At 38.4% G+C, this 72,089-nt stretch overlaps 1 protein-coding gene across 2 annotated transcripts; it reads right to left on the reverse strand.

Moving 5' to 3' along the window:
* Window positions 1-23,771: 23,771 nt before the first annotated feature.
* Window positions 23,772-54,610, reverse strand: SAXO6 (stabilizer of axonemal microtubules 6). 2 transcript variants are annotated; one of them, XM_090273578.1, is made up of 15 exons: window positions 54,458-54,610; window positions 53,345-53,459; window positions 49,682-50,052; window positions 48,524-48,658; window positions 44,571-44,735; window positions 43,335-43,438; window positions 43,154-43,253; window positions 38,109-38,138; window positions 37,602-37,777; window positions 36,070-36,363; window positions 35,204-35,316; window positions 35,002-35,111; window positions 26,955-27,201; window positions 25,158-25,217; window positions 23,772-23,945 (listed from the first exon to the last, which is right to left on the reverse strand). In XM_090273578.1, exons 1-15 carry the CDS (start codon window positions 54,473-54,475, stop codon window positions 23,833-23,835), a joined length of 2,151 nt encoding a protein of 716 aa, XP_090129704.1. In that variant the 5' UTR covers window positions 54,476-54,610; the 3' UTR covers window positions 23,772-23,832. The 2 variants fall into 2 exon arrangements, with proteins under 2 accessions (XP_090129704.1, XP_090129703.1); XM_090273577.1 differs by lacking the exon at window positions 36,070-36,363.
* Between the last annotated feature and the right edge of the window lie 17,479 nt (window positions 54,611-72,089).

Genomic DNA, 72,089 nt, shown 5'->3' on the forward strand with positions numbered 1-72,089 from the left:
CCAATCTATACCTAAGCATTAAGAGTTAAAAAATCCTAAATGCAAATAAGCATTTGGTAGGATTCTTTAACATCTTAGCTTAAAAGAATGACCAATGCAAAATTTGGCCTAAATGACAGGCTTATCAAGGAAAGATTTTAAATAAGTGTCTCTTGGCAACTTTCTGTGCCTCTTACATATAGTTGGACTAGGCCTCACCCCTGACCCTCTGACTTTCTCATAATATTAACATTTTGGTGACCTCTTTGGAAATATTTGTGGTTGGTTGCATTCACTGTAACTGAGGAAGAGTCGAGGGTGTTTTTACATTTTTGCATAAGATCCAAGTGGTTTTCAGGAACCTGACAGCATATTACTACCAGGTGGCCATTAACTAACTCTCCCAGGCTGCCCAGAGACCCCTCTGAGAACATGTTTGCCTATGGGATTCCCCCGTACCACACTGGTGGTTTAATATTCTCGACAATGACATAAAATGAAGAGGATTAGGGGAAAGAACTGGAAGCTAGCATTACTTTACCTCAAGAGCCACAAATGCTTCCTTCTTTCTTCTTTTTTTTTTTTTTTTTTTGCGCCCACAGATAGAACCAAAACTTTACCTTAATCTTTTGAAATAATATACTTTCCCAGATGTCTACATTTTACACCACAATAAATTTTTCATCATAATAGATTAAAAGTTCTGTCATTCTAATACAAGTTTTGTCCTGAAATCCTAATCTACACACAAAAGACCTTTTCATGATTCTAACAAAAAGTCATTTCTCCCCACAAGTCCATCTCTCACAAGAGCATTTATTGAGTGACTTCTGTGTGCCCAGCCCTGTGTTAGCCCTCATTTTGTAGGAGAAAAGAAACTTAAGGGAAAATTCTTCATCATATAATCAAATTAGTGAGACAAACATAAAGAAGAAAAGATTAGGGAGCTAAAGTAACAGTGTTGACATTGAGTATGACTGAGATTAAGATCAGGGTGGAACACATGTACAAATGCAAATTTCTTATTTTAAAAAAAAAAAAATCCTCTTTGTTTACCCCAGACTAGACAGATATGTATGCCTTTCTAGAAGAAGTGACATCTAAGACTTGACAGGTTAATGAGGAGGCCTGTATTGGGAGTTGGGAGGAGAGTGGGGTGGGGAGGGGTGGAGTTATTGGGATGGCAGGGAAGAGTGAGGCAGGGTAAGTTATTGGGTAGAGGAAATAACATGTGGAAAGAGCTGGAGTTGAGAAGGAAAATAGCACATTCAACTAACTGAAGTAAGTTCTGTATGACCTCATTGCAATAGGAAGAGTAACAAGAAATCTTCCCTAATGTGAATCTGGCTCACTCCCTTACCTCCTTCAAGTGACTTCACTCTCTCAATCTCCCTCTATCTTTTGGTTCTCAGCAACTGAGCAGAAGACACAGAGATTTCCCCTATATCTCCTGCCATCTCACGCATACATCATTTCCCTATTATCAGCGCTCCCCACCTATGGAATGGTACATTTGTTACAACTGATGAACCTACACTGACATATCATTATCACCCAAAATCATCCAGACTCCTTCATGGGTTTGTTACAAGACTCCCTCTCAATAAGGCCCTTCTCCAAATCATCCGGGCAACTGCCAACACCACCCAATATATATATTCACTAATTTCTTTTTGTATGCATTGCACATGGCTATGTAACAAAGTGCCCCAAAACTTATCAGCTTAAAACAACATTTGTTATATCATATGATGTCTAAAGGTATGGTCATTCATGACATTGTAGCCAAGATGGCAGGGGCTGCAGCCAGTGCCAGCAGAGGCCGTGACTAGGGCCAGAGGCTTTTTTTCTGAGAAGGGTCACTCACGGGGCTGTGTTGGAGGCCTGGATTCCTCAACCCATGGGGTTTTTCATAGGACTGGCATGACGTGGTCACTAAGTTTCCCAGAGTGTGTGTGATCTAAGAGAGAGGAGGAAGTCAACGTGCCTTTCATGACCTACTCTCCAAAGTCACACACCATCACTTCTGACTTAGTCTATTGATTTGCAATGAGCCACTAAGTCCAGCCCACACTCGAGGAAAAGGAAATTTGACTTGACCTCTTGGAGGGAAGAGTATCAAATAATGTGTGAACATATTTAAAATTATTACATCTTCTGTGCTTTATTTTCCATCAGGACCTTCATTGCCACCTACATAATACATTTTACTTACTTTTTTATTGCCTGTCCTAGTCCACTGGAATATAATATCCAAGGGTATTTTCCCATTTTATTTACTGTTGAATTCTTCAAACAGTGCCTAAAATACCAGTGAGTGCTCAGTAAATATTTGATGAATACATGAAGCAAAATTGGAGTGATCAGCAGAGGTCAAACTATGGAAGACCTCCTAGACCACGTCAAGGAGTTCAGATGTTAGGAAGAGGTCAGAGAGTTGGAAATAGTATCTGACACTTATGGATGTTGCAGGGGGACTCTTGCATTTGATGTGGCATTGGTTCCCCCTGAGGTCCTTTGTGACTCAAAGTGCGGCCCACATGGTTATGGTACAAGCCCTCATCACCTTCACTGCTGAAGATGCACCCACCTCAGAGTTCCACCGACTCTGAAGTAGTCTCACAACTTTGAAATTACTTGCTCTTAGTAATTGACAAGTTTTAGTTTGGGGGGGGGGGCATTATTATTCACTGGCTTATAAAGTCTCAGACTTCTACAAAATCATATTATTAGAGAATAATATATCCCCAAATATTTAAACAAAAGATACTTGCTTAGATAGGCTATGTTCTGAGAATGATATGCTGCTCCTTTTTTTTTTTTTTTTTTTTTTAAATCAGTAGCAATTGCATGGCAAAGAGACCAAGCTAGAAAACATTTTTTCCAGTGTTAAGCGAAAGTGGAGTTAGGGTAGCAACAGCAGTGATTAGCCAAATTGTTAATTGATTGTTTTAGACAGCACTTCCACTCAGAGGATTAAAAAAAGTCAAAACGGTCTCCAGAATAAAGCTATAAATAAACTTTTTTCCTAAAATGTTCTGCACATTTTTGCAGGGAAAAACAAGAAATCTGTACTATTAAAGTGAAGGTCTCCTTTGATCCTGCCATCCAGGAAAACTTCGTTAACATCCTCTGCACATTTTTCTATAGAGATGCTACCTAGGTTGTTCTTATGTTACAAAAATTAAGTCATGCTATACACTCTTTTGTATTTTTCTTTTTGTGTTTTACTTTTTAAGATTATTTTTTTACATCAATACATTCTTTTCAATTTTTTCATTTTTTTCCCTTTATTTTTATTGTTGCCACTAATACGTATATCCCCATTCCCCACCCCTTTTACCTGCCCTCACCTGTGCTTTTTATATAAGGTCCTACTTAAACCTACTTAAAACCACTTCAAAAAACATTACACCACAGGGAAGAAATATTTTCTTTCCTTGGTGACTATCATCAAATAACACTAGTATTCAAGTCTCCCAACTTGAATAGAATAAATAAAAATTACAATATATGCAAATCAAAGTGATACAACAATTCTATCAGTAAACAAATTATTTTTCCATGGGGAAAAAATAGTGGCATAGAAACAGTTTGCATTTCGCAAACATAGTACAAGAGGTAATTTGCTGCCACTTTAAAGCTATTTGGAATTTTCTTCAGTGTTGGAGATGGTGATTGTTGCTGAAACTCAGAAGATGAGAGGAAGTATAGCTGAGCTTAGACGTGTACCTGAAGGCACAGGACAGGGCTACAAAAATTATTCTAGTATGTGATTTCTCAAATACAGAGTCTGAAAATAATGGGGATTATATATACATATGTATATGGAAGAGTCATTCTCAAAAGAAATTAGTCTCCAGTAAAAGGAGAAAACAAAAACAGTTTCACATTCCACATAGCACTCAAGTAAAATGAAGACTGAGTAAGAATCCTCCAGACGTTGTGAACATAAGGTAATAGCTGACATTCGTTAGAGCACTTCTGTGGGGGTGGTTGAAGCAAGAGCATGGTTGCGAGGGACTGGAGAATAATTGAGGTGGGGATAAATAAATAAAGGAGGGGAGACAACTCGTTTGGGGAAACTTGGTTTTGCTCTTCAGAGGAGACATACGGCATTGAAACATAAGCTCTATGAGGGTAGGAGTCTTCTCGCGCTCATTGCTCCTTCCTCAGTGCCAAGGACAATGCATGGAATACAGCAGGTGCTCAATCCAAACTGTCTGCATAGTGCTAGTCTGTTAGAGCTGAGAGGACCTTTGAAATCATGTGCCCAACCCCCTAACTTTACAAAGAAAAAAAAAAAAACAACAAAAAACTGAAGCCAAAGAAACTGAACAATTTGTCTATAGTCCCACAGCTAGCTAGTGGCAGGATTATGGCCAGAAGTGCAAGACCTCACTCTTACTTCAGTGTATATTTTTCCTAACCATGGAGCCAAAAATAGGAGAATGGAAATGGGAGCGAACAAGAGTATTTGGCCTCATCACCACAACGGGGATTTCGGTATATGGAAAGGCTGGGTAGGCTTCCTGAGTGAAGAAGGAAAATTGCAAAACAATGTGTATAGCATGACTCCACTTTTGTAAATGAAGGGCAGCCAGCATACCCTTTGTTAAAAAATCGAGGATCACTAGACCATTAAAGTGGTTTTCTCTGCAGGGTGGAATTACAAGAAACCTTCATTTTTAACAGTACATATTTCTGCAGTGTTTGGGTTTTATCTAAGGGTAGCTATTGTTTTGTTAATGAAAAGTACAAGAAATACTTTGAGCACCTATAAAGTCCACCACTGTTAGAACTGTATGGTGCCGTCTAAGTAGATGAGCCTCTCTTTAGTCAATGTGTAGAACAAGGACGTCTGCCACAGCCCAGAACAGCCGTTGACATTTTCTTCAAATGCCAGAGGGACCTAGAAGGTGAATGGGGGAAGGTAGAAATACTACTGCAAGAAGGAGAAAGAAGGTTATGGGAAGAAATAAGGAGGCATTCCCACTACAGGGAGGTGGGGGGCCAGGGATGCTCAAACAAACCACAGATAATCTAATTATTAATAACATGGGCATCTACTAAGAAAGAAAATGACTCAGAGGTTTGTAATATCAAGAACAGAAGGTTTCCTGCCCCCTCCCTCCCCCACCTCTTTGCCCAGCTCACATTCACACAGACACGCAAAAACAGCTCTGCCATGCTCTTGCTGCCTGCACAGTTTGTAAATTACTAAGCCCCTTGGAGCTAACTTCATGTGGCTGCTTGCAGATCCAAAGAAGTGATGCATACAAAGAGTAAACACAGCAGCAGACTCATGATAAGCTATTATCATGGTGGCTGAATGAAAGGGCGATCTTCATATTGCCTGCACCTTGGGGAAAGTCACAGACTTATTTTATGCTGCCCATACATTTTCTGTTAATTAATTGCCATTTTATAGCATCATTTGGAATTGGGAAATGTTGGGTGTATGTACACGTGTCCTGCCTGAAGACGATGCTGGAGTCTCCCACATCATGGTTCTGCTTTTCGAGAACATGGCAGACAAAGATGGTTTAGGGGACTTCTTAGCCAAGGGTCAGGAGGTGCTCTCTTTTCTTTTCCAAGCTCTAAAATAATCAAATATTTTTGAAAATCAGTGAGCAAAAAGTTTAGAACTCCAAGAGACAGGCATCAAGTGTAAGACTTTCAACTTAGATACCATTTGGTAGTAATAGATATTCTCTGTATTGCTTTCTCAGTGATCCTCCAATGAGGTCCTTTTCTGGAATTGTTTCAAACACCCCAGTAAAACAGGAGACGACCTCTCCTCTCACCCCCAACACCATGCAATTCTTATTCCACTTCCCCCCTTCCCCTGCAAGCTAGAAGCTGTAAAAGAGCACCCACCACCCAACTCAGGTATGTAACAGCTGCTGCGTTCTGTGCGCAGAAATACGAGCGGAGGCACCCTGGTACTAATGTACTGATGTGTAAAAAGGTGAGACTTTTACACTCAATATAATTGACAGGAACAACTTTCTCTTTTAAGGCACTAAGAGGAAGACTACCTTTCTTCCTTAAAAGAAATGTCACATATTATTAAAATATACTATAACATCTCCATTATTGAAGCAGTGTGATACTGCAAGATGAATAGACAAATAGAGCAATAGAAAAAATAGAAAGTTGGAATTAGAACCAAATGCCTACTGGGATTTCATATATAATACAGGTAGCATCTCAAATCAGTGGAGTAAAGATGAAATTTTAAATAAAACAGTGCCAGGGCAATTGGATGGTCACATGCAAAAAGACAAAGTTATTAACTAACATAATACAGAATAAATTTAAAAAATCAAAGATTTAAATATAGAGGGGAACAGAAGAAACTTTAAAAGTATAAGAAAATGCAGGTGAATCCTTTTTAACATCAGAATAAGATAGGCCATTCTACAACTCAAAATCCAGAGGTTCTGAGAGAGAATAATATTGCCCTCAGCTACATACCAAACAAAAACCCTCTGAATAGCAAAATAATAGTAATAATAATGATACACCAAGAGCAAGTCAAAAGATAAGTGACAAACTGGGAAAGATATTTATATCTCATATCTCAGGCAACGTAATCTGTCCATTATATATCTTTCAGAAAGGAATATCACCTTTCCCTATGTACCTCTTCTTCTGTTGTCATTTTCATCTTTTATAATAAACCAGTAATCATAAGTGAAGTGTTTCCCTGGGTTCTGACAACCACAATAGCAAATTATTGAATCTGAGGGAGGTGTCACAGGAGCTCTCTATTTGTAGCCAAATCGAACAGAGGTAACCTGAGACACACACACACTTGCAATTGGCGTCTGGAATGAGGGCAGCCTTGCAGGACTGGGCCCTTCGGAATATAAATGCCCCTAAACACAAGAAAATTTCTCAACCTCAGTCACAAAAAGACAATTAACTATAAGTCAGAAGTGTGTTATGAAATCATTTCACGCCTATTAGATTGGCAAAACTGCAAGGGCGTGACAGCACACTACTGGCAGGGCAGTGGAGAAAGAGGCTCTCTACAATGCGGTTTCAGACTTCTGTGAAGGAACCTTGACAATAATGATCAAAACGGCATTTGCCCTTCAACCTGGCAATCCCACTTCTGGGAATTTATCCTACAGTTATAGTTGCATAAAGAAAACGTTATGTGTGTAGCTTCATTCATTGCAATGTTGTCATTACAAGATTTCACATAAACATAAAGTCCATTAAGATTATCTCAATATCCTAAAAGCCCACTTAATACAGACTAGTTAGATAAGCTATAGTAGAACCAGACAAATGGAAAACTATGCAGATGTAAACAGTAAAAAGTGTATGCTTTCTACATATTGATATGGAAAGATCACCAGGTGTGATAGTGTTATAAGAAATCTATGTTTGTTCCCTGGTACCTGGCACAGAGCTCTGAAAACCCTTATAAATTCTTATTATTTGGTTTTTCCCTGGTTCCTAACACAGGAGCTTCTGAGATCTCAGGAGGGTAAGAATGTCTTTTGGTATGCTAATCTGGTAACTCTTGATGGGCCACAAGATAGCCTCTGGTTGTGGGCTGCTTCCCAGAGAGACCAAGTGAAGGCAGGATTGGAGGGTTTAAACTTTCAGCCTCATCCCCCAGACCTCCGGGCAGGAAAGAAGGGCTGAAGATAGTTAATCACCAAAGGCCAATGATTTAAGCAACTGTGCCCATGTCATAAAGCTTCCATATAAGCAAAGGGGTTCGAAAAACTTTTAAGCTAGTGATGCATCCCCCTACTGAGCATATAGCATTATCCCAAACTCCACAGACAGACCTCTCCCTATGTACCTCTTCTTCTGTATGTCATTTGTATCCTTTATAATAAACCAGTAATCATAAGTGAAGTGTTTCCCTGAGTTCTGTGAACCATAATAGCAAATTATTGAATCTGAGGGAGGTGTCACAGGAGCTCTCTATTTGTAGCCAAATCGAACAGAGGTAAGCTGAGACACACATACACTTGCAATTGGCGTCTGGAATGAGGGCAGCCTTACAGGACTGGGCCCTTAATCCGTGGAGTCTGTACTAACTCTGGGTGATTAGTGTCAGATTGTTTAATATGAAGAAAAACCCCACACATTTGGCATCAGAAGTGTTCTGTGGTTAGAAACAGATCACAAGTAGTATTCTGGGAAATTTGTTAAGGAAAAAATGGGAAGAGTGAAGCTTTTGTGTAAAAAGGGAAAATAAAAAATATATGTGTATTTGTCTATATTTGCATTTAAAAAGTACAAGATGAGTACACAAGAAACTAATAAAAATGCTTAACCAGTTTGAAAGGAGAATCAGAGTGGATGGGGACAAGGATGGAGATAAAACAAATATATATATATATGTAACAGAGAAGGAAAACTCTGACTCCAAAAAACCTCCGCTGCCTTGCGGCATACCTCTTCAGGGGAAAGGCTAAGGGAGTAAACCCCGACAGAAAATCCGGAGCCGGAGTCCCTAAGGCGGTTTGACGTTGTAGTCAACACCGGCAACTCCTGCGGCGCACCTGAAGCCAAGCTGTATCGACTCCGTCTTTCCCTTGGACCCTTCAGCTGCGAAGAGAGGGAGGGTCTGCTGCATGGGCAACAGCAGACCCTCCATATTACCCTGCCCAGGCTCTGTAGCTTCAGCGTCATCGCAAGATGTCGATTCAACACGGGAGGAGACAGATACCATGTCACTCCCGAGTCGGACTGCACAGCCATTCTTGGCGGTGCAGATAGACTCTGAAGAAGCTACACCATCGTCTCTCGAGACGGACGGCTACCGACGACGACGACGACGATATATATGTAATTATATATATAATTATTTTATATTGTTCTAGTTTTGAACCAAAAGAATATATAATTTTGTCGCACAATAAATTAAAAATTTAAAAGAAAAATAACATTGGCACAGACTAAGAGATAAAGACTGAAAAATACCCCAAGCTTCTCTCTCTTCCCTTATTGTTGACATATGAAAGTCACATCCTCGGGTAAACCTCTGACCAAGCCCCTCAGAACCTCTTTTTCCCACTGAAGAAAGGCTTATCATATGATGAATAGACTGGACTCTTGCTTACAAGATGGACTTGTTCAAGGGTCTTCAAGCACAGGCGGTGATCCAAGGAAGGCTCCATATGTGAAGGGAAGGCAGGACATGGGAGTGTTGGGTTTGTACTGGGGATAAACAATTACAATCCCTCACCCAAGAAAGGGAGCCTAGGCTCTGTCATGCAGGAATGCTGGCCAGAGCAGCACTCTACACTCATGGATTCAGTCCGTTGTTGACTGGTTACGTTTTCTAAGAGAGACAGTATACTATGGTGTTTAAGACTGAGGTCCCCAATGCCACTTAGGCTCAGATTCCAGCCTCAAGTATGGGATGTGAATTTGGCTTAGTTACTCAATTTCTGTAAACCTGTTTCCTCAACTGCAAAATACAGGTGATAATTGGGAAAATGAATCCACACGGGGCACTCAGCCCAGCGCCTGGTCCTCAGTCAGGACTTAGTAAATAGTAACCATCAATATTAGTCTGTGCTAAACAGAGCCTGTTGTCCTGTATCTCATCACGTAGACTAACATGCCAAAGTGTTATAGTTTTGAAGGAAGGATACAAAAATGTCACTATTTCTCTCTCATTTTTTTTTCATTCAACTCATATTTAAACAAAAGAGAGTGAAGCCCTCACTTGCACAGCTCCTGATGGAGCCGCGTGTGTGAAGATGTGGGTGTGAGTGCAACAGTGTTTTTGAATGAGCCTGTTCTTTATATTTTGGGCCTAGAAGGCCACCCCTCTGAGCAGGAGCAAGTCACTTACAGCAATTTAACCATGTGTGGGAGAAAATCTTAACTAAGGTTGGACATCTTTGACTGAACTCAGTTCATCCTTTAAAACCATTCAATTATTTGGCTTCAGAAAATTTTTTTAGTACAGGTGCAAATAGCAGCTTAGTTTTCCCCCCAGATGTATTTATATATTATTGAGATATAATATATGTAAGTTTAGGTGTGCAATGTGATGTTTTGTACATGTATGTATTGTGAAATGATTATACGATAAGATTAGTTAACACCTCCATCACCTCACCTTTTTTGAGGTGAGAACATTTAAGACCTACTCTTTTAACAACTTTGAAGTCTATAATACAGCATTGATAACTACAGTCACCATGCTCTACATGAAATCCTCAGATCTATTCATCTTACAGCTGAAAGTCTGTACCCTTTGGTCAGCATGTCCCTATTTCCCTCACCCTCCAGCCCCTGGCAAACACCATTCTCCTCTCCATTTCTATGAGTTTTTAGATTCCACATATGTGAGTTCATACAGTATTTGTCATTCTCTGTCTGACTGATTTCACTTATCATAATGCCCTCAAGATTTATTCATGTCATCATAAAAGGCAGGATTTGCTCTTTTTTATGGCAGAATAATATTGCGTTGTATGTATACACTACATTTTCTCTATTCATTCATCCATAAATGGACACTTACATTGTTTCCATATCTTAGCTATTGTGATTAATGCTGCCATGAACATAGAGAAGCATAGAGCTCTTCAAGGCAGTGATTTCATCTCCTTCACATATAGATGCAGAAGTGAAATTGCTGGATCATCTAGCAGTTCTAACTTAACTTTGTTGAAAAAACCTCCATGCTGTTTCCCACAGTGGCTGTACCAATTTTCCACTCCCACCAACAATGCACGAGAGTTCCCTTTTTTTCCACCAATCTTGTTGTCTCTTATCTTTTTTTTTTTTTTTTTTTTGGTTTTTCAATTATAGTTGTCCCCTTTTCCCCTAATTTCTCTCCCCCACCCAACCCACCCCCTCTCCCGCAATCATATCCCTCCCCGTTGTCCATGTCCATGAGTCTTTTATACAGGCTCTTTAATTAAACCCTTCCTTTACTTATCCCCCTTCTCTCCCTCTCCCCTCCCCCCTATTGACTGCTATTCTGCTCTTTGTTCTATTTAGTTCCTTTGTTTGTGTTGTTCTTTAGTTTCCTGTATTAGGTGATATCATATGGTATTTTTCTTTCTTTGCCTGGCTTATTTCACTAAGCATAATTCTCTCTAGTTCCATCCATGTTGTTGCAAATGGCAGGAGTTCCTTCTTTCTTTCTGCTACATAGTATTCCATTGTGTAAATGTACCACAGTTTTTTGATCCACTCATCGACAGATGGGCACTTAGGTTGTTTCCAGCACTTAGCTATTGTAAACAGTGCTGCAATGAACATAGGAGTGCATAAGTTCTTTTGAATTGGTGTTTCAAGATTCTTCGGGTATAATCCTAGTAATGGAGTCGCTGGTTCAAAAGGCAGTTCCATTTTTAATCTTTTGAGGTAATTCCATACTGTTCTCCATAGTGGCTGCACCAGTCTGCATTCCCACCAACAGTGCAGTAGGGTTCCCGTTTCTCCACATCCTCGCCAGCACTTGTTGCTTGTTGATTTGTTGATGATGGCCATTCTGACTGGTGTAAAATGGTATCTCATTGTGGTTTTTATTTGCATCTCCCTGATGGCTAATGATGTTGAGCATATTTTCTTATCTTTTTAATAATAGTCATTCTAACAGGTATGAGCCGTTTGTCTTTAGTTAGTGTACTGTTCTTCAGTCTGGTTCTTCAATTCTCTCATTCCATTGTTCAAGGTAACAGTAATATCTGGATCCCAGAGGAGACTCAGTAAAGATCATACTTGGTGACTAAGAACTGAACCACTCCCCGGAGAAATCATTGCCCTGGCACACGAGTGCAGGGGCGTTTATCGTTATCTTCTGAGGCATCACAAGCTCTAAGAAGCTGGTGCTTATCTGGGAATCCCGTTTAGGGAAATCCAGCACACGTAACTCCAGTAGTATTTCTATGGCCCTTTCCCCATGTTGCAAAGGTGCCAAATTTACTAAGACCTTTATTGGAATCAATGTCCTTGATTGGGCTAGTTTCACAAGAAGTTTAGCAATGCTGAGTTTTCAAAACTCATTTGCGATCACTATGTATGCCAGGATGTTTATCAAGTTTTTAGTGAGACTGATTGTAATATCAGAGGAGATGGGGGGAGGGAGGGCTTCTTTGATTTGGAGAAGCAGGTTAGAGGGCAATGGAATGAACTAGAATACCTTCAGGTTTCACACTCTCAGGCCCAGAACTGAATCAGCCTCATTTCAAATTCTTCCTCTGCCCTCTACTATAGTTTTGAGAACCTCAGAAAATTTCTAAACCTCTCCTACCTTGGGATCCTCCTCTGAAGAATAAGGAAAAGAGTAGCTTTTATCTTATAGGTAATAAGTTTATTCATGTAGAGCATTTAAGACAAAGCTCAGAGCTGCCATAAATAATCTGACAAGTCTTTCAAATGGACGTAACAATAGTTCTTACTTCATATGGTTATTGTGGCACTAAGTGAATTAATATGTGGAAAACCCTTCGACTAGAACTGAGGTCGTAAGGAGAGCTCAGTAAGTATAAGTCCTTACAACAATGAAGACTCTTTGTCCTATTATGATACATAATTATTACTTAGTCCTACTTTGCAGAAGAAGAGAAGTTAATCTAAAATTAAAGTTTTAACCTAATCAGTAATTTGAACTACATAAATTAATGATTTGGGACCTGAAAAACCAGCAATTTCTTATGCTTCAACCTAATTTTTTAACTTAAACCTTGCTGTCTCAGAGAAGCAAGTGGAACTTCTGCCACAACCCAATCTCCTGTGTGATGCTATATGGCTGTATCTGAAGGACAAGCCCCTCGGACTGGGGGTAGCTATCTGGGCCGCCCCTTTGGCATTTATGAGGCTGCCACCAGGTGAGTAGTGAGCGGTGTCTTAGTCTCAGGCTCCATGGAACAAACAGCTGGGTTTTCCCCGGGCACAACAAAAAGATAACTATACTAAATACCTGGTGTACCAAATACTTAGTGTGATTATCTTTACCAACTTCTGAATACTTTATAACAACAAAGGAGTATACAATTTAGAGTAAGATACTGTGATATTTGTTTTAAATAAAAATAAATACATAGGGATTAAATCCCTGGCCAGGAGACAACCAATGGATCTCTCTCTCTCTCTCTCTCTCTCTCTCTCAACCCCCTCCCTAAAATCAATAAATATATATCTTAAAGTGAGGAATACATACATACTTTTCTTAGACTGAAGTGTTTGAACTATTTTTTCTGTTTATAATAAACATGGTTTTCTATATTCTTCTTGAATAGAAACCTTTTAGTTTCTGACTTATATTTCAAAAGTCCAAAATATATTTATGTAGCTCCTCATGATTTTAGATTCAGAATCTCTTGCAGTTAGTTTAACTACCATGTGACTGTCAATTCGTCACTGACTTGAAAGAAGGCTGTAGGTGCCCCTTGTCCATTCCTCCATGGCAATAGAGAGGAACATACATGGTTTTGTAATTAAGAGATCTGTACTTGGATTCCAACTTAACTCAGCCTCAATATTTTTTACAGGTGGAAGAGAGACGACACTCATACGATCTTTCAGAAAATTAAATTAAATAATGTAGACAAGGGACAAGTCACACAGAACGCACTGATTACTGTTACCTCCCTTCTAATAATAGCCAGAGTTTACTGAGTGTTTGTTGTATCCAGGGCACCATGTATGGACCTATTCATAGGAGCTATTCAGTAATGTGCCTAAGAGATGGCATCAACACAGCAGGACAAGATCTGACCCAGTAAGTCTAACTCCACAGCCTATATACTGAACCACCAACGTTACAAGTTGATTAATACTGTGTTGCTTTTACTTACCAAATACATTAAAGGCTTAGAGAAGTTGTTCTCAACTAGTTGATGGAGAGACACCCCAGATGGTATTATGGCTTTCTTAAGAGTTTAAGTGGTGAGTATAAGGCTCAGCTACAAGCTCAGGGGTGCAAAAATACAATTTCATTCATTTTTCTCTATAGTAGGGCTTTCCTTCAAGTCCCACTCAGGTGGGTGGTAGAATGGAGTCCAGCTAATTAGAAATCATTTAAGTATCCCTCTCACTTCTCTATCATTCTTGCTCAGCAGTGGGGGCAAGGAGGAGACTAAGTCCTCTGTGGTCACCACCCTTATCTGCTGAGATACACATCTTCCTGACTGATTGTTGTTCATCAAAGCCTACATACAGGCTTGTCTCCATTTCAGTTACTTCTGAGCCCCTCTCAAAAGTACAGGACAAATTTAACTGCTCTCTCATGCCATCTGTGGCCTTGGGAAATTCTGGGAGACTGTCTTACAACCTACTAAGATTGGCCACAGGTCCTACAGTCATTTCTTCTTTTTTGACCAAACATGGGCTAAATATGTGGCGAATTTCTGAAGGTTTGCCACCTCTCCAGATCTACTGAGGAAGTAAGACAGAGTTCTCCTCATAGATCCCAAACCAGTGGTGTGCTGATAAAAGTTTATTAACCAGTTCTTCAAGGGCAGATATCTTGATTTGTAAAAGTTTCCCATTTCTGCAGCATAAATATTCCCACCATGGCTGTTTTCAAGCTTCCAGTGTGAGAACACTGAAGGGAGAGTTGGGAAGTAATGCCACACTTGGCTCCCACGAGCAGGTGCAGCCAGCTCCAGTCCACCATTGCTCCAAACTAACTGAATTATGCTCCTCACTCTCACTGTCAGCCCAGAGCTCCATCTAGGAGAGCCTCAGTCAACAACTCACCAACATCTACCCTTCTCCTTCTGTTTCCACCCCTCGTCTGGATACTTTCAGACTTTTGAGGGCTAGAAACATTGGCTTTGCCTGATCACATAGTCAACCAGTTTTTATCTTTTGAAAACAAAATTTAAAAGCTTGACTCTCTAACTCACTGGTTATTCAACGGCAAATAATAATGGCTTATTGTCTAGTTCTGAATTAGGAGAGAAAATACCAGATTGGGGGATGGAGGTAGGAAGGACTTACTATATCAAAATAATAGCTCACAACATTACAAAAAATTCACTCCCTCCCTCACCTCCCAAAACACCCCAGCACTGCTGCCAAAATTCTGCATGTGCCGAAGGCACAGCATGTGCTTCAGTGGATGCTCAGTCTACAAGCTCAGGTGTGCAAGAAACACAATTTCATTTCTTTTTCTCTATAATGGAAATAAACCTTTTTAGCATGGCAATTTGGCCAATTTTTTAAAATGTAAAATGCACATAGTCTTTGACCCAACAATTTATATATATATATATATATATATATATATATATATATATATATATATATATATATATTATTGTTTGAATAATGCCCTCCCTCCCTACAATTCACATATTTAAGTTCTAATCCCAGTACCTCCAAATGCGACTGCATTGGGAGAGAGGGCCTTTACAGAGGAAAAGAAGTTAAAATGAGGTCCCCTAAGCAGGCTCTGATCCAATATGACTGGTCCTTATAAGCGGAGGAGATTGGGAACAGAGAAAAACCATGTGAAGAAACAGAGAGAAAAAGTCATCTGCAAGCCAAGAAGAGAGATCTTAGAAGAAACCAACCCTGCCAACAAATTGATCACAGACTTCTAGCCTCCAGAAATATGAGAGAAAAAGTTTTTGTTGTTTAAGCAACCAGTCTGTGGTACTTTGTTATGAAGGCCCTAACAACTAGTACAATATTTTAAACAAACAGAAACTACTTGCACATTTTTACAAGGTATGTAGCTGTGAGGCAGTACTCAGACTTTCAGAACTGAACATCAAGTAATCAGAACAACAGAAGACAAAAGAACAAAAGAGCATGGAGCACACACTAGGAACACCTCTCCACCTGCCCCCCAGCCTTTTTAGTGCTCCCCGCTGGCTTCCAACTGCACCGTCTGCTTTGCTTGACCTGAGGGCTTCCCATTCCTTCCAGGGCAGAGGTTGCCAGGCACTGATGCAGTTTAATGCTCATTCCGTCCCTCTGCATCCCAGCATCCTTCAGCCGGTGACTGACGGGCGTTCCCACAACCCTCAATGCTGAGCATGAGCCTCCAGCGTTTTCCCAGCTGTACTAAGCTCCTGTTAGTCAGCATGGTAGCTGGTTTAATAATGCACCTGTTTACAGGATACTTCTCTGATTAATCTCCAGAGCAGACACATTTGCTGTACTTGTCTTCAATATGAAAAGTATCTTCTCACTTTCTTTTTTCTAACTTCTCATTGAAGTCCCATTCAGGTGGGCGGTAGAATGGAGTCAGTGGTGAGAACGCTTAAGGTCCAGACAAAAAGATAACAATGTGCTATAACACACCTGTGAGGGTTGTCCCTCCTGGCCCATAAGCCACTGCCTTAAATTCCTGTCTCACTTGCCTAAAATACTAAGTTAAAAGAATTTTTATTCCTCCTGGCATCCTGCATCTTATGTAAAATAGAGCAGTTTCACAAAATGAGATAAAAATAGCAATAATAGTTCTAATTATTGAGTTCTATGTACCAGTATTAAGTGCTTCACATGTTTAAAATTATTTAATTTTCACAATAACCACTTGAGACAACTTATTATTATTATCCTTATTTAACATACTCACTAACTGAAGCTCAGAGTAATTAGGTAACCTGCCCCAGATCACACAGCTAACAAATGGCAGAATAGAAATTCAAACACTCTCATCTGACCCAAGAGTGTAAATTCTGTTTAAAATGAACACTTATGTGTGTTTCTTTTTCTAAGCTTCTTTGTGGTCTTATTAAGATTGTTTAAAAAATCTATTATAGGAAGACGTGGAAATTGACTTAGAGGAAAATATGGTAATATACTGTCTAACACACTTGACCTTGTATCATTGTCAAGTCTGGATTTGAGGCAACTTTGCAGAGGCCATGGAAAAGATAAGTTTTAGAGTTAACCAGTGCCTTAGGCCCCTGAAAAACCAGAAGGCAAAGACAGGGCAAGCATTTTTTAAAGCAAATTGATCTGGCAGAGGGAAAAGCTTACAAGATTTGTTCCATTTTTATTTTAATTAATATGAATAAAGCAACTGTGGTAAATGATAAATGGCAGTGTGTTGCTGTTATTAACACAGATGTAAACACATACACATGCACACACAAACCCCACAGAGCATATTTTATTGTGACTTGGATTTTTCATTATTAGCAATGAGGAGTTTAACAAAGGGAACCTGACACAGGAAAAGGGGAGGAAGACTCACTTGCTAGATGTGCTGACCTTCAGAGAGAAGAAATAGAAAATAATTGTCATAGAAAATCTGAAAATTTGGGAAGGATAAGTGGAAAATGACTTTTTTCATTTTATGGAATTAACAAAAAGCAATTGCTATCTGTCTAGTAACTTCTTTTGCATCTTGAAACTGATAAGATTAAGTGGATTATTTTCCTGAAGGGACACTAAAATTCATGTGTTGTGCATAGCGTAAGGTATCTGTGCAATTTTTGCATGCAGTTTTAATGAATGACATAATCACAACTTATAAAATGAGGGTCATCAGATGTTTTTCTAAGAGCTTCTCTAATCAAAGGTATTTAGCTTCTAAGTTTTATTTTTATATATCATTAGTCTCTACTCTTCTGTATTTTTATATCTCTTCAAATTTGAAAAGCAAATCTGAATGAAACTTTTATTTATTTATTTATTTTGGTCCCCACATTTTGATTCTGAAAGACTGAAGAAGCTGTCATGTTCTTAGGACATAGATCTGTGATGTTTTTAAAGTCCTGGCAGCTACCATTCACAGTAATTTACTTGTGATTAATTTAGGGTGATTGTTTATGCCAGGTTATGTTCTCTAATTAGTAAAGCACTGCAGATGTTTCATCTTGAAAAATTACAAGTTAAAGTTTATAACATTATTGCTTCTTTAGGATCCAAAAGTGTAAGTATGGTCAAACAAACCGATTTTCAATTTTCTTTGGTTTCTCCAGAACCTTAACTGTTTTAACATGAATAATTTTTAACCAGAACATCAAATGCAAAGGTACTCAATTTGGGCAAAAGTTTCCTGAGTGACATGCCCAAACAGTGACGATAATTGGATTTATGAGAATAAAACATCTATATTTTTCCATAATGTGTGGCATTTTACATTTTACATTTAGTTTACATTTTCTTCTTGAAATTATAAAACTTTGAGTCGTAATTTATCTTTTCAAGAAAAAATAACTTGAAGCAGGATAAGAAATCTTTGATATTGGCTGCACATTCATTCAGGGACCAACCTCACTATCTTTCATCGGTAATTATTGTGGGTCCTTTATTTCCGCATTGCCTGACTCATGTCTGATAACATCTCCAATTCATGGTTACACTAATACAGTTTGCATATATCAGGTAATCGATTCAACCTTCTCTAGAGTCGCTGAGTCACAACACTGGAGTCACAAAGTTTTTTGCTTTACCACATACCCGAAGCAGACAAATCATTTCAGCACCCCTGCCCGAACTGCCTTTGTGTGAGCTGAATGTAGGTCATCACAGATAGGGCTATGATGCAAGATGCCACAATTGCAGGATACACTTCCTTCTGCTTTCCAAATTTAACCTTCGCCTCTCCAAAACGCATCTTTTTCTCCCATTGTTTTAAGAGAAAATTTGCCTTCCACTCAATAGAACATTTTGACCTAAATAACACTGATTATAGGAAACACCTTTGCAGACCTGAAAAGCCTTTGAACTGTAAATTGCCTAGATAAGGAACACAGGCTCTAAGAGGTTTAACCAGTTTGCTCAAGCTTAATACAAAGCCAGTAGTTTCCAAACTACCTGAATATCAGAATCACCTGGAATTGCACATACAGATTTCCAGGCCCAATCTCTAGCTAGTTTCATGGGTGGAGCATGGGTCCCTCTACAGTCTATTTTCTGCTATTGGTGGCTTGTTTTTATTTTCTAGGTGGACTTCAGCAAAGAAAGGAAACTAAACCAATGTACTTTATTTTAATAAGCCAAGGAATATGTGAATGGTAGTGTAAATTTATAGTAGCTTATCTTGAGCTGCCTCTTTTTTCTGGAGTAGACTTTATCAGGAAATGATTTGGACAGAAAAGCCAAGATTGGCATAGTGGCTACGGTGGTGGGCTTATAAACTGCCCTGGCAAGTAACTGGGGAGGAAGTCCTGATTTATAGCATTTGCTCATTTCCATGGTATAACTACTCCCGCCATGGTAAATTTCAAACTACTGATGGTTGAATAATCTGCTCACAAAGTTTCTAAATATTTAACAATGGGCCCAGAACCAGGTTCAGCATACTACAGGGTTTATTGGGGGGAAACTGAACAACTTCCCAACATTACCTAAATTGTCCATTAGGTGGTTGGAATTGGTTGGGAACTCCCCCAACATCACTCTGTTGGCCCCATGCTCTGACTCCCACAGGTGCCTGCATGCCCTCCAGTTCTCATCTCTCACTCAGCTTCCAGCAACATCCTCTGATACAGTCTGGGGCATAATGATAGCCTAGATGGGAGTAGGAGATGGAGCCTTTAGTGGAAGAGAAGTGGATGTCATCTCTAGGATGACTACTCTTTCCCTCTCACCTGCCTTATCACAGGGGTGGTACTACGGGAGATCTGCCCTTTGCTTGAGAGAGGCTGCTATCCTTGACAGGCCTGTACGACCAGAGTGAGCACGAAACATGAAACACAGTTTAAGGAAGCTTGACTCTTAACTTGAGAGGGAAAAAGAAAGAAAGAGCTGAGCCTTGGTGTCCACTCACCATAGAAGAAAGATACATATATTCAAAACCAAGTGCAGGATCAGTGTTAATGTAAAGCTGAGCAGCAAAAGGCTGGAAATACCACTGGCCTGCTTTTAAATCATGAGTTACAGTAGAAAAACACAATGGCTTCTCAGAGCTCCCACACGACCAGGCCCAGCAGGGCACAACCAGAGCTAGTCCAAGACAGAAACTGGTCTTTCCCGAAGTAGTCTTTGTGCATCAGACTCATCCAGGGAAACTGAGTGATGACAGCACTTTGACACGGCATGGGCCCTGAGCGTGCTGACATGCCCAATGCCACCACATGTAAAAAGTATCGAAAACATATTCCAGTCCTGGCTGATGTGGCTCAGTGGATTGAGCACCGGCCTGCAAACCAAAGGGTTGCCGATTCGATTCCCAGTCAGGGCACATGCCTGGGGTGTGGGCCAGGTCTCCTGTTGTGGGCACACAAGAGGCAACCACACATTGATATTTTTCTCCTTCTCTTCCCTCCCTTCCTCTTCTCTCTAAAAATAAATAAATATTTTTTAAAAAACATATTCCAAAAACAAATACATGTAAGTGATCCTAGAATCACTTACATTTTAGATTGTTTCTTTGTTAAACTTCCAGAAGTCAGGATAAATATTTTCTGAGTGTTTCTACCACAACAAAGGTACAAAATCCATCCTTGAGCTCCCTCGGTAGCCAAGCACAACACTGGTCTATACAACCACCTTGTGTTGAATGTTAGCTCAATTTCATTCTGGTTGAATCCACTTGTACAATATGTATATGCCCATATACTCTTTCCTTCCTGAGTAGAAAGGTAGGTGTTTCATTTATCTTCTAAGAAAACAAAGTTAAAAATTTAATTCCCAAATGAATCAACCAGAGACCTGAATCACAGTAGAACTCTCACAATTTCAGCACTCACGTAGGTAGCATGGGTCGATTTCAAGTAAGACCTACATTTAATTTACCAGCTATAAGATCGTGGTACAGTCACTTAATCTGAGTGTAAAATGAAGATATTTATGCTTAATTCTCAGGGTAACATTTCCTATTGTGTTTTTTATCCTTAATTCTCAAAATCATCCTTCAAGGGGTTTTAAGTGTTTAGAGTCCCAAAGAGATTGAGATGAAAGCAGAAATGAACATGCAGTCTCCATATATGTAATTTGTGCATTTTTACCTGAGTTCTCAACTAAGAACACATGGGAATCTCAGCATGTGGGGTGAAGATGCAGGGAAGGATAAACTGGGGCAGTAGGTGTGTGCATTTTGGAAAAACTTCCATTGTGATTCTAATGTTCTCTCCCTGGTCCAGCTTGTGAAATACCAATTTCAACAAAAATTATTACCACCAGTTCATAACGTGAATTTGGGTGTATACTGTATGGAGGGAGGGAATGAACTGCAAAAGGAAATGAGGAACCTTTTAGGATAATGGAAATGTAATGTTTCTTGGTTGTGGTGTTGGTTTCACAGATGTATCCATTCTTTCCACACATTGAGCTGTACTTTTTTCAATGATTACAGTTTATTGTGCATGAAAGTGTACTTTAATAAAACTGATTAAAACATTAAATTAACAGTCCCAGCTCCTAAATACCAACCAATCTTGTGGAACATTTCTCAAGTAAACTACTTACCCACCAATTCAAGTGCATGTCCTTCGAATTTCTCTGTAGTGCAGTGTTAGAACATTACTGATCCCCCAACACTGTTCTCTCCCCTGGGCCACTGAGCAGGGCTTTTGAGAGGCAGTCAGTAATATGCTGCAAGAATAAACTGTCACACAGACACTAGGGTAATGATCTCGTCCTCATGAGAACCACACCCTAATCCATCTGTCACCCGATACATCAGAACTCAGACTTTACAGTCTTAGGTAAGACAGACTGTGAGTTATGTGCAGTTCCCTGCAAGATACCTATAATGCTTCTTTTACTGTGATCAGTGGTCAGCCATTGAAAACTGTCCTAATCAACCAACCCAACCAACTTTCAGTTCCTTATTTTACAATATGCATCAGTATACATTTGTACAGAAGCCGAGATGATTTGTGTTCTAAAATCCAATTGTATACTAATTTCTAACTTTTATTTCCATCTTTAGTGCTTTGGTTACTTTTTTTTTAATAACTATTTTAAAAGGTCAGTGGAATGTAAGCAAATATTTGTATGCTCTCAGGTCTTTATAACCCCATGATAATGCTAAGATCTTTAACAGACTTACTGTGAATCAATGATTATGTACAACCAATTTTAACCAAATAAAACAGTATAGAACAGATTGTTTTCTAAGCAATAAGCACAAATAGTCTGTTATCTTCAGTACCTTTTATATACTATTGTAAAGATTTTATGCATTTTTGTCATGAAGTCTATAATTTTTAAAAAATTATCATGATTTGCAAGATATAGAGTAAGAAAACAGAACATGTTCTACGAGTGAAGAAGTATAGTCAGAAAGTTTGTTAAATTTTTAAAAAATGATTCTGTTTTGAAAATTCTATATTTTTCCTACATTTATACAATGACATTGTGGACTTTTGGATTGCTGGAAAAGAAGTATAACATTTGACTAACCCTGCTTTGAGTAGAATGTTTCTAAAAGATAATTATTTGTTCTATGTAATAACATTCTGGAGAAGCCAAACACTTGAAATAAGCAGAACTGAAATACTTGATTTTTATTTTGAAATGTCTACAAAGTTTTAGTTTTCCATTATACAAATACTTTTTCAAAATTCAGACATTATTCAAATGTAAGCCAGTCCTCATACAAATAGAATACACACAAAGATAAAAATATACATATTCTCTCAGCAAACTTTGTTACATAAATAAGAAAAATATATACAGCTGGTCTTTTAAATCTAAAATAAAGTATCTTAACATTGTAACCACATACAGAAGGTACTAAAAAGACACTATAGAAAAACTTAAAAGAACAAAAATTTCATTTTATGATATCTACAATTACAAAGATAATAGAACCCATCTTAGGGAAGTATATACAAGGTCTGTCCAGAAAAAGTCCAGCCATTGTTAATATAACCAGAACAGTTTGAGTGACATCGATGTAACCTGGCAGCCAAAGACAGTGGACGGGAATGTCTGAACAATGACGACCCACTGTAGTAGTCAGCAGGAGAGGTAGACACCGATTTGTGAGCATGTGTACTGTGTGGCTGTCGCATTCAGAATGGCTTAGCGAGAAGAGCAATGATTCTGTGTAAAATTTTGCGTTAAGCTTGAACATTCCTCCATGGAAGCTATTCAGATGATTCAGAAGGCTTTTGGGGACAATGCAATGAGTGCAGCACAAATAAAAGTGTGGCACAAGTGCTCCAAAGATGGTCAAGAAACTGTTGAAAGTGATCCAGGAAATCTGCAACAAGCAGAACACCTGAGAATGTTGGATGTGTACAGGCTGCAATCAACAAAGATCATCAACTGACAGTGCAAGAACTAGAAGCTGACTGGGGGATTCCAAAAGTACTGGCTTTTCCCAGAACTAAAATCACTTTTGAAAGGGAAGAGATTTCAGATCATTGATGAGATTCAGGAAAATATGACAGGACAGCTGATGCTGGTTCCAACAAAGGATTTTGCAGAGTGTTTTCAAGAGTAGAAGAGATGCTGGGAGAACTGTGTGAGGTCCCAAGGTGCCTACTTTGAGGGGGGCTGAAGCGTCATTGTCCTATGTACAGTGTTTCTTGCTTGTCCCTTCTTCAATAAATGTCTCTATTTTTCATAGCACATGGCTGCATAGTTTCTGGATAGACCTTGTACTTCATACTGAGATCTTAATTGTTACTTCACTTTGTTCACTTTTTAGAATATCCTTTAGATAGGTAAAATTCAAAATTCTACCAGCTATCCATGACAACTAATACAAACGTTAGAACACGTGAAGAACTACGTAATCTATGTCTTTATAATTTGGAATAGATGTAAAAAGAACTCTTTAATACTTAAATTTGTATTACCATGTGTTAAAATTTTCCAAGAAAATTGAATTGGCTATTGAAAAATCAACTAATTCTGCTTAAGTAGGAAATGTTAGAAAAAAAAATCAAAACACTTGAAAAGTCCTAACAGAGTAAAGCTTATGAAGAAAAATTGTGCCAGCAGCTCCCTAGATAAAAGCAGCTCAGCTAGGTGTCTGTTTAATTATGTTTTGCCCCAGAAACTCTCCTTCCTTTTCTGAGCTCGTGCCAGAGTTTGAAAAGCCTGGAGACTAGAAGCTGCAGAGCGAGCAGAGATCTCAGATAATCTGTCATCATCTGCAATGAAAGAATTATTGTCAGTGCAATATTGTTGTATAAAAATACTGTTTTATAACCTTAACAGAAAAGCATCACATTTTATAATGTCAATACTGATTATGACAGAAAAAAGTATCTATTGAAATATAAGATATTAACATTTTCATGATAGTCCACAGTAATGTTCCAAGTGTGCCATATCCAGAAATCAAACATTTAAATGTTAACTGGGCATTCCGCTTCCTTCCTGAAATCCCACAGTGTCGTTGCCTCAACACACGGCTTATCATTTCAGTATTACATGGAAACAATTCATCTTTATACTGTCCTGTCCTGCTTTAAAAAGCACAGCTGTTTTGAGCAAAAAGCTTTTTAAAACTTCTTAAAAATAAGATTCCAAAGCTTAACATGGTACTTACATCACATTTCTAAAATAATGTTACTTAATGTAGAACTAATATTTAATACACTGCACTTTCATTATTAGTGAAATTTCTCACTCTGAATAATCAAATCTATTATAAGATTATTTGTAAACATTATTCTTCCATTAAAAAGAAAACAGAAATGTATTCGAATTGTCCAGATATTTGCATTTGAAAACATAAGAACTTGGCTCCTAGCTCACTTAATTCTGAAAATAGTCCCAAACTTGCTAAGAGGCAAGAAAACCCTTAATGTGCATGAACTTAAAATACCTAAATTATTAATTCAAATTTACTTTCAAATCCAAAATTCAGAAATTCAATTGTTTCATACTTTTAAGGATGAATTAAAATTATAATTTCACTTGTTCACATTAAGAATTCAAAATTCCTCCTGCCACTATTAGAAGCAAATAAATTTGACATCACAAAAACTACACAGGAGGAAAAAGTTCATTTTCCATAATTATATTTTTCTTTGAGAATTGAAATTTGATGAGAATATATACGCATTTGGACCAAATGATGGCTATAATGCTAGGCCAGATTCCTGAGGCCCCACTTAGGGGAGAAAACAGAAAGGGCACAGACCTCAGTGTGATGTGAGGCTCCATCTCTTATCATCTAATTGCCTGGAGATAATTTCACACCCTTCACAAGATTTCAAGGATCCAATGAAGTAACATCTGTGGAAGTACTTTGTAAAGTCTACAGTGCTAATCAATTGCAAGATCATTATACTATTATAAACCGTTATATAATAAAACCTCATATTTTTATCTTCTGTTACGGACTCTGGAAATACCTTCATCATTAAAGGCTTGATTCTGGGGTAACTGGAAATTCTTCTTCCTTGCTTTTCCCACTTAAAAAGAAAAAGACAGGAGAAATTATCTTTCAAAGCTACCCAACAGTATATCTTATTTATAGTAAACTCTGAGTGAAAGTAGGTTGTCAAAAATTTTATTAATTTTATATCTTTAATAGAAATTACTATCGAAGGGTCATTCATTAATTTGTAACGTGCTTATTATTAACAAATATGTAAACAAACAAAGGATAACCTCCTAGAATTCTTTTCAATGATTATATTGCTCTTTCCTAACTTTAAAAGAATGTAGTAGGCTTCTGTTTAAAGATATAGATGGAATGCACACATTTACAAAAATGACATAAACCCATAGGAAAGAAAATGGGAGACATGAATACAGCAACAAAATTTTGGAAAGTGGAAAGCAGATGAAAGGGCAGTGAGTGTTATTATCACACTCAAGCAAGGTGAGTCCTAAGGCAGCAGAGGAGGGAAACCAAGAAGCAACCACGTTGTTCCTCTAATGGTTCAGCATTTGGGAGTCCTGAGTAGCACTGAAGGTGGGAGTGAGCCTAAGGTTGGGCAAGGAAACCGGTTGGCTACTGAAAACACTGGGGGGAATGCTATGTAAAGTCTACGATTGCCTAATCACAATGCTGTACACCTGAAACCAATACAAAATCACATTAAAGGTAACTATAATTTAAAAATAAAAAAAAACAGACTGCCCAGATCCTTCTTCAAATTCGCACAGGTTGGTAACTGCCCATCCTCCAAAAGAGAAATGGAGATTTTGTCTCTAAAGGTTTTTCAAAGCCACTGACTAAAGGATACCAGGTTCAACTGAGGGCAAGGGGGATCGTACTCAAAACAGGGAAATTATATACATTATCTCCTGAAAGAGATAAAACATACAACCCATAAAACAAAAACAGGATGCATAAAAAAGGAATATGTAGTGTTAAAAAATTCTTAGAAATTAAAAATATCGCCAAATTATTATTTTTAAACCCAGAAGATGAGGGAGAAGATAAAAATTAATAACCCTTTCAAATTAAAATAAAAAGACAGAGAAGGCAAATAGAAGAGGTAAGGTAAGAAAGTAGGATTATGATCAACTTCTCCAATACCTGAATAATAGGAGTGCCAGGAAAAAAGGAAACAGAAAATGAAAGGGAAGAAATTACTGACTAAATAATTCGAGACAATTTCCCAGAAGTGAGGAACTGAATTTTCAAGACTGAAAAGGTCTACTGAGTACTAGCAAAATGAATGAAAAGAAACCCTTTGTAAAATTTCAGAGCATTAGGTGTAAAGAAAAGATCCCAAATAGCTGCCAGGAAAAAAAGCCACATACAAAAGATCAAAAATAAAAAGGCATCAAATTTCTCAACAGTAATAGTGAAAGCCAGAAAAGAGCAGAGTGAGGCCAAATAAAACTAAAGGAAAATTTATGTCCTTGGATTCTATATTCAGGCAATATCTGGCAATGTCTGAAGACATTTTTGGTTGTGCACCTGAGGAAGGGGTACTGCTGGCGGCTAGTACACTGCCTCTATGTGTATGGGAAGGAACTTAAGAGACACTTCACACTTATATAAAAGTGAACTTAGGTCCAGTACAATTAACTATTCCAAAGTTGAGAATTTTCCTACTTAAAAAAATTAATTAATTAAAAAACTAGATAGCATAATTTATTAACACCAAATAGATACTAAGAGCCTTTGTACCTATGAGTGTTAAGACTTTCATTTTAAAAGACAAAAAATTAAAACCAAAATACATAATTACCATTATGCTGAAATTCTGGATCTCTCAGAGAGCCCTGAATTCGACAAGAGGGATGGCAGTAGGACGAAGCGCAAGGTGGAGAAGGAGACTTCCCAGGTGTTGGATGTTCTCGACTTTTTGACCCTGGAAGAGCTGCCCCAGCCGATTTGGGCATAATGATTTCAGAATCTTCCCTCAAAGGCAGGGGATCAGCTGTTTCTACACCAGCAGCTGGAGAAGTTGGGAGGACTCTCGCATGAACTTCCTTCTAAATAACAAAAAATGTTAAAATGAAATGAAGATACATATGTGTGTGTGCATACAAGGTCTGGCCAGAAAATGTCCAACCATTATTATATAATGAGAAGGGTTTGCATGACCTCAATGTAACCTGGCAACCAAGGAGAGAGGACCGGAATGTGTATACATGAACAATGACGACTTCACTATACTTGTCAGTGGGGGTGATAGATGCCATTGAGTGAGCATGTGTACTGTGTGGCCATTGTGTTCAAAATGACTGAGCATGTAGAACAACGAATCTGCATCATATTTTGCATTAAGCTTGAACATTCCTCCACAGAAACTATTTGGATGATTCAGAAGGCTGCAGCTATGGGCAACTGGTAATTGGCAGCTTCATCAAGACAGAGCAGCCACTCATGCATCACGTCTCGTGCAGAGAGTTTTGGCGAAACATCAAATCACCCAGGTGACTCAGCCCCCCAACAGCCCAGATTTGGTGCCCTGTGATTTCTGGCTTTTCCCAAAACTAAAATCACCTTTGAAGGGGAAGAGACTTCAGACTATCAATGAGATTCAGGAAAATATAATGGGGCAGCTGATGGTGACTGGGAGAACTGTGTGAGGTCCCAACGTGCCTACTTTGAAAGGGACTGAGGTGTCATTGTCCTGTGTATGTTTCTTGTATTTTGTATCTTCTTCAATAAATGTCCCTATTTTTCTTAGCACATGGCTGGATCCCTCGTGGACAGACCTCATATATAACTAAACCAAACATTTAAACACACACAAAACTATATTACTATAAAAACAGTAAGAGAAAATATGGAGATCCTATGTACCTTCCATGTGGAGAAGACTGTACAAGCCTAATAACCAATATAAATAAACATATTCAGCTATATAAAAATATATATAAGCATTAAAAAAATAAAAGAAAAATCAAATGAGGAAAATATAACTTGGATGATTGATGAATTACCGCCATTGCTACATAAGTATTTCTTTAAAAATAACAAGAGATAAGCTTAATTAAAAAGTCAATTTCAATATGTATAAGCAATTCATATACACACAAAATATGTCATAGTCTACTTATCATCAAATAATTTCAAAATAGAAGCACTGAGATACTAATCTTTTATTTCCAAAATTACAAAGATTACTTTTTGAAAAAACAAACTATAATACCGAGAGCTGGCAAGGATGTAGAAAAATCCTTGTGTTGTTGGGAACACGGTCTTTTGGAGAGCTGGCAAAACATGGCAAAAGCCTTAAAACTTTGAATTCTTTGACCATATAATAATACTTAGGGAGTATTTACACAAAAGAGGATAATAACAGTACAAACAAAAATGTAGCAAAAGGATGGATTTCAAAAGAGGAAAATTAAGAAATAACAATAGGTATCTACTTTTAAGAAATATATTTCAATAAGCATCTGGTTAAAACAACTACAGTATAACTATAGACTGCATATCATGTTATTAAAAATTAGATAGAAACGATATTTAATTAAATGGAAATATGTTCATAATACATTAGTGAGAAAAAATAATTATAAAGCCTTATCTACAGTATAATAAAAAAATATACTCTATAGCTAAATAACTCAAAAATTCAGCAGTGGCCCCCTGGCTGCTGTGCCTCAGTGGATTGAGCGTCGGCCTGCGAGCCAAGTGTTGCTGGTTCGATTCCCAGTCAGGGCACATGAGTAGGTTGCACGTCAGTTCCCCAGTTGGGGGCGCGAGTGAGAGGCAACCACACAGTGATGTTTCTGTCCCTCTCTTTCTCCTTTCCCCTCTCTCTAAAAAAAATAAATAAAAATAAATAAATAAATTATATAAAAACAAAATTCAACAGTGGGTGTCCCTGAACAGTAGGCGTGACATCATTGTTTTTTCTTTTTTACTTCGGTATTTTTTGTTTTCCACAATAATAATATATCACTATCCTAAAAGTTCCTGTATAGTTATACTTTTTTACTTTTTAAGATAATGTAAACCTGTAAAATCAAATACAGTTCCAAACTTTCCTGATTATTCCTTGTTTGCTTTCAGTTATTAACTTCGAGTTTATCGATGCAATATTCAAAACACTGCTTTCTGATCTTAGAAATCATTTTCTGCCATTAAAGAGCTTATTGCTTCAAAGTGGAGATGGCCTAGGGTCTTATCCAACAAACATATATTTTTAAATCAAGATCTAAGATAAAAACCACAAATCTTCTTGCTTCCCCTTTTTAACTGTAAGTTATCACTTAGGAAAATTGTTCTTTGATTTTTTTCTTTTTCTACATAAGTATATATATAGAATTTGAGATCGCTGTCAAATTGGTTTTACTATTAAAAAGACTTGAATGACATCTGTACAATATTTTAAACACAGAGGGTTCCCGGGCTTAACTTAACTGACTTTGTGATCTATTTTTGAGCTTAAAGCTCCCCTTATTGGTCTCACTGCTTCCACTTGCTCCCAGTACAGTCTATTCTCCACTGAGCAGCAAATGATTTTATTTACCATGTAAATCAGAGATTTATATTTGCTTTGTTGCTTCCAGACCTCCAACGGCTTCCCAGTGCCATCAGAATAATATCCCCACTCCTTACCCGGCCTCCCTTTTCCATCCTCATTCCCTACCCTCTCTTCCCTCTCCAGGTTCCAGTCACACTGGCCTTTTCACTCTAAAAACTCTCACTGTTATACAATTAGACTTGTTCTTTCTACATGGAAAACAATCTGTGCCCCAGATCTCTGTGTGGGCACCTCCCTCAATAGCCAGGTCTAGATAAAGTGTCACCTCCTCAGAGGTGCCTGTCCTGATGGCCCAAAGTAAGGCAGCCTCATCCAGCCCTTGGAAGTCACTTGTGGTTCTATTTAACTCACAGCACTCAGTACTACCTGGAATTGTCTTTCTTAAAATTTGTCTGTTTCTTTCAATAAAATACAAGCTCTACGACGTCAGGGATATTTTCCTGATTACCAATGAATCCCCAGATCCTAGAACAGTGCCTGGCACATAGTAAGAGCATATTAAACACTGAATTGAGTGAATGAAATGAAAGTCCTGATATTCCCCTCAAAAGATGGTTCCTGCCCTGGCTGCTGTGGCTCAGTGGATTGAGCGTCGGCCTGCGAACCAAGTGTCATTGGTTCAATTCTCAGTCAGGGCACATGACTAGGTTGCACGTCAGGTCCCCAGTTGGGGGCGCAAGTGAGAGGCAACCACACAGTGATGTTTCTCTCCCTCTCTGTCTCCTTTCCCCTCTCTCTAAAGACAGATAAATAAAATAAATTTAGAAAAAATAAAAGAAAATAAAAGATGGTTCCTATCCAGAGTTTTCTTACTCGGTGCTTAGCACCCCAAATCAATCCTTTTGGGCAAGCCAGAAACCCGGAAGTCATTCATGGTTTCTCATCCCCTATTACCCAACCCAGCACCAAGCCTTGACGTTGTTCCCCATGTATAATTCTTTCATTTCATGCACCCTCCTTAATTCAAGTTGTCAACATTTCCTACCTAGACTACTGCAATGGCCTTTTTAACAGGTATCCACAGTCTACTCTCACCTTCCATGGCAGCCAGAAAGGTCTTTAAAATATTTCAGCAGCTCCCCATTGCTCTTGAGATGATGACAGAAATTCTCAATCCTGCTGTCTTCTCCAGCCTTACCTTGTACCTGCTCCCTGACACACACTACACTGACCTGTTTCTTAAAACCCTATATTGTTTCTCTCCATAGGATCTTGGCGTATACTACGTTTCTCCTCCCCACCCTTTTTATCTGGTTAACTCTTCTTTTCCTTATATGTCAACTAAATGTCAAGAAGCTTCCTGACTTCTAGGACTATGCCAGTTCCTTCCAGAACAGCACTATATTGTACTCTGAAACTTTTAACTAGTTTTAACTTTACCTTTTTAGGAGTGTAATTCTTTGAATAATGTGAATCTCTCTCACTGGCTGTAAGTTCCATAAGATCATGTACCATATCTATTTTGCTACCTCATGTGGGTAAATGGATAAGAAAAATCTGCTGAATGAATAAATGAAGTGAACTAAGAGACACTGGATTTTTAATAATATTTATAAAATGTGAAATGGTACTTGATTAAAACAATACCATGAGAATTCTACTCTAAAGTTCTGTGAGTTAGTATTGTTCAGGGGTTAAAAACATGGGCTCTGAGAATAGACTGCCTGGACCCAAATTCTACTCCACCATTTGGCAGCTGTGTGACCCCAGTTTCCTCATCGAAATGAGAATAACAATACCAACCTCCCAGATCCTTATAAAGACATGGAAAGTACTTAGCACAGGACCTAGGAAAAAGTAAGCACTCAGGAAATGCTACCTATTATGATCATTACCATATAAGTTATCCAAATTACTGCTGCCCCATAATACTCCCACCATTCAAAGTATGTCATTCAAAGTTAACACTGAAAAAATTTCTGAATATTATGACAATATATTCTCCCTTATTTCTATGGTAAAAAGAAATGTAGAATGATATCAACTAATTAATTAATCTACTAGAAACTGAATAACGTAATTTTATTATAATATTTACTTTTATAAGAAAACAAAGTGGGGGGGGGGATGATTGCTGCCTCCCAGCAATCAAGGGGTAGACAATGGGAGATAACCAAATCTAGCTCCCGGTAAAGCCGCTGGCAGTGCACATGGCAGAAAATTCACATGGAGGGAGTGCTGATCAAGTTGTTAATAAGAAGCCCGTTTATTTTAGAGAAGTTTGTAATTAAAATGCTACAACTATACATATACATGATCAAGTGGAGATTGGCATTAAAATTTTAAAGGACAATATTACTCTATTTTAATTAATTAATTAAAGTAATTTTATTATTCAAAAAATTAATTCCACAATAAATGAAAATAATACATATAAATACAGCTGCAAATATGGATTAGAGCCTCTCATTTTAGCTCAGGGTAGTCAGCCCTATAGGTAAAGCTAACTAGAAGCTCACACCTTCCAGGTGACAGCCTGGAGTCCTGAGGAAGGAACACAACACTTGGGGAGGAGGGGGCAAAAGGTTCCAAAATCTGATTCTAAGCAAGCTTCTAAATTCCTATTGTCACATTTCTTTTAATAAACCAATGTATATGTAAGCAACAGGAGATAGTTTAGATAATCTGTCACTCCAATAACACTCCTCTGATGCACTGGCTACTGGCCATGAGCTGGGTTCTAAGTACTAGGTTTGGAAGGCCTGCACTCTGCTCCCATCTCCCACCTCTCCCCAATACCTAGCAACTTTCCACTGTGAACTTATGAACAGCCTTCAGGAAAATACCCTAGAGAAATTCAACCTCTTCTTTGAATATTCTCTATTCTAATTCAGCGCTTACCCTACATGTTAAGCCTTGTCGTTACAGGTAACTGCAACCTCCTCATAATCTCCTAATTTTAAAACTAATCCCCACAGGTATCACAAACCCAAGCCCTTCAGGCTGACAAGACTTCCCCTATCTTTTGATCCTGTCATCTCTGCATGTACCTTACTTTCTTGAGTCCTATTTTCCCTCCCTAACCAACTCAATTTCCGTGGGTAATCATTATAATCACTTCCCCACATATACGTTAACTCCCTTACCCGCTGTCTCACTTTGTCTTACTCCCTTGACAAAACATGAACCCCAGTGAAATCCAACTCCCTACTTATCCTGCACCTCTACAGCCAAACATGCTTGGAGAAAAACACACAAGTCATCCTGACTGGTTTTACATCAAATTTGTGACCACTAACCTAAAATGACCCCTTAACGTTGTCCTGCAGTATCTCACATTTCCCTGGCCCACTGACTCTCCCTCTATCCCAAAAGACTATGTAAGCCTTATCCTCTTTCCTCAGACCTCCAAAATTTTCTTCCCCTGCCTCATTCCCAGCAAGGATCTTTTTTCATATTCTGCCAAAAGTAAAAGAGGCTTTCCGAAAGCTCCCATCACATTTTCCTATATTTCATCAGCAGTGCCCATATAACATACTCTGCCTTCCCTTTTTTAATAATGAAGGAACTGTCATAGTGCCTGAGGCTAACCCTTCCGCACCCCCACCAGATTCTATGCCTTTTCTCCTACTCCAGAACATCTTTCCAACAATTTTCCTCTCACTCCTGCGTTATCTTTTCTCTCTTTAAAATGGTTTTCATCAACATACAAATGTGCTATCATCTCCTCTTTCTTGATCTTATTTCTTCCCACTCCCACTCCCTTACCCTCCTTCCCTTTCATGGAAAAAACTCTTGAAAGAATGGTCTGTGATGCTTCTCCAAGTCCTCTCCTCTTTGTTCTCATGCATTTAGTCTTTTATCCCACACTACTAGCAAAACTGACCTCTGTCAAGGTCACCAATAACCTCCTTGTTGCTAAATCCAATAATCAATTTCCATACCTTACTGACCCATCAATAGCACTGACACTCCCTCCTCCTTGACGCCTTTAGGACACCACAGTCTCCGGCCGCTACCTCACGGCTGTTCCTCTTCAGTCTCTTTGCTGGTTACTCCACAGCTTCCCAGTTTCAAAAACCCGGGGCTCAGACCTGTCTACACTTACTCTTTTCTGTCTAAATCCACACCACTGATGACCTTCCCCAGTCTCAAGACCTTACATACCTGTACGAGGAAGAGCCTCAAATCTGTATCTGCATCAAACCTCTCCTCCACATTCCAAAAGCAACTCCCTACTCAGCATGTCTACTTGTATGTCTAATAAGCTTCTCAACTTTAATTAATGTCCAAAACAGGAATCTTGGTCTTCCCTGAAAAAGTTTTTCCTCATATTGTCATCCTCATCTCAGTTAAATGGCAATTCGACCCTTATTGCTCAGGCAAAAACCCTGAGTCATCCTTAATTTTTTTCTTTCTTCCACGCCATATCTTATACATCAGCAAATCTTATCAGCTATACTGTCAATGAATATCCAGAATCATACTTTCTCACATAACCTCAGTTACTACCACTATGATCCAAACAACCATCATTCTTGCCTGGATATTGTAATTGACTCATATCACTCCCCTGCTCCTCCAAAGGCTTCCCATTTCATTCAGAATAAAATTGAAAACCTTTGCTATGACTTACAAGGCCCTACATAAGTTAGCCACCCATTATGCCTCTGAACTCATTGTCCATACTCTTCTCCCTCTCTTGCTCTCTACTCCAGCCACACTGACTTCCTGGCTGTTCCTCAAGGAATGAGCTATCTTCTCACCTCGGGGACTTTGCACTTGCTGTTCTTTTGCCTAGAATGCCTTCCTAGGTATGCACATGGGTCAGTCCTTCACCATCCTCAGATTCTGCTCAAATGCCACCCTCTCAATAAGAACTTCCCTGACCACTTCCTATTCACTTCCCATGTTTTATTTTTCTTCATAGTATTTATCACTAACATACAATGTATTTTACCTAGTTATCCTATTTCTTGTATCTCTCCTCCACTAGAATATAAGTTCAATAAGGGCCAGGATTTTTGTCTGTTTCTTTCTCTGCTATATCTCCGGTGCTAAAATGGTTCCTGGGACATAGCTGGAACACAAATGCCACACATTAGATGCTCAATTAATAGAACCGTTTCTCTTCTCTCTCTTCCTGTTGAGTCACTACTGACAAGATTTAAAAGTATAGCAGCAGAAATACAATGTCAATACCAGAAAAAACAATTCAATGCTCCTGCTTTACTAAAAATGGGTTAACACATACGATTTTCTAAAATCTGAAACTATCATTCATTTATTACACGTGACTAAAAAAGTAACTTCCTGAAAAAATGTTTTTTCCCAAAATAGAAATACCTACCTTCCTAAAATCACTCTTTGGAGTTTCTAAGCCATCCTGAGAAGACGTTCTTTTCTTCTCCTCTGGGACTGGAGGCTTCTCTTTACATGGAGACACTAAAACGGCACCTCCTGGAAAAATGCAGATGTTAAGTTTCAATTAAGCTAAATTTTCATGTAGAAAAGGCAGGTGAAATAAGAACTGCCTAGCGTTTGCCTATTACCAACAGCTGGAGTGGTAAGATCGTGATGAGTCCTTTGGATTCCACCAAGTTCTCTCAGCTTCGGAGTAGGAAGCCTGCCTCCTTTTTCTGAGGACACAGAAGAAGACTCTGACCTAAAAAATTAAGATAACCTACTATGAAACCATTCTTCCAGGAAATATGATCAAAAATACTTTGTCATCATTATGCAATAATAAAGTATAAAACTTTTAAGATAGGACCATTTTGTTTCTGAAAAATATAAATACACCCACATGCAGATAAGAGTGACTGAATATTGGAAAAGAGGGAGATCACTGCAAGTCAGCAAGAACACAACAGAAAATCCTTCCATTAAATCAGGGCCTAAATCCCAGATTAACTCCAAAACTCATGAAAGAAAAGCTCCACTATCAATGGTAGAGAGCCACACCAAAAAAATTTACATATAAATCAACAGGAATTAGCTCTTTGCCAAAATCACTTATTTTAATATTATAAAACATTATCTTTTCTTTCTTTTTTTGGTATAACCATCTGATATTTAAGAATATCAGCTATTTTCCTTAAATCATAAAGGAAGTCATTCTTCCAGGCACATTTACAAATCTAGCAAGTCATAATTAGCAGGACAGAAATGAAGATACTGTAACAATAATTCTTCCCTCCCCAAATAGCTAAGTGTTCAATTACCTATTAGTGATGACTCAAATACCTGGCTGAATCAAATTATAAACCATATAGAATGCCTACTTCCTGATATTAAAATAAAATCTGCTCTTTAAAACCAAAGGCATAAACCACTATACTTAACTGGCGACAAAACAAAATACATATTAGCCATGTGCAACAATGCTGCTGTATACTGATTAAGTTAAAACTCTCACCCTCCTTTTATCTTGTCTGCCTTAGATTTTTCATGTACTCTCAACTTCTCTACCTCTCCCTTGTAAACCTGCTTGTCCCTTTCCCTGTCCTCTGCCTCTGCTCTTGGCTGTTTTTGTATGTCTTCATTGGTGTCCTCTGCATCCCAAGCCAAACGCCTTCTAACAGGTATGGTGGCAGCATCTGACACGCCCAATTTTTCTGTGGTATTTTTCTGGGCCTGTTCTTCCAAGATAGGTCTTTTTTCTTCTAGTTTTGTAGAATATTTCTGTAAAGTCTTATGGCTTGTAGGATCTCTGCATAACAAAATAAATTTTAATTTAAACTTGAGTAGTCTGAGGTTTCTAGTTTACAGCAATTTTTATGAGCCCATCATTCCCTTCTACTATTCACAACTATATATTTCCCACAGATGTTGCCTAGCCCAGATACTGAAGAAAGAAATCTAACTAAGAGTTCATTTTAGCCCTGACCGGTGTGGCTCAGTTGGTTTGGCATCTTCCCACACGGTGAAGGGTCACCAGTTCGATTTCCAGTAGAAGCACAAGCCTGGATTGTGGGATTGGCCCCCAGCTGGGGAGCGTAGAGAGGCAACCAATGTTTCCCTTTCACATCGATGCTCCTCTCTCCGTTTCTTTCTCCCTCCCTTCCCCTATCTCTATAAATTAAAAAGAAAAATTTAAAGAGTTCATTTTACAACATAATAAATTTATGATCTGGAACTGCTACTAAAATACCTCAAAATAAATTATATTTATCCCATCTTACTCCTACCTTCACACATACTTGTCTGCACCACTACTGAAAAAACTCGTACGTATCCCCTATACTGGCACTTCTATATACATATGGTCTAACTGTACAGTTACTCAATTAGAGTTTGTGCACAAACTCGAGTGTACTTGTGGATCTAGTAAGCTGATTCAAATTTTATACTACTTTAGATAGATTAATCTTTTCCTGACATTATTGAAGAATAGGTTTTGTGATGAATTTTTTAAATCAGATATCACATATTTAGAATTTACAGTTCAATTTGATGTGTGATTATATTAACACCCTGTAACAACTAAAAACTATTTTATTTGCTACAAATCAGTGTGCTATTTCTCTTTAAAAATGTTAAATAATTTCACTTTAAAACCCAGAACAGCAGAGAATTCTCCCATAGAAGCAGGACCTAAGTTCCACATTAACCATGAAAATTTATTAATAAATGATAATGGATACGTACTACTAGCTTGCTTTCAAAGTTCTTTTACAGCTGCTGTATAATCATCCCTATTCTACTTTTAATTGTTTACAAGGAATATTATAAAATTCAGTCTTCCAAATTTACATTATGTATTATTTATACACAAGAGCTTAAAGGAGGTATGTAGTTTTATTTTTCAGAAAATAACCTAAAAATAATGAAATATGGCATATATCCATTTAACTAAACAAACTTTGAGTCATATGTCATTTACCTATATAATTCCATGATCTTCATAAGCTACACATACTTTTTCACCATATACAAAAAGCATCTCACCCAGCAAGATCTAGCGCTCTAATGTTACTACTAATGGTTCCTTCTGAGCTCGTGGTTGAGGAGACATCCCAAAAGCAGTTCTTATCAGACAGAATCTGATTCAGATGGTCCCGAGAAAAATGTGTTCCCAGAACTCGTTTCCTATAAAACTCAGCCTTCTCTCGGAGTTCTTTAACCTATACAGGAGAGTTAAGACATCATGTATTACTGTAAATGCTCCTTCGCAACTATCACCAAGTAGCATATCAAAGACATTGCGCACATACAGCCAGAGACCAAAGAGAAAAGAAGGCAGAAATAGCCACATTTATTCATCAAACTATGTGCATTTTAAAGCAGAAATTAAAATAGTCAAGCTAAAGCATAATGCAGTTATTTCAGGCCAGCAGACAGGGAGAAATTTGTAGCAGCTAAGAAAAATATTGACATCTACTTCTTATTTCAGCTGAAATTATACAAGTACTCTATCCGTTATTATAGTATTTTAAAAACTCAAAAGCAACCAACCTCTGCATACCACATTGCATTTAGAAAACCCTAGGGAAGGAATACAGAAACATACTTAATGACACATTAATGCCATAATGGAATATTAATTGGAATCAATGAAATACATATTACTCTTCCTTCTAAGTACATATATATACATACCCCGAACTTGTCAACCATGTTTTTTAAGTATTTTTAGTAATATTTATTTCTGTAACCAAGATATGTTAATATTACCTCAAAAACCAGCCACATTATTGCATGGATAGAATGCTGTCCACAACAGGTTAGTAATTACTAGTCCTATTGCCCAACCACTGGATTACTGAAATGCCCCAAACCCCTAACCCCAGTCTTAATTTCCTAGTTTTATATACACTTGCTATCAGCATAGAACACCCCATGCCCTCAATGAGAGAGTCACAAGGTTTCCCCCTCCAAATTCATCAACAATTCCTTGGAATCAGCAAAACTTCAACTTCTAAAAAATATGTTCAATATATACTAATTTTTTAATCCCACAAAATAGCAATTTTAATACATTTAACAAAGCAACAGAATACAAAAAAAAAAAAAAGTTCTGGTGAACTCTAAAGTGATTTGAATTCCCTAATACAAAAATAACATATTTGCATGTAAATGGAGCTTTTTGTCCGCGGTTGAAACCCTTTCATTTTATATACAATACTGCCACCTGCTGGCTTCCATAAATACAATTCCATAATGTAAAAAAAGTAAATTGCACACCAAAATTCTGTTTAAAATAATCAGTTCAATGCTATAAACCAATGTTATCTCAATAAAAATTAAAATAAGTAAAATAAAATAATCTTTATTCTCAAAAAGCTAATTTTTCTATCATAAAGAAGGAATATTAGCATTAAAAGGCTACTTGGATACTGTCTGATTGAATTACTTTGCTTTCACTTAAAGACAAAAAAGCAAACACTAAAACTTAGCATTACAAAAACAACTGTAGAAACATATTCTCAGCTCCTTAACAAGACACCATTGAATGCAAAAAAAAAATTACATCTCCAGGGAATTAGCCAAAGTCAAAGGACAGCATCGGCCATGGCATAACAAACCATATATATATTTCTCAATAAAGCTGGGGGAGGGGGATGAGAAAAAATAATAATTAAACCAATAATAATTATGCTAATGCTCTAATAAACAAAACTGAAAGCTTACTAAAGAATAATTCAAAATATTTTCTTCACTGCCAAAAAATTTGAGCCATGTTCATTTATCATTTCTGTCAAGTCCTATACTTTGAAGAAACTTACAAGTACAGCAGGTCCTCAAATAATGTTGTTTCGTTCAATGTCGTTTCATTATAACATTGACGAGATGCCACAGGATGGAACTCCTGCTTATATCAACTAGCATATGGTAAAACTGGTTTTATGGTAGTCATTGGGCTTAGTCGCAGAACCCATCAATGATGTTAAGTGAGGACTTGAGTGGATTTTGCATTTAACAGGTAGAACTGAGCCACATGGGTTCAGTCTATTCAATTACAAAACAAGGTATTCTGAATGCACAGGACCTTGTTATAACATGCCTTGATATTATAGAAATACCATAAAGCTTTGGTTTACTCAGTTCTATTTGTTACTGACATTCAAAACAATGTTAAAATTTACTTCATCAGCAATCTTTATTAACAATATTAGGTATGTTATGTTTTGCAAATACATCATTTTAAACTTCTATAATCCTATACTAAGATAAAAAATTAGGAGGTTGATATCTTCCAACTAAGGTGTTCTACTAGAACGAGTAAAAAAAAGAGAAAGAAATCACTGGTGTGAACTCAATATTAAGAAAAATCCCTACAGCCAAGAACCAGAGACACTAAAAAGGATATAAATAAACCATTCCAAACTCAATTAAAACAACACACGCACCTCTTTGCAGGTAAAATAATGTCATCAAATTATAGGATATAATAAGCACTATATGTAGAATGTTTTCATTTCTGAATTTATTTTCCCAAATTAAGAACTTAACTAAATCACTCAAAATTTATATATACAGAAAATTCAAACTTAGAAAACTGAGCAGGAAAAATAAAAACTCTTTTTTTCCCAGAAATCATCCCTCAAAGGTGAGGAGTCATCTTTATACCTAGTAGTCCTTACAATGTCTGTCAAGTTAGCAAATGGGAGACTTTTGAAAGACACATTAGAAAAAAATTACCCAGAGAATAATCTGATGGTCACAAGATGGGACGGGGTTGGGGTAATGGGTGAGAAAAGTGAAAGAGATTAAGTAGTACAAGTTATCAGTATAAAATATCACAAGAATATGAAGTACAGCATAGGGAACATAATCAGTAATATTGTAATAACCACATATAATCACTTCACAAGGTATATAAATGTCTCATCACTATGTTGTACACCTAAAACTAATATAATACTGTATGTCAAGTATAATTATTTCAAAAAAAAGTTTAATGACTTCAACCAATGTATTAGATTGCCTAACAATAAAAAAAGTAAATTTAACACAGATTCAGTAGCTATTCTGAGGACAGGAGCTAACAATTATAATTGCTGGTTATTATTAGACATGGCCATCAATAATCACTGACCTCTTTACTAAGAATTCTTAGTCTTTTCTAACACCAATTTACTTTTTGAACTATTTTGCCCATAGTGGTTGAGGCAAACTATACCACTAACTTAAATATTTACAACCACCAATAGCAATTAATAAAACAAATTTCCCCCCAAAGTCACATTACCAAGGTATCATAATAGAAAACCTTGAAAAGACAGATCTTAAATTAATAACAACAAAAATGTTCTCTTCTATCAGGGCAGGATAAGGACTGTCAACTACCATGCCTTCAGACCTATGAATCCTCTCAGTTCATTCTAAGAGAAGAGGTCTAAATACCAACTTTTCTTAGTTTAAAGAAGTCTCAGAAAGTGAGATTTTTCCAAAACAAGGAGCTTCTCAGGACAGGCTTGGTGGCTGAATGGCTGACAACACACCAGCCCTGTGTCCTGCCTTTGCCCCATGTTTTCCTTACTCCCCATCAGACTCTTTAGGCACAGAGCTATTTGCCAAGGCCTGACATGGTCATCAAATGTTCAGTGCACATATTTTTAACTTGATTTCCCCAGAGTGAATATATGAATTTTGCCACCAATAATCTCTGGGACAGCTTTCAGCTTTGTCTCTTACTCCGCCTGTATTGCCTCTGAGTCATGTTCAAGTAGGGAAGCAGAGAGCACCAAGAGCAGCCACGGTGGGAGGAATCCAGCAACCTCTTGAAACAACACCAGAGCACAGGACTCACCAGGACATGGGTCTGGGAGCTGACAGTGCAAAAAGCCAGCAGCCAAAGTGCTAACATCTTCTCCCAGAAGCTGATGACATGTAATTAATTGTTAGCCCCGGTTTTAAGTATGCAGCTAACTAAAAGATTCATTCCCCATCCAAATTATTCCTCCCTTCATAACGATAGGGAGAAAGAGTGTTTACTGATGTCTACTCTAAATTGTTTTAATTTAGTTAATTCACACAGAAAAGGCAGAAAACCATCAAGATACAATTTTAAAGAGGCCAATTATACAATAACCAAAAAAAGCTTCACTATTTATCCTGACTGTAAGAAGCTACTAAACTAGCACTTTCCAATTCAAAGATTACCCTTTCCCGCACACCTTTCTTTAGGATCCTCACAATTTCCCATATGTCAGGGTATCCTGACTCAAACCTCAATCAGGACAGGCCACTCCTTCCCTGTACTTAAGAGTGTTAACAGTGCACACTGATAAAGGGCACCACTGCCAGACAAAATCATCTGGAAAATTAATCACTCTTCAGTTGTGTGGGTGGGGGTCTGGATGCTATAAAATAATCACATCTATCATGCTACAATTCTATGAGCTGACTTTATTAACATAATCAAATATTGATTACAAAAAACATTTTTAACTTTAAAGACTTTATAATAATAAATATAACACTTCTCCAAGGAGGATACAGAGAAGGCCCATAGGCATATGAAAGAATGCTCAACATCACTAGCCATCAGGGAGATGCAAATTAAAACCACAGTGAGATACCACTTCACACTAGTCAGAATGGCCATCATCAACAAATAAACAAACAACAAATGCTGGCGAGGATGCGGAGAAAAGGGAACCCTACTGCCCTGTTGGTGGGAATGCAGACTGGTGCGGCCACTATGGGAAACAGTATGAAATTTTCTCAAAAAACTAAAAATGGAACTGCCTTTTGATCCAGTGATTCCATTGCTACGATTATCCCCAAAGAATCCTGAAACACCAATTCAAAAGAACCTATGCACCCCTATGTTCATAGCAGTGCCATTCACAATAACTAAGTGTTGGAAACAGCCTAAGTGCCTATCAGTGGATAAGTAGATGAAAAAATTGTGGTACATTTACACAATGGAATACTATGCAGCAGAAAGAAAGAATGAACTCCTACCTTTTGCAACAGCATGAACAGAACTGGAGAGTATTATGCTTAGTGAAATAAGCTAGGTGGCAAAGAAAAATACCGTATGATCTCACCTAATACTGGAAGCTAATGAACAAAACTAACAAATGAGCAAAATAGAACCAGAGGCATGGAAACAAGAACAGACTGACAGTGACCAGAGAGGAGGGGGAGGAGGAAAAGGGGGAAAGAAGAAGGCTCTATTCAAGAAACTATTATAAATGACCCATGGACATGAACAACAGGGTGGGGAATGACAATAGGAGAGGGGGAAGTGGGTGGGACAGGGGAGAAAAATGGGGGGGAAATGGGACAATTATAATAGAAAAGCAATAAAAAAATAAAATTAAAAAAATAAATAAATAAATAATCTCTAAGGAGCTAGCTGTTATTTAAAAAAGTAAACACACTGATAAATTATATCCTAATACATACAATTTTAAGTTCCTAGTACTTCTATTGCTATTATTTCATACATCTTTAAATAGTCTCTATTACTAAATTAAACTCATTGTAAAATTAAACTGATAAAGGTTCAGAGAAAATGTGGGCTTACCACGCTAATGTATACTCACCTGATTTGGTATGTTTTCCTTCACACGTGTCCAAGCCCCAGCTTTATATAAATACTGGGCTGGGCTCAGAAATTTTGCTCTATATTCAGAATTCACCTTCCTGACATAAATAAAACAAGAGTAAATATTTCACCATGTCAATCATCTAAATACTATGCTATATATCTTATAAAATACATACCCAAGCCTTTGATGTCTCCAAGGAATGTACTTCTTTTTAGACTGGTTTAAGTCTTTTGATTCCATCTCTGCTTCTAATTTTAAAGAATCGTCTGTTTTATTACACTAAAATGATAAAATTTAAACTTTTTACGCTAAAAATGTTTTATATATTAAAGTGAAAGCACAAATGTTATCAAGTATATTGGATACTGTATTACAATTGTTTTTATAATAGAAGCTTTAACTATTAAAGATAACAGAAATTACAAGAAATTAACAAGCAAGTTTTGAAACTAGTATTATCTGGCTAGTGTGTTTGAAATATAACTCAGGATACAGTTTCAATTACTACCAATTAAAATTTTAGATCCTTGGCTAGGAAAAAAATGTTTTATTAACAAATAAATATCTAAATAAATAAACTTTCCGTTACTACCTTTTAAGTAGTAATCTTTCATTTGCTCTTGATATTCTAAATTTATATTTAATTGTGTTAACAATAATTCAATGTAAGACCCCAGTTAATAAGTTATCACATTGCTTTACTGAATAACTTAAACATTCTTTTTTTTCTCTGTAAGAACATCACAGATCCAAAAAAGTGTGTGTGTGTACATATAGTCATATAGTTTCTATTTTTAGAACACATAAAATATCACATATGACATTCCAGGAAATTAAAAAATAAGGCTCCATTTACTTACCATTTACAATAATTTTAACCTGATGTTGCAACTTAAATAGCTACTATTTCACACAGAAGCAGGTGTTTGTATATCCCGAGGTAAATCATGTGAATTATACTGGCTATAACTTGGCATGCTATAACTTTGGTTTAAAATGCATGTGTTTGTGTGTGTTTGTGTTTGATTTCTATTACTTAATTTAAAGTATTGTATGTGTTTCTGTCACTACTGTTACCCTTGGAGCCCACATTACTTTAAGGTCTGTCACTTAATATTAGACATAGCAGACTTACCAAGCATTCATTGCACTGTATTATATTTAACTATTTACATCTCTGTCTCCCCAATAGCCCAAGACCTGCTTAGAGCTTAGGGTAGTTATTCCTGTATTCTCAGTAGCTACCCAATATCCAGTCCCTACTAAGTGCTCAATGAACATCTGGTAATTAATGAACAAACAAATGACTTAATGAACTAGCTAAAAACAAAATTTCAAGTGGTACTAAGTGGAAAAAAAAATGTGTAGTCTAAAATGAGGATTCTGTTTTGCTTAAAGAGTTGACGAATACCTTTTTTTCAGGAGATACTGTTTCAAAATGTCCGTTTTCTTTTAAATCATTTCTTAATTTTGGTTCTTTCACTGGAGATAAACCCTTGAAATTTCTTTTGTATTCAGTTTCATGGATTATTGAGTTACCTTTGAATTGTGGAAATTTGCTTTTATTGTGGAAAACCTTAAAACAAAAATTAGTTTAGTTTATTGTTGGTTAAACATACAGAACTCAGTTTTTCAACAGCTAAAAAAATTTCACACAGGAAGTTAAATCACAGGATACAAAATAAGGCAAAATTATATATGACTCTGTGATTTCATTTGACATGTCTAATTAATATCCAAAGGACAACAAAAGCAAAAATAGACACATGAGATTACATCAAACTAAAAAGCTTCTGTATAGAAAACAGAATAAAGAGACAATCTATGGAATGGGAGAAAATATATGCAAACTTTAGATCTCATAAGAGGTCAATATTCAAAATATATTAAGGAACTCAAACAACTCAATAGCAAGAAAACAACCTAGTTTAAAAATGGGCAAAGAGGCATAAAAACAGACACAGAGATGAATGTAACAGAACAGGGAGTCCAGATATAAACCCACGTATATATGGTCAGTTAATTTACGACAAAGAAGCGAGAATATATAATGGGAAAAGGATAGTCTCTTCAATAAATGGTACTGGAAAGACTAGACAACTGTATACAAAAGAATGAAACTGAGCCACACAGTCTTACACCACATGCAAAGATCAAATGAAAATGGCTTAAAAACTTGAATATAAGACCTAAAACCATAAAATCTCCGAGGAAAATATTTGCAAACCATATATTTAATAAGAGATTAATATATAAGAGATTAATATAATAATAGAAGTCATACAACTCAAAAGAAAATAAACAAAAAAATCCAATTAAAAATGGACAGAGGAACTGAACAGACATTTTTCCAATGGAGTCATACAAATGGCTAGTGGGTATACAAACAACTGATCAACATCAATAATCATCAGGAAAATATAAATCAAAATTACAATGAGACAATTGCCTCACATCTGTTAGAATAGCTACTATCAAAAATACAAAAGATTAAGTGTTGAGGATGTGCAGAACTCCTGTATATTGTCGGTGGGAATATAAATTAGTAGAGCTATTATGGAAAATAGTATGGAGGTTCCTCCAAAAACTGAAAACATAACTACCATATGATTCAGCAATTCCATTTCTGGCTATATTTCCAAAGGAAGTGAAATCAGTATCTCAAAGTTTATCTGCACTCCCTTGTTCACTGAAGCATTATTCACAATAGCCAAGATATGAAATGAGCCTAAGTGTCCATCAACAGATGAATGGATAAAGAACATGTGGCATGTATATACAATGGAATATTATTCAGCCTTAAAAAAAAGAAGAAATCCCGTCATTTGCAACATGGCTGAACCTGGAGAACATACACTAAGTGAAATAAGCCAGGCACAGAAAGACAAAGACTGCATGATTGCACTTATCTGTGGAATTTATAAAAGCTAAACTCATAGAAGCAGAGTAGAATGGTGGCTGCCAGGGGCTAGTGCATGGGGAAAACGGGGTGATGTTTGGTCAGAGTCTAAAATTTCAATTGTGCAGGACAAATAAGTTCTGCAGATCTCAAGTAGTATAGCATGGTGACTATAGTTAATGACGCTGTATTATATACTTGAAACTTGCTAAGAGGGTGGATCTTAAGAGTTCTCACCACAAAAAAATTAACTATATGAAGTGAGAGATGTATTAGTTTGATTGTGGTAATCATTTCACAATGTATACATGTATCAAAACATTACGCTGTACACATAAATATATAATTTTTGTCAATTACTGTATACCTCAATACAACTGGAAAAAATTCGAAGATCAATTTTCTATATTCATTACTACTATTTTTTGAATAATAGCTATTGTAATTAAAATAAGGCTTAAGCCAAAAGAAATAATGAATCATATCTTTTCTTCCCAAAGTCTCTCATCAGTTTGGTAATTTTAATAATATGTGCATAGACATTAGCTTTACAAAGCAACTCTGTTGTCAGCTCTGCAGGGTTTTTCTTCAACATAAATTTTTTTCTTTCTGCAAAAATAGAAAATTCTTAACATTTTGAATGTCTGGTATGTTCACTTTTCATTTTTTTGTGTCTGAGCTTGCTTATTTTTAGCTAAAGGCAAGGGAAAAATCATGTATTATGTTTCTATTTTTAAATATTTCCTTAGTATTTCACAATATGGTTTCCATTTTATTGTATATAACTACTGATTACAAGGAAAGCAAATGAAAGAGATGGAGTTCAAATAAAGTGTATTATTGCTTTATAACTCTGAATAGTATATCTTCATACAGATTGAATCCAAATAGTATATCTTTTTAAGATACAGTATAACCTGCAGTATTTTTCTGGCAAACATTGCTCTGACTCATTTACATGTTAATACAAGACATCCTTTCAGAAAACAGGTGCCTGATAAAACAGAACTAAATAGCTCTTTCAGAGGTCCCCATCAACAAGCACTTAATTTCAGTCACAGAGCTCTCCAATCCAAAGACCCTGAAACTGATATGCTTTGAACTAACAAAAAGTATTTGCATCACCCCCAAATTCTTTGAAACCTTCATAATGAAAGCAATAAAATCACTGAAGTGTTGCTAGTGATTTGTATTATACTTCTGATCCTATAAAAAAAAAATTTCTATACAATACTTTCACTGAAATATGTAAAAGCTGTTAATGGGACTTTAATCTGAATCAGCTCTATTTTAAAGGTGAACTACTCTATGAAAACTGAATTAGTCACAATTTTCAAGTATTAAGTAATTTTTAGCTGCACTTATAAGAATACTTGTAAACCAGCAAAAGAAGTATTGATACTATTTACTAGGTTCACAAAGTGTACATATCAGTTTAAATCATTTTATGTGTTCCTATATAAATTTCCAATTTTAAAAAAACTGAAAAACAAGTAGATAAACCCAAAGTTTCCACAATTTATAGGATCACTGCTATTATTATCTTAGTGTAAGGTAACTGATGTTCTTGCCTTGCTAAATCTAATTATCCTCTCAGTCCTTAGGGGTATATAGTGAATGCTACGATACAGGAGAAAATAAATGTGAGGGTGTGTGAAGGTATGTGCATATGTGTGCACTCCCACTGTTTATAAAGAAAAACACAAAGGATGAGGAGAAACAAGAGTCTGAGCTGTCAGGAGGCTATGGGGATAGTCTAAATGGAAGTATTTCCTACCTAGGCCTAGGAGTATGTTTAAGGATGTAAATGAGAGTTAAGAGCCTAAGAACTGTCTAGGGGAGACAGTAGTAAAGCAGGAGTATTTGTTAGTAATGGTAATCCAATACTAAAATTGTGCAAGCATACAATGAACCTAATATCACATTTAGTTATCATTAGAGCTTTTTGAATTTTATAAGTATAGTTAAACTGTCAATTCCTATTACTGTTCATTTAATAAAACAATAAAATTATATACCTTCTGTTACTATAAAAATATTCTGTACTAATAAAATAAATATCCAAAGCAGTTATGCCTTTCTTGGAAGACAAAAAACATATAATATATTGGTCAACTAAACAGAGTTTATAATAAAACCAATTTAATATTTTTTTTCATAAATAAAAGAACTCACAGCATACAAAAACTTACCAGTCCCTAGGTTTTCAGTACCCTGTCTCATATTTAGTATGTATAATGGATCTGGCAACAATGACCATCAGCAGCCTAGCATATTACCGTGTCACTGCTATAATTACAAGCAATAGGATGATTGATGTTAGCAAAACTCTCATTTTCATTTGTCTAGAACCTACCTCCAGGCCTACTTAAGTATCTCATTTCTTTCAGCAAGTAGGTCTATGTAAATCTGTATAACTACATTAAATGATAATAGTCAAACACATACTATATCCATTAAACTACCTGATTGGCTGCAAAAACTGGAGCAGTTTCTTTAGGCGTCTTCCAAACAAACTGCCTTTGATATTCAGAATTTCTCAAGATACTATGTGAAGGAACAACAGTCAGTCCAGCCTTCTTCTGCAGAAATCTATCCAACTGTTAGGAAAAAAATCCCACTCAAAGTCAATTAAAATTTCCAAATCTTTTTACTGTGGTAAAATAAACATACAGTACAGCATTATTAATTATATCAATGTTGTTATACAATTTTCTCAGTTAATAATCCCTCTTTTAAATTGTCAGACTATTTAAAATTCCTTTCTTAATACTGTCAAGAAATTATTATGCATTCCACAAAAAGTTTAACATCTCTCAACTCCTTCTTACCAATTATTTATAATTAAATCTATTACTAAGAAACAACAGCCCCTTGCTTTATCCACACATTGCTTCTGGGACACCCCTTCCCCTGCCCACCAGACTTACACATCACCTTCCTTGATTCCCCTATGCCCCCTGGTTTTCACCAGCCATGGGTTCCTCTCCAACACTTCTACATGCCTCTCCGTGGTTCCAGTCAGCAGTGGACATGAAATGGGGAAGAAGCACAGTGGGATGGAGAAAAAGGTGGGAGGCAGCGAGATGTCTGCATGGGTCCCTGCAGCCTCTGCTTATGTGCTCTCAGGGACCTTCTGCAGGCCAGCTATGACATAAGAGAGAAGAACTGCAAGATCTTTGAGGTCCAGCCAAAACTCTCCTTTCTTTTGCATTTCATCAATTGAGATTCTGTTTTTTTTTCCCTCTCCTTGCTGGTATACAACAATAAATTGAAAACAGCCTAGGTAGAAGTCAGCTCACCATCCCTGCCAGAGGTAATGACCTACTCCCCTTCTCCGTCTCAACTTGATCTCTCCCTTAGGACTCAGATGCTGATATATGATGAATAAAATCCAGAAGCAAGCTGTCCACCCAATGAAGAGATACCTTAGTATAACTAGTACAAAGTTACTATTAAGAATAGAATTAATTCACGATAAAGTCAATAGCCTCTTGTTAACTAATCTATAGATGAGAAAACAACAATGGAAATATTTTAAGCATAAAATGTAATACTTTGAAAACGATGAAATGTACAAGAAATTCTTTGCTTTTGTGAAGAAGCATGGTGACTATACTTACCTTATTATCTATATTTTCTGAGAGAATCTTGGAAGATTGTTCCAGTTCCACATTATCATGAACTGGTATATGGTTTGCTATTACATCCTTATTACTTTCCACAATATCTGAAGCCCCTTCAGCTCTGGATTCTGCAGAGTGAGATCTGGTTCTCTTGGGAACCCTGGAGGCTTCTAGTGCAAGAACTCTTTCTTGGTTAACATCTTTTTGTTCTACCTCTTGTGATTCTGGTGCTTCTGGGGCTTCAGGTTCTGCTGATACAACCACATCATTCTCTGAGATAGCTCCATTCCACTCAAGAGATTTTGAAATCTGTGGGTCATGGTAAGGGACTCTTCTTTTTGAAATAAAACTTGGCTCTTTCGTGATTCCTACGAAATATAGCATACAAAAGTAGAAGCCACCAAAGCACAGAGTTGCAAAGACAACTTTTAGTAACACCTATGAGAGGAGAAATTAAATTTAAAATTTGGTTGAGACTATAAGCATAGTTTTTCAACATAAAATCTTTAATATTGTTTAAAAAATATATTATAAATTTGACCATTAAAAATTTTTTTAATTAGGGTCACAATGTCCAAGTTACCCTCACACAAGCCACTGGAACTGCAACGTGATGGGCCTGGCAAGTCAGGCAGCACATGCTGCCTCCGTTTCTAATTACTTTCCTGTGCTACTTAACAGAACAATGGGCCCTGGTGGTGTCAAAATTTGGAACTTTTCACAAAGCTTCTCTTATGCACAGCAGACCAAGATGAGAAGGGATGAGATGTCATTATGCTGGATCCTGGTTCTACATTTGCCTTGATTTCCTGAGAATGAACCTTTTAACAAGAGCTAAGATACTATTTCTCTATATTTCTGTCTGGCAAGCAAATGTCCAAAAAACTTAACCTTCTGCCCAGGTAAGAGGAGCTCTGTGGAATGACAGCCACTAAGATACTGCCCCAGTTTGGGGCCATTCTTTAAATAGAAAGAAGACCGTGCAGGGTGGGGGAAAAAGATAAGAATGGAAGGGAAAGGAAGGAGACAGGAGTGGAGAGAAAATCCGGCAGGAGGTAAATAAAAGCCAGAGTTCTTTAGCCTCTGTCATGGATGTTTCTACCCTTACAAGGTTCCCCTAGACCAGTGGTCTTCACACGGGGTGCATGCATGTCTGGAGGCACATACAGACAATTCAGGGGAGGGGGGGCAGGAGCAGCTTAAGGGAATCATTTTCCAGATCCTAACTTCCATGTGTTACTTCCTGACACTGATCTCCCTACGAGATGCATCTGCCATCTGTAGTTTTACTTCTCACTGCCCCTTTCATAATCACCCCTTTCCCACTTCACAGAAGAGGGACAACACCTCTCAACCAGCCCCAGGGAATAAAAAAAATCTCATAAGTGGGGAAGGAAAACAAAGGGATAATTCAAGAAAGTATAACTCCTGAGGGAGCATATTTGACAGCAAAACAAAGGCGGCAGAGATTAGAAATAACAAAGGAACAGTTCCTTATTTCATCCAGTTCCACATCTTTCTACCTGTCTTAGAATTAAAATCCAGATATAAAAGTGCCATTATGTGAAATGCATATATACATATTAATACATTTATTTGGATTAAAAGAGTTAGACCTCTTCTCTCACAGAAAATAATTTTGATTAGCTTTGCCAAGGAGGACTAACTTTACGGATTCTATCTACGATGAGCATTTACCATAAACTGAATGAGCTCAAGTGGCAGCTCCAGTTTTAACAAAATACAAGTAAAATACATGTATGATATTTAATATACCAAAAAGTCACAGTCTTTGAAACTATCTGTTACATTTACGATAAAAATATTAAATATCAACTTAAAAATATGAAGGAATACAAAGACCTTCTAAATTCTGTTAGGAAGTATGAAAGTATAAAAGTTTGAAGACCACTGCCCTAGACTTCTCTCTGCTTTAACACAGAAAGGACTGCTGGGTAGGAGAGCAAAATAAAAGGAGAAGATTCTCAAGTGGCCTGCCCTTATCTCCCAGCACCAGCAAAAATACACTATGGGGAAAAATGCCGAGCCAGTCCCAGGTAACACTGCTGTTGTTCCTGGATAATCTCTCATCTCCCTTTATGAACATCCTGGAGCTCTAACCCTGGCCTCCCTCTTATCTAATATTTGATATTCTCCATTAACATGCCTCCTTCCCTAGACCATTCCTCCTTTTGTAAAGTATCATTCTCCAAAGTGGCTTTGCTCCTACAGTCTCATTTAATCACCTCTCAACCCTCAAATACACCTCCTCTAAGCTAAAATGTCATGGAGGCAACTATCTGTTTACACAATTTCCCAGTGTCATAATATCCCTCTAGGCCCTCAGTGGAGCATCCACACTTCAACAGAGATTTATTTTGGATTGTTAATCTAATGGAGCCTCAAATGTGTGCAAGTTCTGGTCATTTGGAGGGGATTATGAGCACCGTCCTGCCCAAGAAGTACAGACATCCAGCCTTTGAAGTCAGGCTCTGGGCAAAGGATCCTAACACTTCAGATGATCCCTAAAAGAGCCACCCCTCTAGCCAACTCCTCCGTTTCCTCTCCAAACCTCATCCTGGAAACATCCTCATTTTATTAATTTCCTAGGCTTGGCACCCCACTCAATCTTATTCTTTTCCTGGCTTAAAATATCAAACATTTGAGGAACTTATATACCAGACATCAGGTACTCTTGCATGTCACATATGAGGCTCCAAGCATTCATTCATCCGTATATAGGCAGCTGGCCCTTAACAGGCAAAGTCTCAATTAATCTCTCCCAGCAGTCCTGTGCAATGTGCTTCCTAAATCCCCTTTGATGAAACAGGCCAAATTTGCCCAAGGTCACACAGCTAATGTGGATTCAAACTCAGGTTTATTCTTTCACTCAGTCTCGTTTCAATAAGCACTACAGTGTGTCGGCTACTGCATGGGGACAAGGTGGTGCAGACAGACAGACAAGAGCCCTGCTCTCAGAGGTCTTAGACTCCAGGGAGGGAGAATTAAGCGAGCAGGTAGAATAAGGTCAGTCTGTCTCTTTTCCCCTCTGCTGTGCTCGGGAAACCTTGCCCCGGGGCTCTGACTTCCATGGTACACAGGGAGGAAGCATGCGTGGTGACAGCGTGATGACAAGGATGGGGCCTCTGAATTCGCGGGTTTGGAACCGTAGGCTTGATTTCAAATCATGGTTCTATTATTTACTAGCTGTGAACCTTGGGCAACCTTCTTAATCTACCAAAGCTTCAATTCCTTGACACCTTGGGTGTACTCCTCCTCAGGACTATCCACTCTCAGCTTTCACGTCTTAGCGCAAACATCAGACCTAAAGCATATTTCCTCCAATCCATCCCTCCCCAAAGTTACCTATCATGCTAGCCTACAATTTTATAAAACAACCTGAAATCCCTTAGTTTATTTATTGAGTTACTTGTTCACTGTTCTTCACCACAGTTAAGGGTCTTTATCTAGTTCGAGGTTAAATTCCTAGAAGCTAGGAATACTCCTGGCCTATAGTAAACCCTCAATAAATATTAGTTAAATAAAACTAATGCATAAGTCAACCAAGCCAACTGACTGATGCTTCACAATTTTTTAATCATTCTGCAAACTTAACCCCAAGGCTTATTCAAGTTACGACTTTCAGTTTGCCCAACTCACCTAATTGATCTGATCTAAGTCCAGCCCATGGATACCTTCGCCCCACTGAGGAATTACAGGACTCTGTTAAGTATGACTTTTTCCACAGGAAGTTCCTCTGGTATTCACTCAGCCCCTGTAAATGCAAAGTACAATTTGAGTACAATGCAATTAATCAACGTTATTTTAAAACAGGCATCAGTAAAAATAACTTCTGAACCTCTAAAAAGGGTTGCAAGACTTAAAACTGATAATTAAACAAAGAAGAGCTCCTTAATAATAGCTTCTATTTACCCAACCCTGTGCTAAGCAGTTCACATGTGTTACATCCTTCAACGCTCACAACCACTTGAGGCAGATGCTGGCAGGAATCTGAGGCTCAGAACGGCGGCCCTTTCGCAGGCTGGCTGATTCCAGAAGCCTTAACTCTTCTCTATTAACACTGGCAAACTAAATCCTCATTACTATAATTATCCTAATTAAGGTCTCACCAAGTACACAATATTATGTGTTCTGCCTAACACCTTTCACAATTCTGTCAACTAAAAAAAAAGACAAATCTCCCATTCTGGATACAAATCCTTAAGATAAAAGGCTAAGACAGTCAGGGTTTGTGGAAAGCTGTGGTCAGCTGTCAATGTTGAAGTGTGCTTGACCCTATCAGCTACCTGGAACTTTTAACGAAGCTAATGCACGTCCATGAATAGTGTATTTCTTACACCCTGTCTTTATCCTGTCAAGGTTCCGTTTCTCAAGCCTTTAAAAGACATATGCACTTTAAAAGTTTTAAGGAGGAGAGTTGTTAAATGCCAAGCAGTGAAATGGGCCACAAGTGTCCCAATCTGAAGCCCGTTATCAAGTTCTCTCCCTCCACCTCCACTCCTCTGAGCCTCCCAAACCTATCACAACACCATCTAACTCTAGCACACGGTAACTCCGAAGTGAGCGTGAGCGGAGAGGGAGCTAGGAGAGGAGACGAACATCCTCCAGGGCTGTGCCAGGCAGACTCTGGGGCTGACAGGCTCTGCGGGGCCGAGGGGGACAGCGCAGAAAGCCAGCGAGGCCCCCGCCGGCCGCACCCGCCCCGCTACGGCTCCCCCCATCAGCCATCGGGCCCGGGGACCCCGGCCTCACCTTGAAGCGCACCGGCATGTCGCCCGGCGCTGGAAGCCCCCTCACTCCGACAGTTAACGGGACAAAAAGCCCCGAGGGGGCGGGGCAAACAACAGCCCGTTCCCTAGCAAAACCCTTGGCTCGGCGTCCCAGACTACGCGCCGGCGCATTCCCCGCTTCCCTCCTTGAGCCCTGTCTCTCTGCTTTTCCCCGCCCATTTTGAAGCCTAAAAACCAATAGAAATTTGGGAAACTGCTTGCCGTCATTAAGATTTCACCAATCGATGCCCGAAACGGAGACGCCCGCCTCCCGTGCCAAATCCCGAGGGCTAATAGAAACGGCGGGCAAGACCGGCCAATGAGGCTCCCAGAACCGCGGTGGGCGGGGCCCCGCGGGAGCTTTGTCTTGAGGATTGCTCAGAGTCCGCTGGTGTCGCGGGCTCCACCGCCACATTGAGAGGGTTTTGGGGTGGAATTCGTGTGTCCCCTGCCTTGCTCGGCCACGGTACCTGACGTCACAAAGCATGAAGGTGTGTTCTTAATTACAAAATGTCAGATGGGCCGAGTGTTTGTTTTTAAGTAAAAATGTTTAGGTATATTCTCCCGAATATCAGTTCCTACAACCGAAAGCCACGTTAGACTACTTACAAACTGTCGCTTCGAAAGGGAAAGACCAAAAAATAAATACAGCTTAGGCAGGGCAAAAGAAATGTTTTTATTAAATCTTAAAACACATACTGCTGACTTCCAGTGGTGTTCTTGCCTCCCATAATCCCCCCACTCAAAAAACATGTGCATATGACTCTTAGATTAGAAAACATTAATTAATGATGTTTGTCGCCCCTCAATTGTCTCAGTTGTCTCCCCTTTCTTTTTTAAATTCCATTTAATTCTAATAACTTGCTAGTAATAACTCTTATGATTATACCATTGACAGAACACTGCTGAGCCTGAAAATGGGCAAGAAATAAATCATCTTGACAGTTCTCTAATATATTTGAGAAAGAACATAGTTTATTCAATAATAGTATACTGTAACACAGGGTAAATTTCCAAAGTATAGGTATAAGTGATAAGGGCTATGGGAATTGGAGGAGGGAGTCATCCCTAAGGGCAGAGATGATTAGAATAATCCTCAGGAAGAAATAGTCAGACTCAGCCTTGAAGATTAGAAGGACTGAAATAAGTAAAGAGGGAAATGGGGTGATGGAAATGCAGATGTCTGAATGGAATGGTGCTGGGCTTCTTCCAGGAACAATGAATGTAGTGCCTTTTACTTTCGTCATCTGTTGACTGAAGAAAAGTATACACCCTCTTTTAAACTTTCAAATATTAATATCAATCCTCGATGGGTTTTTTTTTAAGCATGTTCTGCGAAGACTTGTCTTCCCGAATCCTGATTTATATGTCTGTTCTTCATCATCACTGAGACATTTAAAAATTCATTTGAAAGATCTGCCTGATATCTGAAAAAAGAAGATATTAAATTAAGCCCAATGTGCCTTGCATCCGGGGAGGCCCTTGAAAAATGTTAGTTGGTGATGACAGCATCTCTACCATGTAAATTAAGAATGCCACAAATAAGATGCAATGGAACATAAAACAAAAGTCCTCTGCAGGAAAGCAGCCCAGATCTTACAGGGTAGAAAAGACACAGCTCTGATTGAGCACAGCTTTGTGATCACGTGATATTATGGTGAAATCAGTAAAAGCAAGCATGTGGAATGCAGCCTGTCTACCAAACAAGGGCAATAATAACTGCAGTAGTAGAGCTCTGCTGAACAGGGAATAAATGACAAGAAAAGCAAACAGCAGGTGGTGAGAGTACTGTAGTCACAACCTGAATTTGCTAATATGTGTTATGGGAAGAAAAATATCATACCTTATTTTTAAATGAAAGCCTACCCCAGTTTTTGAGGCAAAGATGTAGAAATCAGAAAAGGGACCTTAGCAAATGAGAGTTTGTAGCCTGTTACCTGCTCTTGCACTCTCTGATACTGCTGGAAATAGACCCAGTATCCTACAAAGTTCCACCCAGGTGTTTTGGGGAGTCCCTAGAAATTGTCTCATATGTGCTTACAGCTACCACATGAACTATGCCCCGCAGCACTGCCAATAGCTGTGCTATTCCATTTGTCACTTATCTGTAGATGCCAGTCTTGCTGCTGGCCACCACAGCCACATTTGCTGAGTACTGAGTCCCCCGGGGCACAGCATGAAGCATCCTCAGACAGCCCAACCCTGTTGGTGATCTGAGGCAAGTCTGTCTTCCTTTTCTGTGTTACCCTCTATGAAGTGAGTACCAGCATATTGAAAAGAACGTTTCCATTTGTACTTTATCCTCCCTTTTCTCCAAAGGGCTCAATGTGAAGCCTATGGAATCTGGGCCAGAAAGTAATTCTTCAGTCGATCTCACTCTGTACTTGGATGAGCTTCTCTCTTTCACCAGTTAAGACCCTTACTGGGACAAGGACTCCCTCTTTCCATTGTCAATTTCTCTCTTTCTCTCACAAATAAATTTCTGTTTATTGCCTTCAGGAGACTGAATTGGTGCAAACTCTACAAAGGGTAATTGTGAGATCCTTTCTTTTAACCCAACAATTCCACTTTTGTAACTTTATCATGGAGATATACTTGCCCATATGTGAAAAATAATAATTTGACATTGTTTACTGCATTGTCTACAATAACAAAAGTTAGAAACAATGTAAACATCTATCTACAGGAGACTAACAGTTAAATACATTACTATTTCTTTAAGATCCAGAGCAAGAATAGGCTCTGCAGCAGGTTGACATGCCAGTGCAGGCTGTTCTGCTCCTTCAGGTCTTCTGACCCAGCAGATCCAGGGGTGGACCCTGTTGGGTTGGATCCCCTTCACGTTTTAAGTACGTACTATATTCATCAGGGTCCAGCCAGGAAAATAAACTATCAGAAGCATTTCAACAAATAAAATTTAATATAAGCTATTGGTTAATCAGTTCCTGGAGAACTTTAAAAAGCTAAAAAGAGAAAAAGAGGATAGTTATTCCAGGAAGCATCCTGGCTGCTGTGGCTCATTGGTCGGAGCATCATCCCATAAACCAAAAGATCGTGGGTTCAATTCCCAGTCAAGGCACATATCCAGGTTATGGGTTCGAGCCCCAGTCTTGGCACATACAAGAAGGTAACAAACTGATGCTTCTCTCTCACATCAGTGTTTCTCTCTTACTTACTCTCTATCTAAAAGCAACTTTTAATTGTCCTTGGGTAAGGATTTTTAAAAATGTTTTTTTTTAGATTCCAGGAAGCAGCTCACACCCCTGAGGCTGGAAGAATGGAGAGAAAATGTTGAGGTTACTTGAGCCTAGAGATTTGCTGGAGAGGCCTCATTGTCAGCTATGAGAAGGGGTCACTGCCTGGCTGGTGCTGGTATCTCTGAGGGGACAAAATTGGGAATGCCAAAAAAGAAAAATAAAAAGGGGTTGGGGTGGGGGGGAAGGCTAGAGACTTCAATGAACTACCCACAATGGATCAAAAGGTTATTGTTAAGGTGTTACTGAAAGAAAAAGAGAGCATTCCAGTCACTAGTGTCTTTCTTAGCAGACCTAACAGGGAGCTAACAGGGTAGGATCTTAAAAAATAAAAAAGTGTAGAAGACTGTGATACTGTACCATAAGTTGGAGTAAAAGAAAGATGAAGAAAATAAAGAAAAAAAATGTAATAACATCATTCACAGACACTTTCCCCCTCACTCATGAGTTTAATTCCATTAGTAGCAGCTGTGAACATGAAAAACATTTTATTCAACTTATAAATATGTGGAAACGTTAAGGAATTGGTAACTATTATTAGTGCTTTCCTTTGTATATAACTCCTTCCATAAAACCTTTCTTAATTCACTTTTGTTGATATATATCACAATAAGGCTGTTGCTTCTTTGGAACAAAAACATCAAAATTCTTTTAAGCAACTTTTATTTGTACTTGAAATATAAATACACTACTCATTCTATTAAAAACAGGAAGTCAATCATCACAAATCTAACAATCTCCCTTTGTTTTCTCAGTAGCAATTGAAACATTGGATAATTTGTATTTGCCTCTAACTATATTTAATTTTGTTTACCAACCAAAAATTTATTATATATAAGTAAAAACAATGTCAGACCACAAGAGTTGAAAGAAAATATACAAAGATGAGTTAAGACACAGCCCCTGCCTTCAAACTGATTATGATCAGTTTGGGGTACAGACACAAAGACCACAGGAAATGAAAGAAGGAAGCAAGGAAGGGGCTAAATGTGAGCAACCTTCTATTCTAAAGATGCTTTTAAATCTAGTGCCAGAAAGTTTGTTCTAAGAATGAGGACTAAAAAGCAGACAGGATAAGGGAGCTGCTTTTAAATTCCATCCTGGGAAACACCTGATCTGGGAGGACCTTTCACTTTCTCTTTTGTTCTGACCTAAGTAGCTGAATCCAGGCCAGATGATGCTGGGGAAGATTTAACCAACATTTTCTCAATATGGCGTCCTGAAAAGGTAAATTACTTCCTGTCTGTTGTTTGTCTTCCATTTCCTTGTTGCTTCAGAAACCAAAGTAAAGCAGAAACTACAATCTTCTCAACATTTCAGCCTGTATTTGCATATATATAATTTTCTCTGAAATACCTTATGAAGTAACTTGAAATTCCAATTTCCACGCTTAATAAAGCTCTTGAGCTTTTCCTCCTGGGTCACACTTACCTGGACTTTCCTTGGTAAATCTTGAGCTTAGACATTGCTGGAAAGCAGTCAGTCTGAGAACCACTGAGAACCACTTTCTTTGGCGGTTTTCTATAGATATTAACTTCTTTTTCCTCATATGAATGTGTGATTGCACAACTGAAAAAAATGAGAAAATTAAATCAATGGATTCTGTCTCAGAAGCAAAATTGCTGATATCGTACATTAAGATTTACCACTGAGCCAAGTGCAATTTGCCCTCCAGACTTACAGCCATGAGTTGCTTTTGTTGACAAAGAACCGTCTGCCCTTTGAATCAGTGGGGCACCTTTTAGAGAGACTCCAGGTTCTCTTGACAGCATAAACATGTATTTTTGTGTGTGTGAGCCTGAGAGACTCCTAGCCATACAAGGCTATCGCTGAGTGAAGTAATTCTCAGTAAGACATAAACCACTGCAGACCATCATAATAATATGTTATGTCTCCACTGAACAAGACACAGGGAACAAAATTTGGAGACACAAAATTCATTTTAATGCCTTCACTACCAATGATTCTGTTATCTAAAAATTACCTTCCCTTTTCTTCACTGATTATTCATTTTCTTAAATTACCATTCCTACAAAATCACCTACAGGGACACAGATTTTTCTAGAATTGCCAACTCTGCAGATTCAGAGGCATTTATTCTCTGACCACTTAAAATCAGATGTTATAGTCAGATCAGAGGGTGCTGCCTACCCACCTTCCTAAGAATCTTGACCCTAGAGTCTACTTTAGCCTTCCCAATGATGTAATCTGCTTGTATCAATCATCTGTCACCACAATAATGCTTTATAACAAACATCCCCAAACACAGCACCTTAAAACAATAAACATTTGTAATTGTTCTTTAATCTGCGGGTCAGCTGGCCAGTTCTACTGGTCTAGGTTGAGCTTGCTCATGTATGTGTGGTCAGCTGATAGGTTATCCAGAGGCTGACTGGTCTCAGACATCTTATCACTGCTCCATGTGGGCTTTCATCTTCCAGCAGGATAGTCTGAATTGTTTTCATGGAGTTCAAAGTGGAAGAGCCAAGTATGCAAGAACTCTTGAGAATGAGGCTTAGAAATGGCACATTGTTTCTAGAATATTTCATTAGCCCAAGCAAGTCAAAAGTCTAGCCAGCATTCAAGGAGTAGGGAAATAGATTCAACTCCCAAATGGAAGGAGTTACAAAGTGACATTGTTAAGGAAGGATGAAAAATTGGGGCCATTATTGCAGTAAATCTACCTCGGCACTAAATGCCCTGAAAATAATCTTTCTGTTTTAAATAACTAGAATGAATTATGTTCTTTGCAATTTAACTCTGATCAATATAGTGGTGGGTTAGGCCCTTCTCATTTATCTCTATTCCCTCTTAAAACTCTATAAAGTGAAAGTAAATGAATAAAATGGATGAGGTCAAAGAGAATAGCAGAAGAAAGAACTGCGAAATAGAGATATTGACAGATATTGGTGATATGGAGAGCAGAGCCCATTGCATGCTGGGTTCTCTGGGAAGCAGACCACACAATGAAGTTGAATGTGGTAAATGTTTGTTAGTGAGGGCTTTTGGGATCAACACCTATGGAAGGGACAGGAAGTAAGCAGGACTGAGTAGAAGAAGTCAAGTGGCAAGGCAGGCCTGACAACAGCCTCAGCCGACCCCATGGGGAGTCCAGAACTAAAATGGCCTGTCATGGCTGTCCTTCATTAGACTGTAATGGACTTCCCGAGGGCAGTCATGGCCTTGGGGAAGATGTCTCCCTGCAGTAGAAGTAATCCCTAAAGGGCTGACATTAGAGTGCATTCCCAGGAGCCACAGCAACTACCTTTCCCTGAGGCAGGATATGAACAGCACGTCATCATAAGCTACTAAGCAAGTCAGTATTCTGAATAAGCAGTACATATTTGAAGCCATAGACAAAAATACCTCTGTTCCCACTGGGAGCCAGTCTCAATGCAGCTTTTAGAGTCTTAGTCCCCAAAACTAAGGAGGGTACCTGTCAGCACCAGTGCCCTTGGTTCTGGCTCAAAACTCTAGACCTGAATCTTGCTGTCCACTTTCCCTCCCATTGGCTATCTCCTCTACCTTTCCATGTGGCACGGTGTTATGCTTTAGCCTGTGGCAGACCATCCACAATTTTGTTGCTCCAGAGATGCTGATGCTGTTGATGCCATTCAAATGATTAGAAGCCAGATGCGGGGGCAGCAGGACATTCTTTTTATGAATTCCACAGACAAAGGAAGGATGGGAGTGGAGCTGAGAGGAGCATAAGAACCCCAGCCCTAGAAAGGAGCAAGGGAAAAGGAACTGGACCTGAGGAGCTGAGCCTAGGACTTGTCTGTTTACCTATAGGTATATAAAACACAATATTAAGAGAAATTGTCAATATCAATAAACCAAGAAGAGAAAAAATATTGGCTTTCTAAAGTTAATTCCAATTATAGTCATTTATGAACTGGCTGCTATCATTTATGCCAAATTACTAAGCAGCACAATAGAAATGTACATGTCATAAAGCATGTTTCATAAATTGATTGAAAATCTAAACCCTGAACTATAATATATAGACAGGTGTTAAGGTTTGTTACTTCTTCCTTGAGCTCCAAGGCTTCCACCATGACACTAGAGGGCATGTGAGCCAGAGGTCAACTTCATTATCTTCTGATGAGAGAAAACTCTGTGAAATAATTCATGTTTTAAATAAATGTTTTCTTTACAGTATAAGCCACTTTCCTATTTGAATTGTGATTCTCTTGATCCTAGTTTTTACTGTTAAGAAACCAAGTGTCTCTTTCCAGTTATGCTTCATCTTAGCCAAACATAGCACTGGATGAGCAAAAATATCATGAGTTGAAAAGTGTTAGAAATTTGGGCAGTTTTTGGTATTAGTGTTAAGAATAGTCTGCTTTTGTACCATTCATCTTTGCTGTTGTTAAACAGTGGAACTCACATAGTTTAACATTATTAATCTCTCAGTCTCAAATTTATTATGAACAATACCCTTTTTTCTTGTTGTTGTCTAATATTACTGAGTGCTTGCTACATGTCTTAAGACTGTATATTCTGTATCAGACTGTTTCCCTTAGGAAAGCAGTCACTGTAAGTGGATAAGGGGCTCCTGGTATAGAAATGACATCTTACACGGAGGAGAGAGGAGCTGGGGTCTAGAAGGTGGCAGCCAGATGAGTGCGGAAACAGTCACTGATGTCTTCAGTCTGAAGCCCTGGAGTGTGGCTGTAGAAACTCAGCCAATGGGGTTGGGGGTGTGGGGAGGGGGGGCAGGTATTGTTAAAGAATTCTGCCGTAGCTACAAAGTGCAGCACATGCAGAGGGCTGTGAGCCCATGTCTGGTGAAGCCCCAATGAACCTTAACAGCCATTACCCCAAAACAATGGTCTCCCCTCACTTGTGCATTCCAAGTCTTTCACGAATCACAAATTCAGTCTCACTCGCAAACTCCAGCCCAGAACCATATAGGAAAGGGGGTTATGGGAAAGGTAGTTCCCAGCCTTAGCTAGGAGTGATGTTGATGGTGCCAAGTTACCAGCAGGCAATGCAGCACACAGCCAACTCTAACTTCTAGGAGGTAAGTGCTACCATTAACACTTTGGCAGTTAAAATTCCGAGATGGTCAATAACTTGCCTGAGGCTACACACCAATAGGTGGCAGAGCTTAAGCTCACACCCAGGTCTACCTGATGCCCATGATCATATCTAACAAGTATTCTCTAATGGCTGCTCACCATATATATAAATACTGATTATCTGTCATAACATTTCTCTTAATATTATTTCCTTTCTCTGAGGGCATATGTTTTGACTATTCTAGAACATTGTGGGTAAGAGATACAGATCTTAAAATTAAAGGGATGTTTCAGGGATACATGTCTCCTTTTGTTGGGGCCATGCTGGGACAATTCTGCTGCCCATGGTATCGGGTGAACTATTAGGCAGCTTACAGAGCTACATTATTAGAAAGTTGCTTTTCCCCCTCTAGTTGGAGAAAAATTAATATCTACACTCCTCAGTACCCCAGTATTTTCACATACTGTAACCTACACAATGCTACCTTGAACCCTCCTTTTGGTGAAAGGGAAGAATATGCTTTGGATCACCACAAGTTGAGTGAGAAGACCTTCAAGGGAACATGTGGAGAGCTTGACAGGTTCCCTGGACTTTGTGAAACAGAAAGGCAATTTGTCTGTTTCCTGCCTGGAGAAACACAATGGTAAGCAATTACAACTAGAGTTGCTGGTTTAACGGCAGAATGAAGACAGTGGGGTGCATTAAGAACAAATGACACTTCTGCCCACAGTAGGACAAGAATGTCTGAGTTACCTTATGGGTCAAGTTAAACAGATGGGAGGAAGACAGTTTGGAGTCTGTTCACTCCTACTTAAGGGCATTGCCTAGATGGTAAATGTGACATGCTGGTGGGTTGCCAGAAGTTCAGGTGTTGAGGGTGGGATCATGATGGCTACAGGGGTGCAGCCCTACCCGCACCAAGGGAGATGCGGCCAGACGTCCCCAGTGGGCACGCCTCCAAAACATCCCTTAAGGGAAAGAGCCAGCACCTGCACCTGCCACCTCAGGAAGTCATCAGATTACAGACTGTACAAGCCACAAAAGGTCTTTTTCATGAATCCCCTCTTCTTCTAAGCCTGGCCCTGGAAAGGTCAGAAATGCCACCCAGAAACCAGGGAGAAATTGAAGGACAAGGTAAAACAAGAAGTAGAGAAGTCAATTATGCATATCTCCTCAGTCAGGCACAATTTGAGGGGCGGGGAAGAGATGGCAGAAGGAAAGGAACAAGGAACTGCCTCAGAGTATTATTCTACATGGAAATTTTAATAAAAATCACCAGTAGGAGGCTATTCTTGTGACTAAAAGTGACCAAGGGGTTGTTTTCTTTTTCCCCTATCTAAGAGTGACTGAAAAAATTTGGGAGTTAGCTGAGTTTACATCCAGGAATGGGATTTAACAGGGAGAGATGGGAAAGAACAAAGTAAATTTCTACTTTGTTTTTTTCAGTCCAGCTTATAAGTAAAATGATTATACCAATTCAATAGGAACAATTGGAGAGCATAAAAGAACTCTTAACAACTAGAAACATAGCAGAATCTTAAATTGCCATATAAGAGTTAGAAAATAAAGTTGAGGGTACCTTCCAGAAGTTAGATGAAAAGGAAAAGTCCTTAAAAATAAATAAAAGATAGTAAAAATCAACAGTCATTGAGTAGGTCAAAATTCTGACATTATAGTAGGAGTTTGAGAAAGAGAAAACAGGAAAAAAAATGTAGAGAAAGAAATTATAAAAAAAAAAAAAAAAAGCAAGAAATGGTCCCAGAATTGAAAACATGAGTTTCCAAATTAAAAGCGCTCCCCAAGCATGTGCATTAATTTACTCAGCAAATATTTGAAAGCACCTGCTATGTGCCAGGCCCTATTCTAGAACAAGCAAAGGAAAGGTCTCTCTGATAAGGTGACAGTTGAGCAGAGGGAACAACAGATGCAGACATGCTAGAAATATAAGCACAGCAAGGACAAGGTTCTTTATCCACCTTGTGTACTAATGCATCCCAGCTACCCAGAACAGTGCCTGACACATAGTAGGCACTCAAGAAACATTTGTTGAGTGAGTGACTCAAGGTGTTACAGTAGAATGAGTAGCAGAGGGGAAATAAAGGCAGGACCTAACAAAGAACTTAATAGAGGAGGCTAGAAACAGAGGGAGACATGTCTCACCCACTAACTCAGCAGTCTGGGGCCTGGTCTGATACTATTGCCAGGTTTTCCAAGATTACAAGAAACACTATGTTAGCATGGGAAGAGAAAAGTCCTTGAAAGTCTATGTATCCTTTCCACTACTTGGAAAGAAAGCCTTTGAAACTGTGCTTCCATCCCAAGACCAGCAATGTGGGAGAGGGTCTGCAGTACCCAAAGGAAGAAACCCATAAAAAGCTTTGGTTAATTGCCTACCTCTGGTCACTGTCTGTTTTATGAGGGAGTTTCTAATGCTTACAGAAAGAGCCCATAAATAATTCCAGGTAACTGCCCTGACTTTAATTAACTGTCTCCCTTCAGTTATGTGTTTTACAAGATGAACAAATGGAGTCTGGAGCAAGATAAGGATTCAGGCTAATAGACTCCCCCACATACCTAAGTCTGGGTAGTCACTTACCACTGAGAAAAACTGGCACCACCCTTATCCATCAATCAATATGTAACTTTTTCACCCCCATCCCACCAACTGTATAAGTCCTCAAAACAAAGGACTCACTCTTTTGACTCTTTGGCCACCGGGCCTCTGGCCACACAAGGGCAAGCTTGCCACCCCAGCCTTTGGCCCCCTTGCTTTTGCTCTCCCATTCACTAATAAACTTTGCATACACGCTAATAGGCTTGCTGATCTGTAATTCTTTACTGCATCAGCAAGAAGAACCAAGGTTTCTCTGGTAACAAAGGCATAGGGAACAGCATGTATTTTACAAAGATTCTGACACAAGAACATCCTTGGCTTGTTCAAGAATGCCAGTGTGTGTGGAGCAGAGGAAGCCTGAAGAGAAATGGTAGGCAATGACATCTTGTAGACAGACCACGGGAAGGACTCTGGATTTTATTCTGAGATAGATGAAAATCCATTGCAGAGTTCTGGGCGTCAGAGTGTTGTGATATGATTGACATTATTACAGAACTACCCTTGCTTCTATGAGACAAATATACTATAAGGGAATTAGGGTGGGAACAGGAAGACCACACTGGTCCAGGCAAACATTATTGGTGGCTTAGAGTAGAGCAATGATTTTCAATCTTTTTTATCTCATGGCACACATAAACTAATTATTAAAGTTCTGTGGTGCACCAAAAAGTATATATTTTTTGCCAATTTGACCCAAAAAAATAGGTATAATTTTTATTGATCTACAAAAAAACAGTGATTACCTACATGTTTTGCTCCCAAGGGACCTTTTAAAAAATTAGGTGCCTATACTTGTATATAAGGATTTCTGGTACCAAGAATTAACCTGGCTGGTGTAGCTCAGTGGAATGAGCACCCACCTGCAAACCAAAGGGCTTCCAGTTCAATTCCCAGTCAGGGCACATGCCTCGGTTGCAGACCAGGTCCCCAGTTAGGGGTGTACGAGAAGCAACCACACATTGATGTTTCTCTCCCTCTCTTTCTCCCTCTCTTCCCTTCTCTCTGAAAATAAATCTTTTTTTTTTTTTTTTTTTTTTTTTAAGAATCGACCAGACAGAACCTTAAGCAATGTGACCAATAAGATGCAACTCTATTATATGACCTATATAAGACAGGGCATTCACACCAGATGGTTATTGTTGTGTTGGCTGTTGTCATTTTTTAGTTTACAGTCTAAGGGAAAAGAGGTCAGTGCCCCTAACTAAATAGTCAGGTATTGCATGTTTTAAAAATTCTTGTGGCACACGGGTTGAAAATTGCTGGAGTAGAGTATCAGTGGAGTTAATGAGAAGTGATCAGATTATCCATAAATCTTAAAGACAGATGGACAAGACTTGCTGATGAGTTAGCTGTCATGTGTTAGAAAAACAGAAAACTTAAGTATGAAGCCAATGTTTTTAGCCCAAGTAACTAGAAGGATGGAGAAGAAAACTGTTAAATGCAAGATACAGATGCAAGGGTGAAAAATTGGGGGTTATTTTGGACTTATTAATTTTGAGATGCCTAAAAGACATACAAGATCCCACATATATTTCTTTACTAAATAAATGAATTGGGGGGATGCATGTTTAAGTTTATCCTCCTCGATATTGTGCATCTATCTCAAGGGCCAAACTGGTGACCAGATTCTAAGGCCCATTTCCAACCCCAGGACTTGACATTTCAAAAGATCCCCCAGGCAGAGTAAAAGCTATTGGTTCTCCCTTTTACGACTCATACAGAATCTTTCTTTTCTCTACATATTACCTTCTTCTTAATATTACCTTCTCCCTTTTTCCTCTAGCTTCTTGAGTTATATTGGGGGTTAGGGAACAAACAGACCCTTCTTTATTCTTTGTTTTTCTATCAAAACATGGTCACTCCCCACTTCCTCCAGCCTGTGTTGAAGTTTTCTCTCCTTAACCCTAATTTCTGTCTTCAGGCCCCTCCCCAAACCAGTGCTTTTGGGGCCAAGCCTGCAGCCTGTTCTCTGCTCTGTTCACCCTAACAGGCTTGGGCCCTGCAGGGTTGGGCTCTGCACCATCCCAGTTGTTGACTTCTCAATATGGGCCTCCCCCAGCATTCAGTCTTGGCCATCTGCTCTCCTTTCTGCACACTTTCTCCCTCAGAAAGCTCATTCAGTCCGTAACTGCAATTAACACCTCTTTGCTGATGACTCCCAACTGTTATTTTCAGTCTTCACTTCTTTTCAGAGTGGACTTCTTGAAAGGAACTGTAGCGGTTTTATATAAGCACTGGAATCAGAGGCTTGGACTTAAATCTGTTTAACCATATAGAACTGGGGTCATATTTAACCTCTCATCTTTCAAAAAATGGCAATATAATAATACCAATCTCAAACAGTTACCATGAGGATTAAATGAGTCTGTATGTGTAAAACACATAATACCAGGCACATAGTAAATAAATGTTAGCTATCATTACTGGAGATCACACTATCATTGCAAACTCAATTTACACAACACCAAACTCCTTATTTGCTTCTCTTCCCCTTTAATTGGTTCTCCAGTCTTTCTATGGTATCTCTAACTCTCAGACCCACAGATTCGAACATTTGTAATAATCTTTGATTTACTATTTAAATTCCTTTATCCAGTCAGCTGACAATTTAGGTCTTGCTCACTTTTCTACTAATTTTTCCTTGAAATGCCACTTCAGTCTTTTCTTCCTCTTCATCCCTCTGCTATGCTCCAGGCCAGCCCCCATCTCCTCACATGAACACAACCAATCACTTCCTTACTAGAGTCCATGAGCTCAGCCTCCAACCCCCAAACCATGGAAATCTTCTCTAAACCCTTTTCATTTTCTCTCCTTGACTCAAAAACTTTCAGTTCCCTGTTTCCATTCCCATCTGGTGATGAATCCTCTAAGGAGAGAGAACTTTCTATAACTTACATAATACAGTTCCATTCTGCACAGTCTCATTTTCTTCCATCCACCTGCTTTGCCAGCTCTGTTTCTCCGCTGCCCCAGGACCCTCTCATGCTCTTTCCAGCCTCTTTGCTTTCTTACATGTTCTCTGGCTCCCCCATCCCCGCCCCGCCCCACAACCACTTCTCTGCACTTATCTCAACCCTACCTATTTTTCAGCCCAGTTCAATCTCCGTGAGGTGTATAATCCCACTTGATCTCGTTATTTCCATTACTGCAGCATCTGAAATCAGCATTTGATACCAATTACACATTATAGCATATTATCCCATGTAGTTTCCAATATACATCATTTATAGCATGTATTAGATTATAATACATAGAAGGTTGTAGTGTTTCCTAAACTTCAGTGTCTCTGCTACACTACTTCCCTACCCGGTGCCTAGGGAAGCCTTAAGTAAATGGTAAAAATTCCATTGAAGACCCAAGGAAAGAAATTCTAGGACTCATCCTGACTTCAGTGCTATAAAATACCAGTTTTTCTTGGTTGTAAAGGAAAAGGAATAAATAGCAATCACATTTTTTAAAATAAAGATGCAATATGTCAGGATTTTTTTATTTTTCTGATTCTAGAAGAGATGTAAAAAAAAAACATCTGGTCCCACTCCCATTTTACAAATGAAGTCACTAGAATTGCTTTGACAACCCGCAGTCCATTACGAAATAAGCATCTATGTAAATTGGCCACTGCCCTGCCCTGGGAGACACATGAGACAGGGTGTGCTGTGAAAGTCACATGCTTCTCTTTGTTACAGTTTTGAGTTTGCACAAATAACGAAGTGATTATCAACTTCTGTCTGTTTGAAAATCAGTCAAGTATTCCCCACAGATAACAGCTCATCCATATACCTACCTGAACTCTAGGTCTTCACTCTTTAGAAGAGAGTGCCATGGGGCTGCCTGACCCCCTGATGGCTGGCTGAGCAGGCTGCACTCTCCCACGGAAAGCAAGAGCCCCCAAAGCTGGGCGCTACCCTCCAACATTCATCGCCTCTCAAGTGTGAAAGACAGACTGTGGCTTGACTTCAGCGCATGACAAATGTGGTGAGTTAAAGAACTGGACAAATCAGTCATTTCCCTGTGGCCTAAGTAGGAATTTGTACCTCTTGGCTTTTTGTTAGAGGAGGAGGGAAAAACAGTGGCCTGTTACCTCAGAAAACTCTGCCCAGTGAGAGGCTGGCCCTTCAGAGTATCTGCCCTGGTTGCCACACTGAGGTTTTGGAAATCTGGTTTAAAAATTCTCAAAATAGTAATTTTTGCTTACAGTAGTAGATAAGAAAAAAAAAAGAGAATTAAGAAAACTTGCAACATAATTCATGTTTTTTGCCACCTCATTGGTATTCAAATATGCTTTTTCTAAGCTCAGATGATTTCCATATGGGTGGAAGGCTTTAGATTTAATTTTATTAAAGACAATCAACATCACTTTGAAACGGTAGTAATCTCTATGTCATTCTACCTCCAGCAATATACTATTTGTGTGTAAAGATGTTTCAGTGGTCACACACATTCTTGACTGGCACTCAGGTGGATTATTAGCTATCTTGCCCCTAGCATCCATTCTGCCTTAATGGAAAAGTTCTTAATCATTTGGGCCTTGATTTTCTTCAGCTCAAAATAGTCTGCATGCCAAAGTGGCACATTCTAGGGAGACTTGTTTTGAACCCCTTCAGTTTCTATCCTCCAGCACTACTGAACGCAACTTGAGTCACTACAGACTCCAACAGCGCACCGGGTGAAGCAGGAAATCTGCAGGAAGCAGACATTATGGAAGAAAAGTGAGTGCAGATCCCCTGAGATAGGTGTGCATTAATGTAACCATGGTGTTTAATCTCCTCAGATGCTCTCTCTATAACTGTACATGCCTTGAATAGTATGTTCAAAACAAACCTGATAATGGCTAACAGCTGGACTCTTTCTAGCACTTTCTTATCAAGACTTTTTCATTTGTAGCTTCCAGAACAAAGTGTTTCTAATGCTTAAGCCCAGAAGCCTGATTTATTAACTTAGTATAATAAACTCTGCCAAAAATTTATTACCAATTGGTTTGTATCATAATATATGTATGAGACAGCTATTGTATACAAAGATGACTTATTTTAATGCACTAGAACTTTTCATTTGTTAACATTCTTTTAGCCCTGGGCAATTATAATGTCTCCTTTGTTTTTATTTAGATAGTTGCCATGTAGCCAGCTGCCATAAAGATAGCCATCTCCATTTGAGTTCTTTGGAGCTACAATTCACGTATTCAACTGGAATATTTTATCCACCTCAGGTGGTGAACAGAAAAGATCCTGTTCACAACTGGTCTAACACCTGTGTGTTCACTCTCATAAGAGCCAATCCCAAGTCAAATCTTGGACAACGTGTAATCATTACAGTCCTTCTGGAACCCACCAATGCCAAGGCATTTGTTCCACAAGACAGCCTGGAACCAAGATGTAATCAAGCCTTTCACTTGTCCCACTGGACCGGGCTATGAATCATCTCCCTTTCTTACCCAACTGGCACAGATAAATAGCACCTGAACAGCATTTTGTCTTCTGAAGAGTATAATGTCCTTAAATTACCATACGGTACTAGCTGTTGTATTCACTTGCAGCTTTTATAAAGCTAGACATATCTCAGGAAGGCCAAACTAATCTCAGGAAGCAGCCCACATGTGGAGAAATCCCATTGCAGAGTTCAAAACCTCTTAAGGAGATAGAGTAAGCAGAATCGTCCTCACGGTCACCTGCCTGGGAAACTTGAGCCAATAGCACCTGAACAGCACTGTGACTCCAAGCAATGACACCACTTTTTGTTCTCAGGTTCGTTTCACTGCCTAAATCCTTCTGTCACCTGCCTCTTCCCTAGGGGCTGAGCTAATAGAAGATTGCTACATCTATCAGCAAATCCATCTGATTCACCGAAATTTATCTCAGGAATAGTAGCTAGTCAAAAGATGGGAAGAATGGTACAAAGTGGTCTAATTTCTATGAGTCCCCCCTAACTTTGTGGGGGGAAAAAAGCACGAGTTTCTCCTTCATTGCAGCAGCAGCCTGTGAGGTAATGGATCCTTTCAGAACATTCAGATATGGCCTAAATTGGGGCCCTTTATCTGGCTTGTTCCTGGTATTTTATTCAGGTTAAGATTGCAGTGCTTCATTCTTCCACTGAAAGTGACTTTCTTTCTTAATCTTCATAACCCAGAGGGAGTGAAAATCATTTAGGCACATATAAAACGTAATAGTGCATTGACAATATAAACAAAGAGCAGGGAAATCTTTACGTTTGCCTGTAGACTCCTGTTGAGTATTTTAAGAGTCAGTAGGAGCCGTGGTACTTACTCATGTTTTTTCCCTGGGTGACACTGGCAGCACTCGCCTCCCCTAAGCCGTGGCTAGGACAGAGTCTCCCAGCTATAGGATGTGGGGGTAAAGAACATTCACTCTGGAGCCACCTGCCTGGGTTGGAATCCTAGCTCTAGTTCACTAGCAGTTTAAGCAAGTTACTCAATCTCCATATGCCTCAGTTTCCTCATTTGCAACAGGGAAATAATAGTGCCTACATCATAAGATGGTAGTGAGGATTCATTTAGTTAACATGGGTGAAATAATTAAATAATGTCTGTCTAATTATTAAGTGCTAAATATTATCATATTTATATATTCCACAGAGCACTAGTTCTAAGAGATGTTCCTAGGGAAACAAGAGTCTGTAATCAAATAAGATTGGAAATGCTTCCTATAACATATTTCATTAAATCTACAAAGCTATCTATTAAGTACCATTAAGAAAGAAAAACA

Source organism: Furipterus horrens, unplaced genomic scaffold (genome assembly GCF_987537825.1).
Source record: "Furipterus horrens unplaced genomic scaffold, mFurHor1.1.pri manual_scaffold_4, whole genome shotgun sequence".
NCBI lineage: Eukaryota > Metazoa > Chordata > Mammalia > Chiroptera > Furipteridae > Furipterus > Furipterus horrens.

Bases quoted from the DNA above. Each gene is read 5' to 3' on its own strand.
- SAXO6 (XM_090273578.1), bottom strand. The intron at 44,736-48,523 runs GTAGTTTAATGG...TTTTGTTTTAAG, and splicing joins CAGTTTTTGCAGCCAATCAG to GTTTTCCACAATAAAAGCAA. The intron at 43,439-44,570 runs GTATTCGTCAAC...TTATCATTTTAG, and splicing joins CAGTATCTCCTGAAAAAAAG to TGTAATAAAACAGACGATTC.